Here is a 72,089-nt window from a genome sequence, read left to right as displayed (position 1 = left end):
CCATTCCTGTCCATTTTTGCCCAAATTTACAGTGCTTTTGCCCAGCAGTTCTCTTTAAAAACATTGGTAAATTGTGATGATTCTAATTTGAGTCCACTTCATGACTCGCCACAATTCTTTTTTGACATACCTGTCTCTATTTAGGGTGTATCTGGCTGCTGTGAGAGAATGCCTACATAGTTTTGAATTAAATCTGGGTTTTGGATTTTTTTCCACTTAAAATGATGAGTCACTTACCTTCATCTTCCTAAAATTACATCCTTTTTCATAGTAGAGTCTTGACTTTCCCTTGAGTTCATCTCATTTCTATTTTTCTTCTCAAGACTCCTATCACTATTATTTACAGAAATACAGCATGGAAATCTTTTTGTCCAGTTTATGTTCTAGTGTTTATCAGCATCAGTCTAAGAAAGTTTAAAGTGCATTAATTTATTAAATATTTGGTGCACACCTAATACATGCTAAATGTTAGAGATACACTGGTAAGCAGAAATAGATGCAATCCCTGTCTCCATGTAACTCTGTACTTGTGGGAGAGGGACAAATAGGGACATAAAGACAACTAAATCAAATTATAGTAGCTACTACAAAGAGAATACACAGATTACTAAAACTACATATAAAAGGAGGTCTAGCCTAGTGTAGGACTATCAGAGGAGACAAACAAAAGAAGCAAATTTAAATTGAGACGTGAAAAATAGTGAGCATTTAGCCAGACAAAGGAGGCAGTGATACTATAAGCAAAAGAAACAATATTATAAGCAAAAGAAATATTTTCCACTTGTGAATTATAGTACCTTGGACAAGTTCCTTCAGCTCAGATTTTGAGCCTATTTCCTTATCTGCACAGCAGAGATGGAAATCATTATACCTATACTGTGGAATGAATTAGACTTCTTTAATAAAATGCTTAACATAGTACCTGGTAAGTACTTAATAAGTATTTTCTGTTAGTGGTAACAATTTGGAGCTGGGTTTCCTGAATTTGAATTCTGCATTTGCCACTTAACTAGCTGTGTGATCCTGGGCAAGGCATTCACCCAAGTCCTTTAGCTTCCTCGAGATAACATCAGGGTAACCTTAAGTACTTCAACTATCATAGGATTGCTGGGAGGCTTGCATGAGTTCCTATGGGAAGCATTAAAACAGTTCTTGGCACATAGTAGATGCTCCATGAATGTTAGCTGTTATTAGGAATAAAGAAATTTCACAACAGTTCGATTAGGCATTTAGAAATCATTCCATGGACGGGGTGCAGTGGCTCACGCCTGTAATCCCAGCACTTTGGGAGGCTGAGGTGGGTGGATCACGAGGTCAGGAGATCGAGACCACCCTGGCTAACACGGTGAAGCCCTGTCTCTACTAAAAATGCAAAATATTAGCCGGGTGTGGTGGCGGGGGCCTGTAGTCCCAGCTACTTGGGAGGCTGAGGCAGGAGAATGGCGTGAACCTGGGAGGCGGAGCTTGCAGTGAGCAGAGATCGTGCCACTGCACTCCAGCCTGGGCAACAGAGTGAGGTTCCATCTCAAAAAAAAAAAGAAAGAAAAAAGAAAGAAATCGTTCTATGACTTTTAAGAAAATTGAGACTCAAAAAGTGTAAGTACCTCCTCAAGTTTACTTAGCTAACAAATTGCATGATTTGAAACTCAAACACACATTTTCTGATTTGAAGCTCTCTCCATGAGGCCTCCCCAAGCCTCAGTAAAAAATGTCATCTTGGAACTTCAAGAAAGGACCTTTGGATAATTGACATAATAATATTGCCATTGGCAATAGTGTCCCTTGTTCTTTTCCAAATCAGTAAAGACTAACTTTCTGAGATAGTCCTGAGCTATGGAGAAATAAATGGGGAAATAAAAGGAGTTTTATGTGTATGTGTATTTTGCATAACTGAATTTTTTGTGTTACAATACTTTACAGCACTAAGAAAATCATGCTTATAACAAGAAATAAGTCTCAGATTTGAATATAAACTGTAAGATGAAAAGACAAAAAAATGTCCTGGACCTTGAAGCCTTCTTCATTTTACAAGGTAAAATGAGAGCTTTTTAACTTATAAAGTAAATAGTCAAAATGCCCCAGCCACATGTGGTGGCTCACACCTGTAATCCCAGCACTTTGGGAGGTCGATGCAGGCAGATCATCTAAGGTCAAGAGTTTGAGACCAGCCTGGCCAACATGGTCTCTACTAAAAATACAAAAATTAGCCGGGAGTGGTGACAGTCGCCTGTAATCCCAGCTACTTGGGAGGCTGAGGCAGGAGAATCTCTTGAACCCAGGAGTTGGATGTTGCAGTGAGCCAAGATCACACCATTGCACTCCAGCCTGGGTGACAGAGCGAGACTCCATCTCAAAAAAATAATAAAATAAATTAAATAAATAAATAAAAAGATGCCCCTGTGTAATAAGTTGCCAGTGTCAAATGCTGACGGAAAAATATCACAGCAGAGCTGAGTCAGACCCAGGTCTCTCTAACTCCAAACTCTTGTGCTGTCCACCACAGCACTCCTATCAATGCAGGTGCCACCAGGGGTTATTTACAATGACTCTGTTATAATCTCCTGGAAGGGAGAAAAAGAGATAGAAGGACTGGTGAGAAAGCATTAAAATGTGTAGAAACCTGAGGTTAGGAGTGACTTTAGGATTCACTTGGTATATGCCTGAAAGGGGACTGTGTTTCACTTTTTCATAGGCCAAGAAAATTTGGATTTGGGAAAAATAAGTCATTAAGGCTTAAAAAATCCTTAATATTCGTGCTTATCTTTCTCTTCTCTTTTGGTTTGGTTTCCAAGGCAACCTATATTTTCTGAGCAGTTTTATGTGTATTTGCTGAAGGCAAGTGATTGCTTTCCCTCAGGCTGGTAGAGATGCGGGGAAGAAGCAGTCCAGAGAGAGGCCATTTAGAAGAAGGAATCTTGTTTAATGTTATGGGAAATCTTAGGCTAAAGTCTTTAAAAGTGACTGAGTTAAAGCTCTGTTGCATGCATTATCTGAAACATAAATTATTATGAAGAAGATGAGGAGGAGAGAGAAAGAGAGAAGATGGAAGGGAATAAATAGAAGTGTGTGTGGAGCTCCCCTGAGGCCCCTAAGCTAAATTCTTGCTATTTTCGGCGCTTGCCTTCACACTCCTAGGGCATTTTGTCTGCACTCACTCCTCTCTCCACCCCCTCATCCTTCTGCACTCTGACTTCCACTTCTGCCACTCCACGGAAGTAGAAGAGGCAAGCTGACCTGTAGGGAAGCCATATGCCGATGGTACAACAGGGGCCTGGACGTCAGTGCCACAAACCCAGAAACTCCCCTTCCCCACCTCACATTTCTCTACCTCTCTGCCTGAGGTCTTTTTCCAATACAGAGGGGCATTTCTTTACCTGTGAGCAGGAGACCCTGCAGGTGCAGGGGATTGAATGTCACCCCCAGGGGTAACCCTCAGCCATGGAGGAACAGGTGTAGGTGAATAAATACTCCATCCTGACACCAGCCTTAGTGGAATATTTCTTAAGGGCAATGTCAACGGTTCCTCAGGTAGACTCAAGTGGGACTAAACTCAGCTGTCCATAGAAGTAATTATCTCATTAACATACCCTCAGTGGCTTCTCCACTTCATTTTCCCCATTTCTGCCTCATTTCATCATGTGTATCATGGAACTAGTTCCCAAATAAACAGTTTCTTTCAAGTACTCATCTCAAAACCTTCTTTTAGGTGAATTCAAACCAAGATACTAGCATATGCCTTTCTTGGCATCAGTGTGTCCACAATATAATAATAATTAGATTACTAGTAATAATTCTTAATTGTTGATTATTAAAGCAAAAGGAAGTCAATATTTTTGAGGGTCAACACTGCTCCAATGCTTCACTCTGGATTTCATCAGGGAAACAGAATCACCTTAGGTCTCCACGTAGAAGAGTTGTACTGCAGGGCATTAGAGGCTTATGCAGCCTTTGGAAAAGCTAGGGAATCAAAGGTCAGGAAAGCTACAGCTAGAAGCATGTGATTCTCAGGCACACACCTGGAAACCACTGCAAACCATACGGCTGCCATCTGTTCAGACATCAGCTTACAACTGCAGCTGGAGAATGGCACCTTCTCTTCCACCTTCCAAATACTGTGCAGATTAGAAGATTCTAATCTAGAACTATATGAGGAAAAGGATTCTGAAAAATAGGGTTCCAGGTTTCTGCCCTGCAATGCAGAGGGAAATGCAGAAAAGAATGTGATAAATTTATGTGTATAGCAAATAATGCAGATCAATCAGGTAGAATCTCATCAGAAGAGGCCAGAAGCCTGATACATAGACAGTGCTGAATAAACACTGACAAATTCTTGCTACCCAATGTCTTCTTTTCTAAACTCTATGAGGACCATTATCTATCATACTGTTTGACATGATTAGGCAGAGAGGTTCTCGTTTGGCCATCAAAGATGTCTATAACAACAAGGCTGTCCAAAACTTACATACCCAGTTCCCTTGACTGGTCAGCTATCCCTACACAGGCTTTGCAGCCCAGCATTTACAAAACATGCTTGTATATGCAAATCTTACATCATTTTCACCACTTCATCCCACTATGGCTGCTATCACTCCTAAATCCTTCTCCTCCTCCCGGAGGAGTTCTCTAAGTTACATCAGTCTAGTAAGCATGTACTTGTTCATATACTTTAAGGCACCTATTGATAACTGACTCTTTCACACTTTACTCCAAGTGGGACCATCTGCAGACTGATGGAAAACTGAATATTTTCATATTTTCTACAGAACTGATCATTGCTTCTGACTGGTATAAACCTCCAACTTTTTTTCAGTGTCGTGTGCTACCACAGATCACCTTGTCCTGCTCATTTCCTTCCTTTTTTGCTTTCATTTTCCTTACATTGAACTTCATTTGTTCTGCTCCCAACTCCAGCCTTTCCTTCTCTTTCATCCCCTCTTTCTTCCTTCCAGGTTTACCTGCACTTTTCTGCCTCTATCTCTATGGAGGTCCTTAACACTTGAAAGCATAACTGATCACTTTGAGAACTGATCACTTCGAGATTCTGATAAACCTACAGACTTTCAAGTCACAGAAAAATTCACATGAGCATGTATTGGAAAGAAGCAGGGAAGGGAGTTAATTCCACATTTTCATCTTCTTCTTTTGCCTCACTGAGCATACAGCCCTATGCCAGTCTCCCGTGGTCACAACAGTCAGCTATTGCCAACAAGGAAGCATAGTTACCCTGCATGCCTCAGTTCTTACGTGGTATGGATGTTAGGTTGAGAGCTAAACACCCTGCCATGTGGCCAGCCCTGCCACAAAAGGCCAAAGGGCAAAATGAGCAAACACACAGAGGCTGTGATAGACAGAGGCTGGATGAAGGATGAGCTGAGAGCCGGTGAGATATGAGAGAAGTCAAGTCAGCAAGGGCAGGATGCACTGCTCCCTAGAATCATATCTGTACCTCAGAGTTCAGCATTCAAGGCCCACAGAACTGCACAGCAGTCAGGTGGGCCAGGGACCATGTCCTTGAATAACAATGGATACCTGCCATAACAATCCGAAGACCCACGTGAGGCCCTTTCCTCGTCCCCTCCTTACCATGGTAGTGAGAGAAATAGGAGATGCAGATTCTCTGAGAGCCCATGCTTTGGATTCCCGGCAAGTTAGGAAATTGCTGAAAGGGACTTTTCATATTTCTCAAATAGGCTAAATTTAAACCAGATTGGACATTTAATTGGTTTCATTTTCCCCCTACTAGCAGATGAGCATTCAGGAGAGAAAAACTGATTAGTAAGGGACTAAATTAATTTATTGAACTTCCTTTTCCTGCACAACCAGTTTAGAATGTGAGCTGCATTTTTTACATCAAAACATACACAAAAATTGGCATTTTTTTCAGGCATTCACACAGCACCTCTGATGGTTAAGATTCCTATTGTATATTCATACCTTCAAAATACCATTTGCTCAACATGATTGCACTCCTTTTCAAAGTCTATATTTTCAACCCAAATGTATAATTTATACTAGCAAGATATCTTTTTATTTCTTTTATTTTTTTTGAGCCGGAGTCTCGCTGTGTCTCCCAGACTGGAGTGCAGTGGCGCGATCTCGGCTCTCTGCAAGCTCCGCCTCCCAGGTTCACGCCATTCTCCTGCCTCAGCCTCCTGAGTAGCTGGGACTACAGGAGCCCTCCACCTCGCCCTGCTAGCTTTTTTTTTTTTTTTTTTTTTTTTGTATTTTAGTAGAGATGGGGTTTCACCGTGTTAGCCAGGATGGTCTGAATCTCCTGACCTCGTGATCCACCCGCGTCGGCCTCCCAAAATGCTGGGATTACAGGCGTGAATCAAGGATATCTTAACTTTAACATTTCATAGGGAAGCTGAAACTCAATGGATGCTCAGTGTAAAGTCGGCGCCATCTTACCTTGTTCTTGCTGTCCTGAGCGCGGCTTTTCTATGTCCCAGTTTCCGTTGCCCACAGCATCAAAGGCACCTACGTCTCCTTCTTTTCTGCCTTATTTCCAACCATACCTAATGTCAAATCCTGATGCTTTTTTTCTTTTGGTGTATATCTAGGTATTACCCCCTATCTCACCATTTTCACATTCACATTACTGCTGCACATCAAGACACTGCAAATCCTCTCAGCTTCTCCTCATGACCTCAGTATCTGGTCCCATTAGTCCATCTCCACCATTCTTAGGTAATTCGTCTTGAAGTTGTGATTTCTTTATTATATCTTTCCCTGCCCAAGATAGTTTTTTTTTTTTTCTTTACCAAGACTTTTTCAAGAACTTCAGGGCTACATTGCCAATTGTTTGCTGGATGTCTCTACAGAGATGTCCCCAGTGTACTCAAATCTTTTTTTTTTTTTTTTTTTTTTTTTTTTTTTTTTTTTTGAGACGGAGTCTAGCTCTGTCTCCCAGGCTGGACTGCAGTGGCCGGATCTCAGCTCACTGCAAGCTCCGCCTCCTGGGTTTCCGCCATTCTCCTGCCTCAGCCTCCCGAGTAGCTGGGACTACAGGCGCCCACCACCTCACCCGGCTAGCTTTTTTGTATTTTTTAGTAGAGACGGGGTTTCACCGTGTTAGCCAGGATGGTCTCGATCTCCTGACCTCATGATCCGCCCGTCTCGGCCTCCCAAAGTGCTGGGATTACAGGCTTGAGCCACCGCGCCCGGCCTTCAGATCTATTTTTTTAAAAAACTAAAGTCATTTTCTTCACTATGGCACCCAAGCGCCCACTCCCAGTCAGCTCCTCCTCCTGTAATCCATATCTCAGATAATCATACCAAGAACTTGCTGGTCACCAGTGTGGAGCTAACAGTCTTCTCAAGGAGTCTTGCCTTCCTCACGTCTCCAAATTCAACATATCACAAAATTATGTTGATTCTCTGACCAAAACATCTTGAGCATATCACAACTTTTCCATTTCTACCTCTCAATTACAGCTCCTATCATTTCCCCTGCCTTCCATCTCTCAGCTTTTCATTTTACCCTTTATAATGCCTGCAGAATTATTTTTCCTAAACCAGGCATCTTATCACGTCACTAGTCTGCTCAAAACCTTGTCTTTCCCATTCAGTAAAGTGCAAGAAAACTTGCCATGACATATTAGGTGCCAGACAGCCTCATTTTAAGCATATGCCCCTTTGCATCCCGTAATCCACTATTCCACGTGAGGGTTGTCAGATTTAGCAAATAAAAATACAAGATGCCCAGATAAGCAGCAATATTTGGAACATACTTACACTGCATTTTTTTTTTTTTGTCTGAAATTCAAATTTAACTGGATGTCTTTCTTTTATCTGGCAGCACTATTCCATGTAGCACATTTCAAATGTGCCATACATTTACAAACCCATGTGTTCTTGTTTGTAATGGCTGTTCTCTACAAATGGAAGTCTTCACCCTACTCTCTCACCTATTAATTTATCATCTGTTTTATAGATTTTTTAACCAATAGACAAGATCCATCTCCTCTTTCCTCGTGGGATGGACCTTGTCTAAAGCCTTGTAGTGGAATACAATTAAGACTTGACTTTCTGCTTTCCTAAGGTGGTCTTTATTAAATATAATATGATCTATAATATAACTCAAGAGGAGGGGGATGGGAGGCCGAAATGCTTACCTAACATAATAATGCCAAGGTACTGGTTTTCAAAAAACAGACTTAAAAATTCACTATTAAAGAGAATAAATCCCTCTAATGGCAAGATTTGCTTGATCAGATACTTAATAGGGGTATAGTCGAAGGCCTTCGTGTTTGCCTAGGGAGTGGGTAGGGAAAAAACCAGCAGACCCCAAGACAAAGCCATCTCTTTCTGTGAAAACACATAGGCATCCTGACACAAGTATGGCTAAAGCCACTAAGCTTGTGAGACACCTGAAGAACCTGAGGAATTTGAGCTTTGATTAGGAAACAACCCAGGGAACAGGGAAGGGCGGGGGTACTCACCAGTGTCTCCATTTTCTCCTTCCATTCCATTGGGGTTTCCCTGTACAGAAAGCAAAAACCATAACTAATGCAATGATTTCTTTAAACTCCAGGTTCTCATGTGCTGAGAACAGGGAAAATATTCATAAACATGTGTCCACAAATCAACCACAATACAGCTGGTCCCACTAGGGTTTCCTGAGTGCACAGTGTATCTCAGGCACTCTGCCATGGCCAGGCCCAGCTACATAATTTGGGGGATCCAGTACCAGATGAAAATTCTAGGAATCTTGTTCAAAAATTATTGAGAATTTCAATTACAGTGTCATACCTATACAGAGCCTGTGGGCCACACAGGTCACATGCCCATGAAGCTCATAAAAACCCTGGCAACCAACCCATGGGAGGATATCATATCAAGTTACAGATTAAGGAACAGAGGCTGGGTAAATCTATGTTATTTACTAGAACTCATATCACTAGCAAGGACTAGAGTTTACATTAAAATCCAATCCAAATCTCTAGAGTGTTGGTGGGAATCACTGAAACGTTCATTTTTTTAGATTTTAGTGGATATTTTGTTTGTCGTTGTTTGTTTATGGAAAACTGCATATACAGCCTGCTAGTTTTACTCTCCTGTCCTGCTTTTTGTCAACAACCGGGGCTGGAATCAGAGTATGAAGAGTGAGGTACCCACTTGCTCTGGCCCAAAATTTAAGGGTTTAAAAAAACTCAGGAATCAAAGTAAACAATATGCAATGTGATATCTTCTACAAAATCTAAATTATTTTTTTTAAAATTCACAGTGGACAAAATATCAAACTTGTAGATAAAGACAGGCAATAGTTATTTATTTTACAATCTTGCATTATTATGAAATGCGAACATATCAGGTGCCAGACAGCCTCATTTTAAGCATATGCCCCTGTGCATCTCAGGGGCTTAAAATCAGCCTGCAGTTCCCTGGCCTCTGGCTATCAGGTCCCCAGAAGCTTGTGAGATACCAAGGTTTATGAGGGTTGACAAAAGTATGCGAACAGGGTGGACAATGAACGGCTTTATGCACAGTCATGTTTTCTGATTACAGATGCTTACTAACATTTTTTAGTTGGTTCAAAATACAGGGGACTATTTTGATGTGTATATTTAAGAGGAACATATTTTTTCCTTTTTGCTTCAGGCTCCAATACGGCTTGGCATGACACTGTTGACAACCAATTGTATTCTTGAGTATCAATTACATAAGGCCTATGATTCACCGTATGCTCCGTATGTTGCGAAATTGATGATACACACCCACTCTGTCCATTGAAGTCCCAAAGAATACTTTGTCCCATAGGCAGAATTCACTGTATGTGGAAACAGACACTCATTTGGATAACAAAATGAGCACTTGTTACATTCATCATTATCTGTATGAACATTGCATCAGGACATTTCTTGGGGTGTCTTAGGCACCTGATTTATACCAGCAGTATTTGCCACTTCTCAATTAATTGAACATTCCTCTGTTCTTTATCCACACTGACCCAGACTTGAACGTCTCCTCATTTATACTTGCCTATCACATTCCATTTATTCTTTTAGGTCTAGGTATATACCACCTCTTCAGAGAAGTGTTCTCTAATCCCTTCAGTCTCTAATCTATACTAGCAAGTATTGTTTGTTCACATAAAACTCTCATCTTTAATGGAGAACAAAGTACTTGGCAGAATGAACTAAGCCTCGTTCATCTTTTTCCCTTTAGCACTTTGCACAATGCATACAATAGATGCTAAATATTCATGGATGAATGAATGAACTATTTGGCCTTTTATTATAGCTAATTGTGTACATGTCTTTCTCCCACTTGGGGAAAAAAAAAAAAAAACGCACTGTCTCTTAATCTCCTTTAACTCTCCCCCTGCACTTAGAACACCTTTGTGTATGTGCCCATTGTCAGTGTTCAGTGATATTTAAATAATTAAATTAGAACCTGAAGGTAGTTTACAAAAATAATGAGTTTGATTTTAAACATGTTACAGATGTCACATAAGGTGATTTTATTACCACAATTGAAAAGACTCTGCTGCTGCTGAAGTATAACTTTCAATGTATTGGAAACGTTTATAACAATAATGTCTCCCCCGTGAGTTTTTAAAGATTACTACATCTTAATTATCATGAAGGTAAACATCAACCTAGTTACTGCCTTAGTGGTGACAACTTCCAGACCGAGGGGTCTAAATTAATGAAGTGACATTGAATTCAAGAGACTCAAGCACTATGGGGTGGATTTTGATTATCAATAAACATATATTTTAAATTACATCTATTTGTATAAAACTTTTTAAATTACATCTATTTGTATAAAACTTTACTCTTTGCAAAAGCTTTAGGAACATCCAGATACTTTCCTAGAGGTCAGCTTCTTCATATCATGTGTTGATTGAGAAAAATATTGTGATCCCATCAAGTTGTGTTACTCATCAGTAAGAGCATCCCTTGGCGAGGGTGCAAACTCTACTGTTCAGTCTCTATGCTGTACTCAATGTTCTTTTCTCATATTTGCTAAGCCTGTTAAATCTGATTGAAAGGTTTAATTCTTTAAATACAAAAACAATCATCATCTGACTAATACAAAATTCTCAGATTCTTCTGTTCTTGTACAGGTTTTCAATATTTAAAATGTTTTAAAGATTTGTCAAATGCATAGTTTCAGTAATCATTTATTTAGCCGATTGGCAGGGTCCAGAACAATAAGTTTCTTTTTCTTTCCATCTAGAAGATAGATAATTTCAGTGTACTTGCATTTCAAAATGGAAATTCCAAAGTTAAGAGACAGATGAGCATGGTTTACAAGTAGTATGACCCTTGGCAGGGTACTTACGCTTCCTGAGCATAAGGTTTATCATCCAGAAGATGGTATCGTAATACTTACTGTGTAGGTCAATTGTGAATAACAAATAGCAGAGGTTATTCCCAGTCCCTGCCCAAGTTATTTTTAAAATCTCCCTTAATGTTGAACATACAAGTAGTACAGAGTATAACTCCACCTTCAAAAATATCTATCATATCTCTGTCTCAGCATAATTTTGAAAATTATTGGGCTTTCAGTTATTTTCAATAGCCTTAGAGTGATTATTTCTTATTTTTTCTCATTGGGTGCTTTTAAGGAAGGAGTTGGGAAGGGAGAAAGGAAGAATGTAGAGAGAAAAATGAAGCAATTTCATAGGACTAGTCACTGAGCTGGAATTCTTCACCTAAACATAACTTGTTCTAATAGGAATAGAAAGACATTCTTTTCCACAGGGATGGTGAATTCTTAAAAATACAGAAGCTTTGCAATGTATCAGTGCAGTGACTCAACTTCAGAAAATAATTTCTTGTTTTCCACAGGAGTTATTAGAGAATATCATTATCATCATCATCACTATCACCATGATTATTGATCTCAGTAATAATAATTAACATCAGTTGAGCCCATATCTAGAGATTATTTAAAATATTCCAGGTGCTGAGCCGAGCATTTTACTGACATTATCTCATTTAAGTTTCTCAACCCACCTTATTTATTATTTATTTTGACTTTGCTGACAAAAACATTAGTAAGGTTAAATAACTTGCCCAGGGCCTCACAGTAAATGGCAGACCTAGAATTAAAGCCCACATCTGTCTGAATAAAGATCTTATGTTCATAACCTTTGTATTATGATAGTTCAGTAGCAAATTTCTCCTATCCCTATTGCAGTTACAGAATTATCAGGAGCACTGGCTGGGCTAAGAGCTCAGATATTTTGAAGTCCAGTTGAAGTTAGGAGGCAGAAGGATGGTGATACAATACCTGAGACCAGATTATCTTTAAAAGTAAAACAGACAAAAAGACAACAGGCAACCAAACACAAAACACTGTGTAAATGATTTTTTAGAATTGCTAGTTCTGGTTCATTGGGTAAACGAAATGTTCTTAGGGTGTTAAAAAAGAATGTGCTAGCAACAAGTTTGTTTTAATTAATTTACATATTGTAGCATTTCAAAAATGGTATTAGAGAACAAGTCAGAGATACAAGTTTTTCTGTCACTTCTTACTAAAGCCCAAAATACTGTAAATCATTATTTAGCTTGGTTCACAGAGTTTCAGAATATTTTATTATTCTGCATATATCTTGGAAGAATAATTATACTTGCTAGAGAAAGCAACACTAAAGAGTTATGTGTTTGTGAAGAATTTTGTTTGACATGTTTTTAATAAATTTCTTAGAAAAAATAAAGAAAACAAACCTTGAGTACTTCTGTTGTATATTTTTTCTTGTAATTTAAACTTGAATAAAAATAATAAAATATAAAAGGAAAGTTCTTTAAAAACATGTTTTGTTAACACTTCTATTTGAGTACAATTACTGACTATAATTTTTTATTAAACCTACCTTGAAGTCCACATTTTGAAATTTCCAAAAACAATAATTCAGCTCTTGAAAATAACCACTAGTACAGTTTCTGTAGTTGTACAGTTTATACAGTTTCCTCATATAAAATTTCAGACTACTTCAAACGCTAATAGCTGACACATCCTGGGGAAGAATAAGGAGCTTATAGAAGTTCCAATTAGATATACAGAAGCTTATATAGGAGCTTATAGAAGTTCCAATAAGATACACATTCTTAGGCTCCAATAACACTAGCAAACAGGCAAGCATACACTATTTGCACATTATGTTCTGGCATTAACATTTAGTTAACAAAGATGATCACATGGGAACAGGTTCCTTTGTAGAAAAATGCTTTGAAGCATAGAAGATCTTTTGAAGAAGAGCAGATGCCCAAATGTAGCACCAATATTAATCAAGCATAGCAAAAATAAACATTTGACAGCAAAAACATAGTTATACTTTTTTTGTTCTACATAATCATTATTAAAATATGAATATTATTCAGTCAAGGAAAATCTGTCAAACCTATGATGTACTGAGATCTTCCACGAGTTCATCTTAAGTTTTATGTTTCAAGACACTTGTTTAAGTTAAAGTCTAGAGGCGATGTCCTCAGTATAAGATAATTTCTTGCGTAAGTCTTGTTTTAAATTCCATGCTATGAAAGATTAAATCCACTAGAAGATAAGCTTCATGAGGTCAGAGAGTTTTTTAAATTGTTTTATGCAAGTGGTATACCCCTAGCACCTAAGGTACTTGGCATTTAGTAGAAACCTAATAATTATTTTTGTGTGAATTAATTAACGATAGCAGTGCCCCAATATGTTTAGGCATAACAAAGTACATCCACAATATACTCAAATTAAGATTTCGTTAAAGCTATAGCTGGGTCTTAAAGCCATGGGCTTTGAAATATGTTCTGGACTTCATTTACAAAATACTGCACAAACAAGGTCTTATCTAAATAAGGTTATTTGACCTGGGACATTTTACTCCACTCTCAATGTGACTTGCTTAAACCATGGGCAATAAAATAAAGTGGAAAATGGGAAAGCCCTAAATGACGAACTGTAGGAAACTATAAAAATCTCTCTCTCCCTGCCACATCAGGAAATCACTTAATCAGATAGCATTATTGGGACCAGAAACATCTATTCTCACAGCTCATACGCCCACATGCTCTACCCTGCTATACCCAGGACAGCCTGGAACAAGGGATGAAGCCTTGATTCTTTCTCTTCACTTGTTCCTCACTTGTTGAAGCACCACCTCCTGGTCCCTCCACTTCTGGTGCTTTCAGAGGAACTTCGTAGAATTTGACAAAGACTTAAGAAATATTTGATGAGCCCAGGAGTTCAAGACCAGCCTATGAAACATAGGAAGACCCCATCTCAAGGAAAAAAAAAAAAAAAAAAAAAGCCAGGCATAGTGGTACATGCCTGTGGTCCCAGCTTCTCGGGAGGCTGAGTGGAAGGATTGCTTGAGCCTGGGAGGTTGAAGCTATGATGGCCCCACTGCACTCCAGCATGGGTGACAGCCAGACTCTGTCTCAAAAGGAAGGAAGGAAGGAAGGAAGGAAGGAAGGAAGGAAGGAAGGAAGGAAGGAAGGAAGGAAGGAAGGAAGGAAAGAAAGAAAAGAAAAAGAAAAGAAATATTTGAGCTTACCAAAGATTTGGGACAGAGGCCTTTATTTCTCAGAGCCAATCATCAGTTCAGGTGTAATTTCCTACAGGAGCTTTCCCTGATTCTTACTAAGCAGGGCCAAATGACATTCCTCTCTGTTCCTTAATACCTTGAGCTTCTCTCACAGCAACAAATTGCATTGAAATGTTCAGTGAGTAGCTGTTTCCCCCACTTAGAAACTCTAAACTTCTAAGAGTCTTTCCTCCTTAGCATTTGTCACAGTGGGTGGAACAGTACCTGAAATACAGTGGTGCCCAATCAATGCTTGCTGAAGTCCCTGCTCCCTCTCCACGCTCCCATGAATGTCTGTGTGATGCAAACACAATGCTGTTGCTGGAAATGTTCATTTAATATGATAAAATACACTATTTGAAAATAATAATTTGATATTTTGTTTTACAGAAGATGTCATTTCCTCTTTAAGAAACCATTGTCCACAGTCTCAGGATGCACCTGAGTTGGTCAGGATCTTGGTTCCGGGTTGCAGAAACCCAAACGGAACTAGCTTAAGATAAATGAAGAATTTATTATGAAGACACTAACATGTCTCATGGCGCCCATAGACAGGAACGGTGCTAAACTTTGAGAATGCCTGTAACCAGGACTCACGTTCTGTCGGGAAATTTGTGCCTTGTCTCTGTTTTTCACTCAGCGTTTGCTTAAAGCTTCACTTGCTGTAGGCTGACCAGATTCCTTTGTTTTTCTGTTCCACATGAAGCAAAAGGTAACTGCCAATAGCTTCAAAATGCACATTTTTATACTCCAAGAACCTTAAGAAGACTGACTTCAGTTCAAGTTTCCAATTTCTCTGGGAATGACTCTAATTGGCCCAAGTTTATTAAGTGCCCACCTCAGACCAATCAAACACAGCTGGAGGTGGAGTTCAAAAATATGGCCAGGGTATTGGGAAGACACTCCCATAGATGTCAAACACACTCCCAAATGTTTTAGTTCCTAAAGAAAACACATGGTCAGGATGGATTATTTCAAGAACATTAATGGATAGGGTTTACAAAGCATAAGGTGTTTAAAAGCAATAGTGTTCAAATTTATTTTCATTAGTAATTCATGGTAAAATAAAAAATTCTCAAGTAACCACATGTTTACTTTGTTTTAAAAATAAATTTATTTTAGTACATGATAATATTGACAGTTTACGTAAACAAAGTTATTTAGTGTATGCAAAGCAACTATAAAACATATTTTGAAAAGATATAAAAATCTTTGAAATTCTTTCTTGATACCAGATCTACCAAATTTCGAGAGCCACCATTGACATTTTAGGATCAAAACAAAATGGCTTGAGAGATTTTATTAGTCAGCCAAACTCAGTCCAGGAAAAAAAGAAACATTTAGAGCATTGTTTTGTGTTTTTAAAAACTCTAATGGATATTTATTCCAAGCTCCTTTTGTATCAAAGAAGACTACATAAGAGAAAGGGCATGAATGAACTTTTAAAAATAAAGCATATACAACATGGATCAGTTGGATATAATTATGTTTCAAGCATGACCATTAAATCAGGAGAAAAAATAGATTTTTGAAAATTATCAGTTGCTTGACTTAGCTCTTACTGATAGGGAAGCTAATTCTGTATTACATATAAGTACAGCCCCAGCTCACTCAAAACACCACAGAAGTTAGAAGGTGATATACGATTTCAGCATTTGTCTGAATTCTCCACTTCACTATGGAATCACATTGCAAAGTAAAATTTGCAAAGATTCTAAAAAAGAAGCTGCTTGGCTGACACGCACAATTTGGGGGGCATCTTCCATTGATTTTTGTAAGTGAACCACCTAATCAATGTAAAAAGTTAAATATTCCACGAAATATTGACTAAATGTAAATTGTGCTTTTCCAGGTTTAAAGCAGTGTTTATTAAATATACCATGGAGTAAAGGAGCACTTGGCAAGATGGTCTCAAGTAACAGATGTTATATGGTCATGAATTTACTGCATCAAAATTTACCTGAGGGCAATCATATATGCTGTCATCAAGAAGAACGCAAATGAGGATATGGTCACAACCAGTCCCTACCTGGTCTCTCCACTGTTGTCACTGACCATTACTCCCGCATAAATAGCCTCTTTCGGTAATATTATTTATATTTTATTGAGCATAAACACTTACCCAGGGCTTAAGGAATGCCAAGCATTTACTTTTCCATCTCTATTCATTTCCTTAGTTATGGGGCCAATCTGTTTGCTTTAATAACGTAAAAATGTAGTCACGTCACTGAGAACTTATAAAGGAGCAAAGAAACATAATAAAAGTCAATTCTATAGAAAGCATGATGGTAACAGCAATATAGGCCAGGATTTCTCAGTCTGTGTGCCTGTAGGAAGACGGCCTTGACATCTCACAATCATACCAAAACACAGTTCAGTATAAAACCTTGGGTTATGTTATTGAGTTAGGTTGCACCGATTCAGATGAACAAAAATGATGGTTAAAAGCACAGATTTAAATTTAGATAAACCTTGATTTCTATTCTGTCTCCAACAATCTGCAGCTGTCTAAATCTGGATTAGATTATTTGACTTGAGTTCTTTGGCCCTGTTTCCATATGTAGGAAATGAGGATTAGAATATCTGTCTCATGGATTGTTGAAAGGATTAAATGAAATAATATATTTCAAACTTATTAGCACATGGTAAATGCTTGATAAATGGTAGCTTTATTATTAATTCAATTCTTAAGACCTAACCTCCTTTCTACTTTTCTTTTTTGTTTGACTAGTAGTCCTGGTGACAATACTTAAATGAAAGTTTATTGAAATTTCCCTTCTGTTGTTGCTACGTAACCAGCTGCTTTTTTTCCAATTACTAGACAATAATCATATAATTAATATTCTTATTATTAAAAAATAATAACACAAACTAAAGTTGCAAATAAAAAGTAAATACATTATTTAAAATTCATGTCTACTAGCTGTTTTCCTGAGACACATTCTGTCCATTTTCAAATGAGCAAGGCATTTTGCAGCTTGCCACCAGTCTGAAGGTAACTTCATAGCCTCTGAGAATGAAGAAAATAACAACATGTCACTTAAAAAAAAATAGACTATGCAATAATAATAATAATTAAAAAATCCAGAGCCAGTGATTTTGTTTTCAATTCAGTAATGTTGTTTTTTGAATAAGTTAGGAACACATACAATTTTTCATCAAGCATTTACCAACCCCATTAAGCTGCTGGGATTGTCTGGGAGTGATTCTTTGTACAACTGAGCTGTGGAAAGACACTACTCTCTCATACTGGATGTCAACAAGGAAGCTTGTAGCCCTAATTGCTACTTACCTTCCTTATAACCTAAGAGGAACTGACCAAGGATGAAAGCCAACTCAGAACAGTGAGCAGAAAGGAAGAAATAATACGTTTCCTTATGTGTGAGCCTCTGGTTTGACAAGTGTGAAGCCCACCTTACCTCTGGACTGCCATTCATGTGAGCCAATACGTTGCCTTCACTTTAAGCCAGTTTGAGTTGGATTTTATGTTATTACAAACTACCCTGCTCTGTTGTGCTAGTTATGCATCATGTGCCTTCTTGGAGCCTTTCTCTGCCCTGCTCTGTCTCCAGGAGACTGACCACTTCAGATTCCATCACCAGGGCTTCATTGCCCTCTGGTTTCTGGTAGGTTTAACTAGTAGGAGGCACCTGCTAAAGATCCGAAGGCAAAAGGAGAGAAAGTTTGGAATATTTCTTCCCCTATTTCCTCCCTCTGTCTTTGTTTATATCTGACAGTGGCTATTCCCTCCACAACCACAGTTCCTGCCTAGGGGACCCTCCTGCAATGTGCCTCTGAATGCTAAGGTAATATTTACCTCGGCCATTCCTATAGGAAGGGCAACAGCTCCCAACCATTCTCAAGCTCAGGGAGCCTCAATGTACTTTTTCTTAACCTTGATCCACGGTTCTTTCATTAAAATCTTTCTATTGGATCATCTGAGAATATTTGTGATTCCTGCACAATCCTTACAGATGTTACATTTAAAGAGCTTATAACAGTGCTTGGCATTGTGGTAAATGCTCAATATATGTAGCTATTATTGCTATTGTTATTTCCTTTCAGTGTGAGGTGTCTATATAAAATACCTCTTTCCTGTGCCCAAAAATTAGAAAGAAAAATTATATAAATATCCCCACAACCATGCGGTATTAGGATGCCTATCTCTGTGGTAACAGGCAGAAAAAAGATATGAGAAAGTATTTTATTTGGTTTCAGATTCTATGAAAAAAAATTGATTTATTTTTAGATGTTTTTAAATAAAAGCAAACTCTAGTGAATGATTTATTAGATGCAAGTAAGCCCAGTCTCACCAGTTAAATGTCACCTGAATAGTTTTCTATCAGCAAGTTTATCTCACTTACATTAAGAAATATTTGTCTCTTCAATATCTTCATTGATAGGAGTTATATCTTTACCCAGAGTTTGCATTTCTTCTTCTTTCTTCTTTCTTTTACGACGTTTCCGAAGAGGACTTAGAAAATACATATTAGAAATTAGTATGGGCCTAGTAGTTCATGTGAACACAAAATTATCCATCTAAAGATCCTATGATCTTATTTACAGACTGTTAAAAATGCATAGGTTTCTTTTAAAAATATATATTTAGGGTTCTCTCTTAACCCATCTCCTTCTCTAGGTTCAGATGATAGGTATAATAGGCAACAGGGTGGGTAGAAAATAGTTATCAAAACAGAAAGAATATGTCACTTATATTGATGGAGTTTAGTTAGCAGAAGAAAATTTTTCAGGCCAAGTTATTTTACAAAATAGACTAATGAGTATTACATAGTGTACATGTGGTGTACAAGAAACAGTACAAATTGGAAACAGGCATAAGGAAAACAAGAGTGATGTAGCCTTTGGATATATTAACTAAACTTCTAGATACATTAAAAAATGTGTTAGATAGTCCAGACTGCATTTCTGTTTTCCTAAAGTACAGCTCCAAGTTGATATAACAAAATAGGCTGTTTCCCAGCTTTGCCCAACTGATTCTCTGCCCCAAACCTAGCATAGTATTTCTTCCTACCTTAAGTAGGTAAAATAAAAATATATCTTTCAATTTCATAGTTAGAAAGTATCCTACAGATTATTTGGTTTAACACTCTTGTTTTACAGAAAATAAAAGTTCAAAGATGTTGAGAAATTTGCCCAAAGTCTCAAAGATACATAATGGAGGAGTTGAGACAAAAAGTAAATACTCTGGCTGGGGACAGTGGCTCATGCCTGTAATCCCAGCACTTTGGGAGGCCAAGGTAGGTAGATCAACTTGAGGTTAGGAGTTACCAGCCTGGTGTACATGGTGAAACTCCATCTCTACTAAAAATACATAAATTAGCTGGGTGTGGTGGCAGACACCTGTAATCCCAGCTACTCGGGAAGCTGAGGTAGGAGAATTGCTTGAACCCAGGAGGCAGAGGTTGCAGTGAGCCAAGATCACGCCATTGCACTCCAGCCTGGGCAACAGAGCAAGACTCTGTCTCCAAATAAATAAATAAATAAATAAATAAATAAATAATCAACCAAAGACTCCCTCTAAGGTAGTGTTTTTTTTCCCTAGCACATTGCAAAGAAAGGAATCACGAGAATCCTCTTTATGTGTGGTCCACAGTGAAGGGTAGATCCAAGAGTTTAGGAATCTGGGCAAGCTTCTTAAGACAAAAAGAGACCACTTTAATAAGATACCTTTTTTTTTTTTTTTTTGGTAGCATACTTGGTGGTAGTCCTGTTCTGCGAAAAAATAAAAATAAAAATAAAAAATAAAGTTTACAAAAAGAAACTAATTTAATTAAGAATTGTCCCAGAACCAGGTACCGTGGCTCACACCTGTAATCCTGCTACTCAAGAGGCTGAGGCAGGAGGATCACTTGAGGCTAGGAGTTCAAGACCAGCCTGGACAACATAGTGAGAGCCAGTCTCTAAAAAAAAAAAAAAAGAAAAAAAAGAAAAAAAAAAAAAAAAGCCTGGCATGGTGGCACACACTTGTATTCCCTACTACTCAGGAAGCTGAAGTGTGAGGATCACGTAAGCCCAGCAGTTTGAGGCTGCAGTGAGCTATGTTTGCACCACTGCCCTCCAGCCTGGGCAAAAGAGTGAGACTCTGTCACAAAATAAATAAATAAATAAATAAATAAATAAATAAATAAATAAATAAATACAAATAAAAGTTGTGCAAAGCTGCTCTGTCTCAGAGAAAAAACAGGATGTGTCCTGATTTTCAAAGTTCTGATATATAATAGAAAGCAAAAGGAAAAACAAAGTAATGTGGTTTGCACATAAAGTTTATTATTTTAATGTGGCAAAGCAAAAAACAAATTGTTTTTATCTTTCAATGTTGTTGTGTTATGGTACAGTTTAGAAAATAAAAGTCTTATGTAACCTACTAACAAACATAAAATAAAGGCTTTAAGACTAAATGATTGTCTTTTAACTAGAAAATTTATACAGATTTTATTTTAAATTATAACAATTTTATTCAGTAAATGATAAAAATCATGTATTATGTGTTTTATTATGAGTACTTCCATATCAACAATGGCAAAGCTCAAAAAGTAGATTTATTTCAATCAAAGAAAAAGCAAAAGAGAATGTAGGAAGGAAGAAAAGAAGAAAAACTATGAGCAATACTATTTCTCAGATTTACTTAAAATTAAGTTTAAAAATACTTACTGACAGCATGTGCAGACGCCGATGACCAAAATAATAAAAACTACCATAACTGCTATCAAACAAATCACCAGAATCTGTCCTCTGTCTCCTTTTAGGTAAAACAAGTCAACTCTCTCACACCTTGCTCCAATGTAGCCTTCATCACAGCTATAAAACAAGAAGAGGGCAAGGAAGTAAAAGATGCAAGACTTTTAAGAATCTCTACTTCTTTTCTGAAGAAATTAACAGTTTTCATTACTTGAAATTAATAAAGAATACAGTTCCTTTTTTAAAAAAGGTACACTACTTTGTTGACTAGTGATTTCAATTTTTTTGCTTTGCTGAAAACCTGTCACCACTTGATCATTAGACATTATTAATATGTTTAATATAAATATACAAGGATGACAATTAACTAAAACATATTTTAAAAATTTAGTCTCTGAATTCAAAAAGGAAAGGAGGATAAAATTTCCTCCACAGCATTCCCAGTGCTTAAATACCTCCATGACAAGGAACTCAAAAATCCCCAGGACTTTCCATTTCATCACAGGATAACGCAAATAGTTTTGATGTGTTCAAATTCTCTTATAAATTATATAAAAATTGTATGGTTTTATATGATCAAATGTCCTAATGCAGGTGAAAGTTCATAACACAATGTTCCATAAACATTAGATAGAGAGAATGTTCCATAAATGTTGTTTCTACAGAATTTCTTTCCTCCTTCCTCCACTGTAAGTGCTATCCATTGATTCTAGTTCTACTGCTTGAGGGCATCACAGATTAGGTCATGCCCTTCTATTACTCTTCTATTCACTGCCTCCTTCATTACATCACTGCAAACACATAGTTCTTGTCCTCTTTAGCTCCTTTATCTGACTCCTAAAACCACATTTGCAGATCTGTTCACCATTCCCTTCACTCTCCTCTAAACGGCCTCCCTTTTTTCCATGGCCCTCTTCAAGGGAATGACTAGAAATCAACAATCTCTCTTCATTTCCCTCATTCTCTCAGCTTTCTATCAATCTGCCTTAGGATATGTCTAACATAAACAGATGTCCTAAATCTGAGTTTACACTTATGTATCCACTTGACCAAGCTGGGACTTGTCTGAGTAATGCCCAGGGCCAACAACTCAGTGATCTGAGTACTCCTCATAGAATTATCTGAACTGCATCAGAGAATTAAGGTACATTAAAAGTTTGGGGACATTTTAACCAAAATTATGTGTTGTAACCTTAGTACCTTAGTATTAATAAACATTTTCCTTTATTAATATTAGGGAAATAGTAGTAGAAAATATTAACAAATATTTTCCTTAAGAGAATATTACAAATGAAGTCAAAACACAAAGTGATACTGGTCACATGCATAATTATTTAAATGTCAAAAAGATTAAATTTTTCTCCTTAGAAAACTTCTGTGCACCCCCATTTTCCTTTAAGAAAGGATTTACTGCTGGGCTGTTCTATACTTTATGCTCGACAAAAGCCAACGCAGTCAATCCTCACAAAGCCTGTGTTTCTCAAGTGAAGAGATCCCTTAATGCCAATATTGTAGCTGAGACAGTGCTTCAAAACAAATAAACAAAAAACAAGCTCAGTATCAGCCATCAGTTGAAAGGTGAGGCATAATGCAAGCAAAGGAGAAAAGACACCTAAAGGCATCTATTATAAAATGACCCAAGGATGAATGAAAGAAAATTGTTTCCTGCATGAGATATCAAAAATCTGTCATACATAAGACTAAAACTAGGGATGGGGGGAATCACTTTTTTTTTTTTTTTTTTTTGAGATCGTGTCTCGCTCTGTCACCAGGCTGGAGTGCAGTGGCGCGATTTCAGTTCACTGCAACCTCCGCCTCCTGGGTTCAAGTGATTCTCCTGCCTCAGCCTCCAGAGTAACTGGGATGAAACCGCGTGCACCACCATGCCCAGCTAATTCTTGTATTTTTAGTAGAGACGGGGTTTCACCATGTTAGCCAGGATGGTCTCAATCTCTCTCTTTTTTTTTTTTCTAGTTCTCCTTTTTTTTTTTATTATCATACTTTAAGTTCTAAGGTACATGTGCATAACGTGCAGGTTTGTTACATATGTATACTTGTGCCATGTCGGTGTGCTGCACCCATCAACTCGTCAGCACCCATCAACTCGTCATTTACATCAGGTATAACTCCCAATGCAATCCCTCCTCCCTCCCCCTCCCCATAATAGGCCCCGGTGTGTGATATTCCCCTTCCGGAGACCAAGTGATGTCATTGTTCAGTTCCCACCTATGAGTGAGAACATGAGGTGTTTGGTTTTCTGTTCTTGGGATAGTTTGCTTGACCTCATGGTCCACCCCCGTCGGCCTCCCAAATTGCTGGGATTACAGGTGTGAGCCAACCCAACTGGCCGGGAATCACTTTTAATTGCATGTATAGGAGAAAGATTTGTCAGAGTTTTTATAAGGTTGGAATTAAATCTTACAAATATAATCTTTCCCAACTAGCTTAAATATTCCTCTAACAAATTTACTAAATGTGATATTTTTAAACAATAGCTTTGCCCATAAAATGCACGACAATTACTTTCTACTCTTCTAGAATGTTTTCCTAATTATATGCTGTGGGATTGGTGGTTTAACAATGCTTTAACTGAATTCCTCATTAAGCAGTACTTCCTGTAAGTTGTACCCCAATGAATCCATGCTAAAAGGTCAAACCTTAACATAGCTGGTTATAATGGTTCTTACGTTATTTATGCTCTTCAGCAAACCAATAACATATCAGCTGATGTTTATTTTCAGTGAGTGTATCTCTTACGTAAGAGAAGAGGCAAAGAGAGCAGATTCTAACTTTTTTTTTATTAAATGGTGATAAAGTGGGTTTTTATTTAATAAGCATCTTATACTATTTAAAATCAAAAATAATTTTAAAAGATGTTCATGATCCTTAAGGGTACTGCAAAATTGAGCGTTGAGATCACTATTCTGAAATAACCACCAGAAACTGTTGTAAAAGATCTATAAACATTAACCTGATCCTTATTACCACCTCTGAGGTATGTGCTATCATTAACCCCATTTTATAGATGAAGAAACTGACACACAGAGAAGATAAGGCAATGGGGATTCAAACAGGCAGTCTGGCTCCCAAGTTCATGCTCTTAACTGCATAGTAGATATGCTGTGCTGCATGTATAAATAAAAATTATGTATATGGAAACAAATTGTTCCTTTTCAAAGGAAATACTGAGAAGATTACTAGGAGAAGATGTGCATTATTTGAAACACACTTTGGTTTTTCATGTAAAAACAAGAGCCCACAAACTCCCATGTTTGTGGGATCCCATGATCCCAAGAAAAGGAGATATTTCTGGTTTCTCATGACAGCATTATCACCAATGGCAAGAGAGTTTTGCCTGAATCTGTGCTATACCAACTGAAACATCAGTCCTAGGTTGATTTTCTACTACCCATCTCATAGCTATCTTGGGAGGATGAGGCAGGAGAAGCACATTAGCCTAGGAGTTTGAGTCTAGCTTGGGCAATATAGCGAGACCCTCTCTCAAAAAAAAAAAAAAAAAAAAACTGTTTTTAAAAAGTTGGGGCCGGGCGCGGTGGTTCACGCCTGTAATCCCAGCACTTGCGGATCACGAAGTCAGGAGATTGAGACCATCCCGGCTAACACGGTGAAACTTCGTCTCTACTGAAAATACAAAAAATTAGCCGGGCGTGGTGGCGGGCTCCTGTTGTCCCAGTTACTCCGGAGGCTGAGGCAGGAGAATGGCGTGAACCTGGGAGGTGGAGCTTGCACTGAGTGGAGATCACCCCACTACACTCCAGCCTGGGCAACAGTGTGAGACTCTGTCAAAAAAAAAAAAAAAAAAAAAAAAAAGTGGAACTTTTTATTTATGGCATACTTAAATATGTTCTTAAAAAGTTGGAACTTTAAAAATTATTAAACTCTTGCTCTGTGCTGGGTACCACAATTAGTGTTTTTTGCATTTATTATTTTGCTATCTTCACCACTTGACAGGACAGTATTGTTACTCCTTGTAGATGATAAAACTGAGGCTCAGAAAAGGTAACTGACCCACTGTTAACACTGCTTGCTTATAACTGGGGAAAACAAATCTTACTTTAGGTATATCTGACTCCAAAATCTGTGCCCCGTCTGTTATGATCTTCTGCTTCCCATTGACTGTGTATTATTCCTCTACTAAGAAGATGTTCCGTTCAGATTAAGGCCTTGGTCTGGAAATTTAGTGTAGCATTAGATAGACTAATAAAGGCACTATTTGTTAATACATCAGTCATTCATTGTACACCTAGTAAATTCTGAGGACTGTGTTTGACACTGAAATACAAAAATGAATAAGGCATGAGCCCTGCCCTATAGGAGCTCACAGTCACAGAAGGCACATTTAAAGAAACCACCAGTTATGCTCCAGTGGATAAGAGCTTTCATAGAGGTGTGGCTAGATCACAGGGGAAGGCCATCTAACTCGGACCTGGGTGTGTGCCTGAGAAGGAGGAAGTCAGTGAAGGGGTGCAAAGGAGATGATGAGTGTGGTGCATCTTAAACCATAGCAAGAATAAGAGCATATAATAAATCATGAAATGAAATGTAGAATTTTAGAAGAGCATTTAGGAATATGGTGAGATATAGCTAAAAAATTAAGCCAGGATCAGGTGATCTATGAAGGCTAAGAAATCGAGTGTAAACTTTACATTGAAGGGAACAATCTGTGTGTTGATCCTAGGCAGGTAGATTACACACTGTGATTTTCATTTTAGAGGGCAGCAATATCAAAGAACAATAAATCTGCAGACATAGGAACCAATCACAAAAATGTATTAGGTTAAAGATCATTAACATTTTTAAAATTCAATATATGCTTCCAAGCCAGGGAGCAATTAAGTGAATTTTTTAAAAAATTAGATCTATCCCTCTCAACACACATACACACACACACGCGCACACACACACACACACACACTTCCTTATTTTCTTACATTAGGAATTGTTATCTGCCTCCAAGTATTATCCACGCATATTTCTTTTTTAAATTAAATATATTTAAGTTTTTAAAAAGTTTATGACCCTTAAAGTTTCCACAAAACTAGGATTTGGAATCATTTTTCTGAGAAACTTATGGGAAGAAAACTTATATACTGGGGCAACTATGCAGAAGAACATAAACATTCTATGAACTTTAAGTCAAAATTGCACTTGGAGAATCACCTTCCACTTCTCTAAGGAAAGGTCCCAGGAAGCACATTAATGGGACATCTTTTTAGAAGAAAACACATATTTAAAAGATGCAAAAAGAAAGTTGTGTATGCCTGAGTAAAATTGAACTAGGCTCAAATACAAAGAGTTGAAAAGAAAACTTCTCTTCCAATTCCCCACTGTACTAAAAGGCTTCGTTAATCTCTTATTTATAAATAAGACTAATTCCTTGCACTTAACTGTCACCTACAAAAGTAGCTCTTAATTTGGCAGGAATTTCCTCGTATTTACACTAACTATAAACCACCTAACACTTGCCAGAATAATTCATTTCCATTTCAACCACCCAGGAGATTATTTGAGCCGAAAAGAATCAGTTCTGCTTGTGCAAGAAATCAGAGGACACTGCCCAGCCCGGAAGTGAAGCTGAACTCTCACATACTCATATTTCAGGAGGAAAGTGTGCGTCAGTTTCTCCATAAGTTGTTGCTGAGTGGGCCCCTAAACAAGTGGCTGGGGGTAGAACCAGGGAGAACTGTGTTCGGACAGATGGTATGGTTAGCTCACACTTTCCAGTCCTGGCAAGCCCCAGGCGGGCACCATTCTGCACCCTTTTGCTTGCTGGCTGAGGACACTCCACTTACACACAGGAGGGCGTCTGCTCGGTCACCACGAAGCGGCATCTCCCTTTGATGCAGTAATGCTTGTATTGCTTGGGGCACCTAGAGAAGTGGCCTTTCCGCTTTGATTGTGTGGTGGTAGCTGGAAAATGAGAAAAAGTTCAATAAATCAACTCTTTTTAAGTATTTGCTTGTAAATAGAATCATATTCCTATCTTGCTGCCAGTTTCTCCGTAGAATATATTTGAATCTCTCATTTTTCTTTCTCTCTGCATTGGGATAAAATTCAGACTTTTGTGACTCCAAAATAGCTCTAGAGATTGGACAATGGGGATCATGGTGAGAATGTTACCTACTTTAATTAAGAATTGACTTCAACCTACCTTTCAGAAACTTTAGTGTCATTTAAAGGGTAAAACACAAGTATAATAAGAAGAAGGCTTTCACTCCATGAACCATGAGCCATGCTAGAGAAGAGCCATGCTAGAGAAGAGAGGTTTTTTGTTTGGTTGGTTTTGGGGTTTGGTTGTGGTTAACTTAAACATTTCCATAGTATTTCCTGGGTGCTAGATGCTGGTCTGTTTGCTTTCTGTATATTGTTCATTTAATGTTCATAATAGCCTTGTGAGGTAAGCACCATTTTAATCTCCAATTTATGGATGTACAAAGCACAACACATGGAGGTTAAGTCACCTTCCAAGATCACACAGATAGAAAGTGGCAGAACTGGGACTCAAACCCAGGGAGTGTGCCACTGAGTCCACAATCTTGACTGCCACATACACTCTGGCATTTTGTTGAGCCAGCTGTTCACCAGGTGTCTGTCACTGACTCTCAGCCTGAGGTATGCAGAAGTCACACCTGCCTCCGTGGGCAATTGTATCTCTCATTTGGCCCATAAATTCTTTCTGCTGTTCTGAAGGAGGAGGAAAATACTGAAAGCTTCATGCTCTGGATTTCAATCCTGAACTGACTTCCTTGTCTTACCCTTTTAGGGGTTTGATTGCCTAATTTTTCAACGAGGGTAGTAACATGTAGCCATTTCCCCATCACTAACATGTAAAATTTCAGTAAATAACAATCATCAAGAGAAACAGACAGAAATACAAACTAGCTGTTTCATCTGTTAATTTACAAGTACATATGCCCACACCCACAGAAAACAACTAACAAGCCAGCTCCAGCCCAGGGTCAAACTTTCCATGTTCATGATATAACCAACAGCTTGCAGGATCCAGGTGCCTGTGGAGCCAGGAGGACCATAATGTGTTCATGTCAGAAGGGCATGTCACGCTAGGTTTGGCATGGCACCTGTCATCCCAATGACATTGAATAATCATTTTATGAATAGCAATGACTACTAAACATCTTAATTAATATTATGCAAAGGGTACATATAATTGCCCTAGGCCACCAGAGAGAGGAATCTCAAAGGAGTTTGGATGATCTATACACTGCAAATTCCTGTGATTCCAGGTCACAGTGCAGAGTTTCAGGGGATGGCAGAATCTCAGTGAGGAACTGGCTAACCTGGTTTGATTGGTGACTTGATAACCACCTATGCTGGCTGCTTGAACTACATGCCAGATATTTGCTTGATACATGTCAACCAATGAGACTCATCAGAAGGACTGAAATTTCTTCCAGAAATAACTGCAAAATGTATCAAAGACAAAGACCTGTGTATTTTGACAAATAAATTGATGTCAACTTCCATTTGTTGAGTGTTTCCATTTCCAGAGCTCTATAATAGGCAGTAGAAAACATCAAAGAAATAAAAGATACCCTATCTTATTATTTAAATTGGTAGATTAGAACAAACAAAAAACAAGAATAAGCAATTAACTGGCAAAAACAACCATCATAACCAGATAATAGTTTTAGTACACTGGAAACAGTGGAAAGAACACTGGATTCAGAGAAAGAAAATTTGTGTTTAATTTTCAACTCCGCCTTTCATTAGCTGTATGAGTCTGGGCAAGCTAATTACGCTGTCTGAACCTTTGTTTCCTCATCTGTAAGATAGACATGATAACATCTACATTGAAGGGCTGTTGAGAGATGCAATAAAAAAAAAAAGATATGTAGAAGTTCATAGCAGAATTCCTGGGACAGCAATCTCCTCAGTAAATGAGTTAATCCCAGAATCTTAAAATCTTGGCAATTCTAACAGCAATCTCGTATAAGTATGAAGAATGCTGACCTAATCAAAGAGAAATGTATGGAAAATGTAGATTTTTTTAGAGGAGGTGAACAAGCAATTGATTTATGGAGAATGTCAATAGCAAAGGCACAGAGTCAAGAATATGCAGGTCTAGTGCAGGTAGTGGGAGGCACATTTCACTGAAATGGAAGGATCCTGAAGGGGAACAGCAAAGAATGGCTGTGAATGAAAGTTAGAAACCTCAGATGTCAGTAGGCTGAAGTGTTTACACTTGAAACACAAAGCAAGAGAGAGCTGAAGATGATTCCTACAGATGAAATTAAATGGTATATATAAAAATACTTTAAACTGTGGAGCATTTTATCGCCATATTATATAGGAGAGTATAGAGGGGACTCTTAGTGGGGGCAAAGAGACACATGCGATAAGAGTCTGGGCTAGGGATATGGAGGGGAAGGAGATTAACTCAAGAGGCAGCAGACTTAATGACAGATCTTGTAAGAACCGGAAAGACCTTTCCAGATTTGCAAAGCATACCTGTCTTTAAATATCAAAGTCATTTGGCTATATATCCTAATCTTTACTTATTTCTCTAGTTGCTATGCCCCTTTAAATGCACCCAGGCTTTTGATAAACACCATGCAGAGTATGATACCAAAAAGCAAATTAACCAGCAGCTGCTGAATGCAGTGATTCGATCAGCCTTCGTTCATCCAAGCAGCACAAATCTATGCCAAGGAAATGTTTGCCAGGTCTTGTTTTGATCGCTCACAGAGCTCTCTCCTTGCCAAGTAAGCATGCTCTTAAATATTCCCAACATTATTTAGATTTTAAAACATTTCCATGCCACCAGGCAAAAAATGTCCAGTGATTTCTTTATGGAACTTTAAAACCTGAAAGCAAAGTAAATCACGCATACTCTCACACATGCACATAAATACACATACACACACACATACACATACAAACCCAGATGGGATCATCTTGTCCTTGTCAAAATCAGAAAGCTTATCAGCATTCTTTTTTTTTTTTTTTTTTTGAACGGCACCTAAAATTTCAGTTCCTTATAATCCAGTATTCATCAAATTCATGTTATCTAAAAATTGAACTATAGAACCCAATGCTTTCTGCCCGTCATGAGACCTGATGATATAGGGCACAGGAGGGTGAATATACCCTTCCATTCCAGAGATATTTATCAAGAAGAAGGAAAAGTTAATTCTATGACAAAAGAGGGATATGTTCTAACTGTTGTGTTTCTGTTGTAAAGTGAATGACATAGTCTTGAAAATGTAGCAAGGTAGCAACCAGAAATATCCCTCTGATCCTAGAGGTGGAATGCAATTGATCTTTTCTCCTCCCACATTACCCTTTTCCAACTCAAATTCCCAAAACAAAACATACCCCTGTTCCAGAGAATTTCACTGGAAAATTACATCCACTAGTGGGTCAGGCTGCAACACAATCTCATAAGTGGATGGGCACCACAGGTAATATATATCAATCTCTTCATAAGACTCTATATTCCAAAGATGCTAAACACCAATTAAATAAGAAACCATTAGGGTTATTGCAGGTCAGTGGGTGTAAAAACCTAACTCTAAGGTTTGCAAAAGGAATCGGAAGCAGGGATATCTTTCTTAGATCACACAGCAATTAAACAAGAAGTAGTCATCCTCCTTGGGTCATATGGGTAGTTAGATGAGATGTACTAGATGCCCTTGGGCTAAGCCAAAGTGGAGGAATACAGCAGACACCTAAATGACTTAGTTTCCATGTAGAATTTTCCTCAATTTCATGGACATTTTGATTAAACATAGGATAGTTCCTAAGTCTCTATATGATTCTAGTTCTCAAGACAAAAGAGGCTTTGTGATGCCTTTGCGACTAAAACTCTGAGGAGTAGATCCATTAGGTGTATCTTTCATAAAACCTTTGCTTATTTATTCTAACAGTGTTCATTCAAATGTATTTAATAATTTTGTAGATGACATTAATATCAGCAACTGTATTCTGAAGTCAACTCAAAGGTCAGTCAATACTACAACTGTTATTACAGTGCTTTTTTGTAATACCTATTACAATGGTTATAGCCTTATAGTGTCTCTAGCTCTGTAGTTAGATGCATAGTTAAATCTCTATGTACAAATGTAAAGGGAAAGGCTAAACTTTCAAATAGATGTCTCACAGGTGTTAACAAGGAGACTGAGGAAGAAAAACAACTATAAATTCATACTCCCACACAGATAGGAAGTAGAGCCTAGGGCTTTATTATTTTACTCCTTGGCTTCCAGGCATCTTCCCAATAGGGATTTCCTCCTTTTACAAACCTCTTACGCCAAAATGTGAAGAAGGAAATTTTATATATTTAAAGTTAATTTTCTTTTTTATCTTGCCAGCTATCTCTGGTCAGGGGAATGTAAATTCACAGTGTCCTTGAAGAAATACAAACTTTGAAAATTTATTTTAATTTAGGATTCCTATTTGTCTTACATCCAATGACATTTCCTCCAGAAAAGTGAAAGGGGACGTTACATCTCACAGAGGTATATGTTAACTTTTTCTGAGCTACCAGAATTTGCTTATATAGGAGTTCGGTGGTGCAATATGGACAGAATAGCATGTCTTTTAACTAAGAAGGCCCTGCCAACCATTTCTGAGCTTATAGGAATGGGCCTTCACCCAGAGCTGCCCTTTCTCATTTAATCCCTTTGGTGGAAAAAAAAGAATCAATGTTGAAGCATGGGTATCTTTGCATATGTTTAAAAATATTCATGGCTAGAGGCAAATAAAGATGAAGGGACAGGAAGAAAATTTATCTTTCCCTTATTTTTCAAGAATGCATTCTATAGAATTCTTGTGGGCATGATGAATCCTTTGCTCATTCTCCTTTACAGGTTCCTCCTCGCCTCCCTCAACCTCTAAAATTTTGCAAATACAGCAGGGCTGGATACTCTTTCATCTCTTCTCCTTCCTGGGTAAGCTCATGAAGTCTCCTGTCCTAAGCACATCTTTATGATAACAATTTCTAAATTTAGTTTACATCCTAGATATCATCCTTCAATCCCAACTGTCCAACTAACATCTTCACTTGGATATCTAACTGACATTTCAACTTAACACTTTCAAAATCGAATATTTGATTTTCCCGTTGAAACTTGGTCTTTCCTTATCTCAGTAAATAATATCCATTCTTATATTATTTCTGCCAAAAATTTTGGAATTATCTTGACTTATTTCTCTCTTACCCTACATCCAATGCATCAACAAATCCTATTGGCTGCATTCAAAATATATGCAGCATAATCTCACGATCTCCACTACCCTGGTCTGAGCCCAGTAGCGTCTCAGGCTGGAAATAGCTTCTATAACAACACCTTAAGCTAGTCTCTTTCCTTCTGCCTTTGCCCACTTGACTATCAAATCTGCATACAAAAACCAGAGTAATGCCATTAAAACTCACTCAGAGAAAAAGCTGAAGGCCTTATACTCCTTAGCAAGGCTCTGTTATACAGTACTCATTACCTCTCTTTCTCCGTTACCTTTCTGACTTCATATTTGACCACTGCTCATTTTTGCATCCCTGACACCTGGACGACAGCCTGCTGCATAGTAGGTGCTCATAAATATTAGTAAGATGAATGAATGCATCACCCAAGTTAGAAAATGATATAGTCAGTACAGAAGATCTATTCCAGCACCCTATTCATTTATTTTTCAAGAACCTACTGTTCTCATTTGCACTTTACCTTCAGGAAATGATTGTTATTATTTTTAGCATTTTTCTCACACGTTCCACATTTTGATCTTCCCACATGATTCTAAGCAGTTTAGCATGGTCATTAACAACACACTTTCTAGAGAGATGATGTCTCTGAATTCATGTCAGGCTACTTTGTTTACTGTGTGATCTTGAACAAATTACTTTCTCTCTCTGTGCCGCAGTGTCTTCATTTGAAAAAGGGAGTAATGCAGGTACCCCATGGGATTAAATGAATTTATATACATAAAACACTCAGAACAGTCCTTGGCACACAGTAGGAGATAAATAGATGATGGATGCTATCTTTTTATTGAAAGTGTAATTGTTGATGATGATGCTATGCCCCAAAGGTGTCCCGACCTGCAGGACAGTCGAACGGGCCCTGGAAGGGGGAGTGGGAATGGAGGAGACAAGAAAACACAAGAAATGGAGACAAGACAAACAGCCTGAACAAGTCTCGTTTATTGAGTGTAGGTTCATGCCTTATATAGGCTGGCAGGGGAAGAGGTTGGGCCAGGGCGGTGATAGGGGGCCGGGTCTTCTCAAATTACAATCGCGCATGCGCCGTGGGTTTGTACTTTTCCCGGGCGCGGGATCCCACCTGCGCCCTGGGCTGCATATCTTCCTGGGCGGGAAAATGTTTGCGCGCGCGCGGGAAAGGTTGGCGCGCGCGGGAAAGGTTGGCGCGCGCGGGAACAGTTTTGGCGCGCGCGGGAGAAACTTAGGCGCGCGCGGGAAAAGCTTTGGCGCGCGCGGGAGAAGCTTTGGGCGCCGGCGGGAAGGGTTTATAAATAAAGAACCCGGGAATGTGCCCTCTTGTCTCCGCTTTGCGGAGATCAAGCAACAGAGGTCGGCTAATTCCGGGCTTCATGGCTCCGGACACAAAGGAATAAAGTATAATAAAATAAATCACCAAATAAAGGAAGGAAAGGAGGGCTGAAGGAAGGAAGGAAACAAAAAGTAAAGAGGGAAGGAGAATAAGAAGGAGGGTGGAAAGGGGAAGAAAATTGATTTAAATAAGTTAATTAATGGTATTGTGACCATCATAGAAGAGTAGGCCCATCTACCTTAGATTCTGAGAGATCGAGCTCAAAGATATTTAGCATAGTCTACCTATCAATTTTACCCGATATTTTAAGGTGATGCAGTTATTTTAGCCTGATAATGTGAAAGGACAGTAGTAACATAACGCTACTCAACGCCACAAAAGTTTCAAGAAGCTCCATCCTTGATTAAAATTTTCAAAATCAAATCAGTTGATTTTCAACACCTCTAGAATTGTGTTCTTGAGATGTTTTTTGTTTGTTTTCTGTTTTCTAATAGGATACTAGGAGAAGAAGAGTAAACCAAAGAAATGATTAAGCATTTTTGCTCTGTATTTCTGGTTTCTCATTGATTTCTCAACATATAGCCATGTTGAAGTCTGTCTTCTCTCCATCTCTAGATAATATTCCTCAAATAGTAAAATGTGTAACTATGTTTTTAAGCCCATTTGCAAGAAAAAATTCTATATCCCCTACAGGAAAATACAAAATAATTTTTCTGACATTATGTTATTATTGTGATATTTAAGCAAAGTGATCTTCCACCAAATCACTAATGTATTTGTATCTTAATTATGCCAATAACTTTACTAAAATAATTTACAAATAATATTTTCTTAAAATTATTGTAAGTCAGTGACAAGTTGCATCCTGCATGGTCTTAGCGTGCCATAGGCCTAATCACTCATGGTGTAAAAGAAAGTTTCCCCATGTAGATATTACAGTATATGGCCTCTATTTTTAATTTTTTTAAGTCAAATACTCATTTTTGCCTTATTTGCATAGTTTTCAGCTTTTACATTTATTATTTGTAAATAATATGTTTATATTTAATATTTGTAAAATAGTTTACAAAATTTACAATAATTTTATGAAAATATTTATAAGATCTATAAATGCAGGCTTAACCTCCTGAATGGGAGGGAAAGGGAACATACAAGCAATAGTGATAAAAAAGAATCAGAGATTAATAAATTTCACTTTTCATGGATGCTGAGGAGGTGGGGAGATAGTCAGAGATTGGTTGCAGGATACAAAATTATAGTTTGATAGGAGGAATAAAGTTCTAATGTTCTCTAACACTGTAGGGTAACTATAATTGACAATAATTTACTGCATATTTTGAAATAACTGAAAGAGAAGATTTTGAATATTTTCAACACATAAAAATGATAAATGCTTGAGGTGATAGATACGTGCTAATTACCCTGATTTGATCATTGCACATTGTATACATGCGTTGAAATAGCCCACTGTATCCTATAAATATGTATAATTATTGTGTCAATTAAAAATAATCATAATAAATTTTAAAGAAAACAGAAAATATACCAAAAAATAATTATTTGGACATGTCCCCAGACTATGTCTCAGAAAAGAAATTACAACTAATTCAGAGAAAATTATGGATTTGAGTGGGTGAACAAAAATAACTACTTCCTCAGTGATCCTCCAGAGAAAAAATTAGAGATAAATTTAAAAGCTAAAACTATGCAAATAATGCAAAAATGAGTAAAATTAAATTTTAAAAAATTAAAAATAAAGATCATATACTGTAGCCTCTGCACTGTGGGAAAACGGCTTTTACACAGTGAGTGATTAGACCTGTGGCACGCTAAGACCATGCAGGCTGCAACTTGTCACTGAGTTACTATGGAAGACGTGTGATGGGAAGGTCTGCAATGATGGGCATAGACTTCGAAAATGAAAATTTTGGTGCTGGAAGCATAAAGCTGCCTAAGACAACAAAATGGCTTAGAGTGAGAGACTGGGGATTATTCTGTTCAAGGATTTTCTTAGACCCCTCTTTTTGTTAAAGGGTATTAGAGAGACATATAAAAACTACATCCATTTGTAGTACATAAAAAATTAGAAAACAGCGCCCATCAACCAATGAATGGATAAAGAAAATGTGATTTATATACACCATGAAATACTACTTGACCATAAAAAGGAACAAAATAATGTCTTTTGTAGCAACTTTGATGGAACTGGAGGCCATTATTTTAAGAGAAGTAATGCAGGAATGGGAAACCAAATAGTGTATGTTCTCACTTATAAGTGGGAGAGAAGCTATGAAGATGCTCTATTAATCTGCCCTCATGCTGCTAATAAAGACATACCCAACACTAGGTAACTTATAAAAGGAAGAAGTTTAATTGACTTACAGTTTCACATGGTTGGGGAGGCCTCACAATCATGGCAGACAGTGATTGAGGAGCAAAGTCATGTCTTACACGGCAGCAGGCAAGAGAGCTTGTGCAGGGGAACTCCCATTTATAAAAACATCAGGACTCGTGAGACTTATTCAATACTATGAGAACAGTATGGGGGAAATCGCCCCCATGAATCAATTATTTCCACCTGGCCCTGCTGCCTTTGACACCTGGGGATTATTACAAGTCAATGTGAGATTTGGGTGGGGACACAGTCAAACAATATCAGATGCAAAGGCACAAGAAAGCTATAATAAACTGTGGGGACTGAGAGGGGAAGATTGGTAGCAGAGTGAGGAATAAAAGACTACATAGTGGATATAGTGTACACTGCTTGGGTGATGGGTGAACTAAAATCTTAGAAATCACCACTGAAGAGCTTACCCATGCAACCAAAACCACCTGTACCTCCAAAACTATTTTTTTAATTTTACTTTAAGTTCTGGGATACATGTGCAGAATGTGCAGGTTTGTTACATAGGTATACACATGCCACGGTGGTTTCCTGCATCTATCAACCCGTCATCTAGGTTTTAAGCCCCCCATGCATTAGGTATTTGTCCTAATGCTCTCCCTCCCCTTGCCACCCATTCCCCAACAGGCCCTGGTGTGTGATGCTTCCCTCCCTGTGTCCATTCCCACTTATGAGGGAGAACATTTGGTGCTTGGTTTTCTGTTACTGTGTTAGTTTTCTGAGAAAGATGGTTTCCAGCTTCATCCATGGCCCTGCAAAGGACATGAACTCATTCTTTTTTAAGGCTGCATAGTATTCCATAGTGTATATGTGCCACATTTTCTTTATCCAGTCTATCATTGATGGGCATTTCCCCAAAACTATTGAAATAAAAACTGTTTTAAAGAAAAGAAAAAAGAGGAGTAACATCATCAAGATGGCAGAATAGAAAGCCTCCAACTATCCTACCCTCCACAAACACACTGAGTCAACATTACAAAACAAAGACAAATTCCCTTGTAAGAAATTCAGAAAATAGTTGAGAAGCTCCTGTCCGCTAAGTGAATGCAAAAGCAGCCACACTGAAGAAGGTAAAAAAATCTGAGATAGTCTCTCATCATAATCCCTACCCCTAACACAGCACTGCATGATCAGAAGAAAAGTTCCTAGATCTCAGAACAAAGAGAGTTGGACTAGCACAAAGCCTCGAAGGGCCCCCAAGTCTTCAATCAGACTGATTAATGAGAGTCTCCTCCTTCATAAGGCCAGTCCATGAAGAGAGGAGAGGTAGCTGTTTTCTCTAATGCACAGACACCAACATAGCAAGTTAAGAAAAATGAAGGAACAGGTAAATATATTCTAAAGAAAAAAAAACACTAATGAAATGAAGATGTAAAATTTATTTGACAGAGAATTTAAAATAACTATCATAAAGATGCTCAATGAAGACAGGAGAACAATACATGAACAAAGTGAAATTTTCAAGAAAGAGGTTGAAAATTTTTTTTAATCAAACATAAATTTTCAAGCTGGATAATTCAGTAACTCAGCTGGAAAATTCAATAGATGGGTTCAACAGCAGACTATGTCAAGCAAAAGACAGGATTAGCAAACTTCAAGACAGATAATTGGAATTACACAATCATAGGAGCAAAAATTAAAAAAGAATTTTAAAAAGTGAAAAAGCTTAAAGGACTTACGAAACACCATAATTACAGGCAGACCAATATATATCTGATAGTAGTCCAAGAGGAAAAATAGAAAGGGGCAGAAAGCTTATTCAAAGAAATAATGCCCCAAACTTACCAAATCTAAGGAAAGAAATGTACATACATATTCAGAAGACCAACAAATTTCAAAAACATAAACCCAAAGAAATCCGCACCAAGACACCTCACAATCAAATTATCAAAAGTTCAAAATAAACAGACAATTTTGAGAGGAGCAAGATGAAATTTACTTTTCAAGCACAAAGGAACCTCCATCACACTCAGTGTATTTCCCAGCAGAAACCTTGTAGGCCAGAAAGGACCAGGATGATATATAGTTATCCATCACTTAATGACAGGAATATGTTTGGAGAAATGCATTATTAGGCAGTTTTCTCATTGAGCAAACATCATAGACTGTACTTACACAAACCTAGATGGTGTAGCCTATATACACCTTAGTTATATGGTATAGCTTATTGCTCTGAGGCTACAAACCTATATCGCATGTTACTGTACTGAATACTGTAGACTATCATAACACAATGGTGAGTATTTTTGTATCTAAACACAGAAAAGGTACAGTAAAAATATGATATAAAAGTTTGCAAATAGTATATCTATATAAGGCACTTACTATGAAAGGAGCTTGCAAGGCTAGAAACTGCTCTAGGTAAGTCAGTGAGGAAGTGGTGAGTGAACATGATGGCCTAGTACATTATCATAAACCACCGTAGACTTTATAAACATTGTACTCTTAGGCTACAATACATTTATATTATAAAAAAATTCTTTCTTCAATAATTAACTTTAATTTACTATAGCTTTTTATTGTATAAACATTTTTATTAATTTTTCCTTTGACTCTTGTAATAACAGCCGAAAACACAAACACACTGTACAGCTCTACAAAAATATTTTCTTTATATCTTATTCTATAAGTTTTTTCTATTTTTTTGTGCTTTTTGAACTGATGTCACAGAAATAAAAAGGATTATATTAGACTACTATGAAAATTGAATAACCAAGAAGAAGCAGATAAATTCCTAGAAACAAACAATCAACCATGATTGAATCAAAAAGAAACAGATAATATGAACAGACTTATGACTAATAAGGAAATTGGTCATAATCTAAAACCTCCACAAATAAAGGCCCGGGTCCAGATGCCTCCACTAGTGAATTCTATCAAACATTTAAATATGTAATTCCGATCCTTAAACTCTTTCAAAAAATTGAAGAAGAAGAAACACTTCCAAAAACATTTTACGAAGCCAGGATTGCCCTGATACCAAAGTTAAACAAAGACATTATAAGAAAAGAAAACTACAGGGCAATGTCCTTAATGAATATAGACTCATTCATAATTCATTTTGACAAAATTCAACACCCTTTCATAACAACTTTTAACAAACTAGTAATAGAAGGAAATTACCACAACATAAGAGAGGCCTTATATGTAAACCCCCAACTAACATGGTACTTAATGGTAAAAAATTAGAAAGCTTTTCCTCTAAGATCAGGAGCAAGACAAGAATGCCCAGTCTAACCACTTCTATTCAACATAGTGCAGGAAGTCTTAGTCAGAGCAATTAGGAAAAAATAAAATAAAAGGAATCTAAATTGGAAAAAAAGAATTTTATCTCTGCTTGAAGATGACATGACCTTAAACAAAATTCTAAAGACTACACACAGATACACACAAATATACAAATACACACAAACTGTAAGAACTAATTTACAAATTCAGCAAAGTTGTAGGATACAAAATAAACATGAAAAACAGTTGTATTTGTATACACTAATCACAAACTGTTCAAAAAGCAACGTAAAAAATAAACTAACTTACGATAGCATCAAAAAGAATAAAACACCTAGGAATAAACTTAACTAAATAAATGAAAGACTTGTACACTGAAAACTATAAAATATTAATTAAAGAATTTTAAAAAGACAAAAGTATATAAAAAGACATCCTGTTTTGTGGACTAAAAGATTTAATATTGTTAAAATGTCCATACTACACAAAGTGATCTATAGATTGACTATCAAAATTCCAATGACTTTTTTTTTACAGAAATGGAAAATCAAATTTAAAATTCAAAGGAAACTGCAAAGGACCCTGGATAGCCGAAACAATCTTGAGCAAGAACAAAGTTGGAGGTATCATTCTTCCTGGTTTTAAAACATATTACAAAGCTACAATAATTAAAACAGCATGGTACTGGTATAAAGACATACATAAAGACCAATAGAACAGAGTAGACAGCCAAACAATAAACCCATGAATATATGAACAACTGATCTTCAGAAAGGGTACTAAGAATACACAAAGAGGAAAGGGTAGTCTCTTAAATAAATGATGTTTGAAAACTAGATACCCACATGCAAAAGAATGAAATTGGACTCGCTTATTCATTACACAAAAATCAACTCAAAATGGACTGAAGACTTATATTTAAGACCTGAAACAGTAAAATTCCTGCAAGAAAACATAAGATAACACTTCTTGACATTGGTCTTGGCAATGATTTCTTAGATGTGACACCAAAAGCACGGGTGACAAAAGTGAAATAAACAAGTGGGACTATGTCAAATGAAAAAGATTCTTCACAGAAAAAGAAACAACAGAGTTTGGGCTGTGCGAAGACAGGGTTAGAAGTTATAACAGTTAAGAGAAATGGGAACTCAAATCCATTGTGATGGATAAATTAGTACTGCTTTTCTTGAGGACAATTTAGCACTATACAAAACATATTGATTACACATATCCAAAATACATAAAGAATTCTTACAACTCAATAACAAGAAAACAAATAACCTAATAAAAATCAGGATGTCAATGAGATACTTGTATTCCCATGTTTATTGTAGCATTATTTCATAAAAGTCAAAAGGTGGAAGCAACCTAAGAGTCTACTGATAGATTAATGGATAAAGAAAGTACGGTACATACATAGAATATTATTCAGCCTTACAAAAGAGAAAAATACTGCCATCGTGACAACATGGATGAATCTGAAAGAAATTTTACTAAGTGAAATAAGACAGTCACAGAAAGACAAATATAATATGAATGCCTCTACTTATATGAGGCAACTAAAATAGCCAAATTTATAGAAGCAGATAGTAGTATGGTGGTTGCTGGAGGCTTGGGGAGTTGCTATTCAATGCATACAAAGTTTCAGTTAGTGCAAGATTAATACATTTGAAGAGATCTGCTAATCTATAGTTAACAATATTGTATTGCCCAATTTAAATTTGTTAAAAGGGTAGGTTTCATGTTAAATGTTCTTACTACCATAAAAATAAAATTAGAAAACACATTTAGGATGATGATGAGGAAGAGTTTTGAACATTGTCTGTCATCAAATTATGGAATGATTTCCCAAGGGAAATGTGAAAAAAATGCCATCATTGAAGACATTTGAAACCAGACTGAAGAAAAACACATGAACACATAAAGTTGGCCTTGTTCTTCTGCCTACAAGGACGACAAGACCCAAACATGACCTAAGACATCATTAGATTCTACAGCCGATGAGCACCCTCTGGCCACCCACTACTGTGAGGGATGAAAGGGGAAAATTGGGCTGGAACTGATGAGTCACATCAGGAAGACTTGCTCAGTGTGTTCCTGGCTCTGTTACAACTTCCCAAGAGTGCTAGGAAAGGAGCAGTTTACACCAAGTCACCATGCTCCCAGTTCATAGAAGTTTCCAGGGAATACAGGAGGCTCTTCTCCACTGCACCCTACTTTTTTAGTTGGCCTGTGTTTTGTTTTCTTTTTTTTAAGTCAGAAATAACCTCAGTAGAAGACCAGACCATACAATCTATACAGAGCAAACATAACCTTAGACCAGGGGTCAGCAAACTGTAGTGCAAGCATCAGATCTGGCCCACAGCCTGTTTCTCTAACTAAAGGTTTATTGGAACAGAGCCTAACCTATTCATTTGCATAGTGTCTGTGACTGCTTTCACAGTACAATGGCAGTGTTGAGTAGTTGTGACAAAGACATCATGACCCACAAAGCCTAAAACTCTTATTACCTAACCCTTTACTAAGGCCAACTCCTGCCTTAGACTGATAAGTTTCAGAACACTAATTTAAGCATCTCCAAGGTAAGATATGTAAAATCCTTGCCTTATTCCCTTCTTTTAACTAAGAAATAGAAAAGAAAAAGGGGATTTAAATTTGAGTAGAATATGTCAGCTTTTCATGAATCCAGACTAAGATATCACATGCTAGAGTCTGGAACATGCATCTGTGACCCAAAATACAGTAACTGACTAGAGGCACTAGAATCAGAAAGACCTGCGTTTGAATTCCAGATTTGCTATTTTCCAGCTGTATGACCTTTGGCAAGTTACTTAATCTTTGTAGGTTTTTCCTTGAAATAAAATGAAAAACATTATCTAGCTCAGAGGGCTCTTGTGAGTAGTGATGAATTACTGTATATAAAGCACTTAGCACAGTGGCTGGTACTTCAATATGTGCTCAAATAATTACCTAGTATTGTGAGTACTATTATTATCAGAAAATTAAAACTCAGATTTGAATATAAATTTTGTTAAACATTACCTGCACAGTTGTCGTCAGGGTCTCCACAGAGAAGGCCATTGGTTTCAGGACTTCTGGTGGAATTTTCATCTGCCACTACACAGTGGAGGATCACTAGACCTTCAAGTTCAAAACACAACCAAAACCAGACATGAAAATTTGCTTATCGTGAAACAGTCTATCAAAGTCATCACCCATTTCACACATTTATGAAAATAACAACCTATGGTTTCCATTTCCAAGTCATTCACTCCCAGAAGAGATACAGAGGCCAGCATGCTGCACATTTTCAGCTCATTGCTAAAGAATGAATTTTCAAGTCACCATCACTTATATCTAACTGTGGATCTTAAGGAAGAAACTTGGCCATAGCTTGTGAAAGAGCCTTATAACAAAAGCAGAAGTAAGAGTAGCTGAATTGCCAGTCCCTCAGTGAATATACTGATGAATTTCCAGGGAGAGTGGATGGTGAACTTCCACGGCAAGCAGAGTGTCTTCTCCATTCCATATAGACCCAGCGTTTCTCAGGTGTTAACAACTGAGTGTGCTTCTTTCTGGGGAGATATTTGATCCATGGGAATTCTTGAAAAATTTTAGGTTCCTTCAGCTAAGAATATCTGTTTCTGAGAAGGACAGGCCACATGTTTTACAAGGTAGAGAAGAATGCCATGCTGTGGTTAGAACGGTTCAGAATACAATGTGCAGTACCTGTGTAGATACTGATTCAAACAAACCAACCAGAAAAGGTCACTTACGAGATAATCAGGGAAATTTGACACTGACTGGACACTAGATAATATTTTAAAAAGTTATAGATTTTTAAAGTATGATAATGATATTGTGGTTTAGGTTAAAAAACAGGGTCTATAGTGTGTGTGTGTGTGTGTGTGTGTGTGTAATTATGTATAAAATTTATGTATCTGATGTTTGCTTTGAAATAATCCAACATGAGAAGGAGGATACAAAGAAGTGATGAAAAGGCATGGATGAAATAAGGTTGGCTACATATTGATAATTGCTGAAGCTGATGGTGGGTACATCAAGGTTCATTATGTTGTCCTCTCTAGTTCTTATATGTTTAAACATGTCCACAATAATAGGAGGAAAGAATAGAAAAAGAAAGAAGAGAGGAGGGAGGAAAGTCAAGAAAGAGAAAGATGGCTTAGAAATTAGCTGGTCTTGAGTTTAAGAGCTGTTTTTGCCAGATAACTGTGAAAAGCACTTAACACGGTGCTGGTATGTAAGCAACGTGCAATAGAAATTACTTATTATTATGCAACTGACAAGAATAAAATAGCCTGTCCACCAGTTGTATTGAAATTTATACATCTAATGATTTCTAAACTTACAGATGTTCTCCAATTCAATTTCGTTCAACAAACATTCATGGACATACAGGAACACACAGGTGAATAGGATGTGCTAGATCACAAAATCCTCAAGTTGCCCCCAAGCTGTGGAGCCAATTAACCATAACACAAGGTGCTACTACTGTACCAGAAAGTGATAGTGGCTAGCAAATTCAAAGGTCAAGAGTTTTCAAAAGGGTCTTTTAAAAGAGAGACTCTTTTATACCTATCTAAGTGGAACATTTTTTTAAAGAAAGAAATTGTACCTAGCATGGGTAACAGTAAAGAGAAATGGAAACTCAAATCCATTGGTGATGGGTAAATTAGTACTGCTTTCCTTGAGGACAATTTAGCACTATACAAAACACAAAAGCAAATGAAAACACAATGTATAAGTCTTAAATTCAGTAATTACATTGCTAATGGTTTTTCCTAAGGAAATAATTCACGTTAAATAAAGACATTTAGCTACAAAATGGCATGAGTTTAAAAAAAATATAGATTATCTAAATAACTGACAATAGAGGATTAAGTACATTGAACTACCTTCATGCAACAAAATACTATTCAGCCATTAAAAGATGATATTCAAACATATGTAAAAACCCATCCATATAGTCAAAAGGTGAATAAGTAGAGAGTTGCTCACAATTTCCTGAAGGCAACACTTTTCTTAATTTTTCCTTATTTGTACTTTCTAAGCTTTCTAAAAGCACATTTTATCTGTTGCAACAAGAAAAAAGAGGTGACTCATGTATTTCTTTTGTAAACTGTAATTTGGCTACCAAATTTCTAGATTATTTACACGTTTTCTCCCAGCACCTGCCCTTTCCTTCACACTTAGAACAAATAGAAACAAACAATCATTTAGGGCTTCTGAAGCACAGGAATTTTATATTATTCATCTTTGTAATCCTGGTGCCTAATACAGAATTTAACGAATATTCAACAAATGTTAAAAGACTGAATGAATCAATCTATACATGAACAAGAAAAAAACTCTTTATATTCAAAAATCCCAGGAGCAATTTCTAGTGGAAAATAATAAAATATGTTTAATTCATTTCTAAAATCTCATCCATGGGTTTTCTTCATGGGCAGTAATAGGAGGCCTTAATCTCTTCTAATGATGGGAACTAAAAATTAAAAACAAAAATAAAAAATTTCTAAATCTCATAGAGATTCTGCATCTGCAACCTGAGGATGGTAGTATCTCCTTCTTGGGGTTATTGTAAAACTTAAGTTTATTTTTAAAAAGAGCACATGGCTTGGCACATGCTATACAATTTGCAGTCCAGTTGCACGCCTTCTCACTATCACTTATAATTTAACCCATTATTCTCCAATTCCACTCACAGAGGGAGTTCCAATTCCTTTGAAACTCTGCTGAGGCCTTCAAACATCCCCATAGGCTGAGGGCTATGGCTCAGGCTCCTTCTGCTAAGCCTCTTTTCACATGCTGGTGTCAGTTGGCAAAAGGAGGTTAGTGTCCTCACAGGTGGAAGCAAAGCATGGGGAGGAGGTATCCTCAGCCAAGCCAGCTCCCAAACCAAGCAGAGCATACACTGCTCCTCTTCCTGCCCACCCCAGCAACCTATAGGTCACAGGTTGGTGGGTGTGAACCAAAGCGAGCCTGAAGAAGCATTTGCCTGACCTTCACAGTTTTTAATAATTGAATCAAGGCAGTTCGTATTAAACCTGAATTTTCTTCTTCCATTGAAATAGTGGAAGATCTGGCAAGACAGATCTAAAATACTTTCCTAGCAACAACTGGCTGAAACTAAGAAGCAGGTGACCCCTTTAAGTGCCCCAGAACCCATGAGGCTTCCTGCACTTATCTATTTTAACTATTCAGGCCCTAACAGGTATTTGAGTTTGTGAACTGTAGAAAGACTCAGAAACCAGATAAATGCTCACAAAACTATCTACTAAACAATAAAGGCTGCCATAAAGAAAAAGGACACTCCTGTTCATTCATAATACAATGAATATTTATTAAGACTATGTATTTGACACAGGTGCAAGACTCAAGACACTGAAGGCTCTAAGATAACAGACACAGGTATTCTCCTTAACCTCAAGGAGATCACATTCTAGTAAGATAGACACACACTTTTACTTTCTTTTTCTTTTTTCTTTTCTTTTCTTTTCTTTTCTTTTTCTTTTTCTTTTTCTTTTTTTTTGAGACAGAACCTTACTCTGTTTCCCAGGCTAGAGGGCAGCGGTGCAATCTCGGCTCACTGCAGCCTCCACCCCCCAGGTTCAAGCGATTCTCATGCCTCAGCCTCCTGAGTAGCTGGGATTATAGGTGCCTGCCACCATGCCTGGCTAATTTTTGTATTTTTAGTAGAGATGGGGTTTCACTGTGTTGACCAGGCTGGTCTTGAACTCCTGACCTCAAGTGATATACCCGTCTCAGCCTCCCCAACTGCCAGGGTTACAGGCACACGCCACCAAGCCTGGGCTGACACACAAATCTTTAAGGTACAGCATAATATGTACAACAACGATGATAATGCAGAAGTAATAGGATAGAGAATCAACTCTGCTTAGTGGCAAAGACTTCATGGAGAAATTGAGATTTGCCATGAGTTCTTAATGAGGAATAAATGATTTTTAAAAGCATCAGTTAATAACTTTTATAAAAAACAAAAAAAAGTGTAAACAAGATAATAATCATAATATGTTAATTGTTTCAGCAGTGGATAATATTTATGTGGTTATAATAATGTCAATATTGATAATTTAACAAAATATGTTCATAAACTCAGGGCCAGTAATTAGCCCACATATACCATATGGGATAACTGGTTGTGACTAATCAGTGTGTGCTGTGCCAGTTCTTAAATGTTTTGAGTATCGGTCCTGGAATTATGAGAGAAGATAAGGTCAGCACATAAAGTCTAAACCTGACAAGTCAAGAAGTAGCATTATAAGGAAATTATTTGCAGTAAACAGTTGAATACCAGAAGAAACATCAAAAAAAGTCAAAAGTGGTTGGTAGAGAGGCAGAAAAGTATGGTGCAAAGATTTGCTATTTATTGTTACAAGCCTCTTAGTACTGATTTTTTAAATTAAAAAATGTATACTTATCATTTTATTAAAAATATAATTAATTTTTAAGAAAAGGATAAATAAAGTCATAGTTAACCAGGGCATTCTTTAAAAAAAAAAAAAAAAAAAAAAAAGACGAACAACTTGTAGTAAGCAAAAGGAATAACTTGTTAAAAGACATGGCATGAAACAGCACAACTTTTCCTGCTTCTTTGGAGGGTAGGTGGGGATTGTGATGGAAGAGGAGCCTGGCAAGCAAGTAGGCAACAAAAGGCCTAAATGCCATGTGGATTAGTTGGGATTCTGTTATGCAGTTAAGTTGAGACCACTGAAAAGTTTCAAGTGAGAAACAACAGAATCATCTTTTTACTTTTTTCCATTTTGAAAAGGCTACTTTAATATCAGCATGGGTGATTCAGACACACCTAAACCAAGATTGTAGCTCCGGGTATGCAGAAAAGAAGAAAGGCCTATAAGGGATAGCCATAAATGAAATATGAAAGACCTGGTGACTGGAAGTGAAAAAAAGGAGTCTGGGATGACCCCAGAGTTTGCTACTTGAATAACTGTCTGGATTGTGGTACCAATCACAAAGATACAAGGTACACAGAAGGGAAACAGGCTGAGTGTAGAGAGGAATTCAGTTTGGGTCACTGACTTTGAGATGACTGTGGCTCATCTAGAAGACAGTAGATGAGGTGTAGATCCAGAACTTTGGAGCAAAGCCAAGCTACAGGTTCTATTTTGGGGAATCATGGAAAATAAACTGGAATTTAATTCCATGAGAATAGACTTCTCAAAAAAAAAGGCAATGTGAAAAGAAAAGGCTGATTAAGGGCAGAATTCTGAAAATCCAGTGAAATAAGAATGTTTAAAGGAACATACATTATTAAAATAATCATCTTTATCAGGGAAAGCATGAATTGTATTTTAAAGAAAATGAAGGAAAATATGATACTCAGCTGTAGAAAACATAGTAAGATTTCCACTCAAAAAGATCATAGGTTATGTTAAAATTTAGAATTAGTAAAAACTAAAAGTTTAAAATTTCCCACCAACTAACTCTCAACTCCCCAGAAATCATCCTCTGGGAAAGTTCATCAAGCCTATATTTAAAATTTCAGCACAGAAATTACAATCTCTTCCAAAATATGCCATTTCAAGGAGACAATTCATCAATTCTTTCAATCATGATCATTCATTCATTCAAAAAAATTAACCACCTACTTCTAAAGCTCTAAATGCTTCTTTATATTGAGCTGGTTTTTTGCCTTCCTGTTATTTTACTCTGCTCTTTGTAGTCACCTAAAATAAGTCTAAGCTCTCTTTTCCTTGACAGATTCTCCTATACTTGAAGCCAGCTATCAAGTCTTCCTGAAAGAATTTCACTTCTTCAAGCTAAACATCCTGGTTCCTTCTATCATATTTTATGGTATCATCAAGACCCCTCACAAGCCTTGTCATCCTGTTCTAAATGCAAAGTCAAAATAAAGTGCCATCCCACATGGTCTGGTAAAGATAGAATAAAGTGGGGCTTTCAGACCCCACACTGGGAGCTCCCCATAACATAGCATCCCTTTTTGCCTGTCACATTAATACCGGGGTTTTATTCTCCTTACCGTAAAATGAAGCTCCTCTATCTTTTACAATGCTGGAAAGCAATGTATTTATGGTTTCCTTTTTTCATTGCTGTAGTTCTGTTTTGTTGCATTTTTTTTTTACCTTAAGAAAATGGTTTTTACACTTTTTCCTTTTAAATGCTTTTTTGGTCAGATATCAAAAATAAAAAGACAAGAAGAAGAAAAAATAGAAAAGAGTTAACAAAAAACACTTTTTTTAGGTGATATCATTCAAATATTTCACAATCTTTTTGTTGTCTGATTCTTTCATTCAACCTATTGTCCATACCTCTCTGCTTTGCATGACCTGAAGAATTTCTCAGGTGCATTAAAGCAATAAAAACAAAATAAAATAATGTTAACTGCATTTGCTAAGTGACTAGAAATTAGTCCCTATTTCTGGGGATAGTTTTAAAATATCAACTCCACTCATAAAATGAAAGACAAAAGGAAAATAAACCCAATTCTACTTCAGTGAATCATGGCTGTATTTACTTTTATGCATTTTGAGATTCTCAAGTTAAATATTACAGAATGTATTAAAAGTATTATCCCATCAGTCAGCATGGGGAATGAAGTCAGCGTAAACAATACGAGCATTCAAAAAGAGGCAGCCTGACAAGGAGCATGACACGCTGTCTCAAAGTCACTGCTAATGCTGAGGTAAGTAGTACACCAGCTGGGTCAACTATTTAAAAAGATCATATATGACCAACTTAAACACTCATGTATGTTGCATTTGCCTCATCTCTGAGCTGAATTTTCCATTTTTAGAGCCAAGTGCATTTTGTATTTTAAAAATAAATATAATATCACAAAATATCCATTCATTTATATTCTGATGATTCAGGACATCTTCCTAGATACACTCCAAACTTCTACTTATGTATACTAAATCCAGTGATTCCTTGCCAAATTGTGTTATTTAAGATTAGAATCGGCCGGGCGCGGTGGCTCAAGCCTGTAATCCCAGCACTTTGGGAGGCCGAGACGGGCGGATCACAAGGGCAGGAGATCGAGACCATCCTGGCTAATACGGTGAAACCCCGTCTCTACTAAAGAATACAAAAAACTAGCCGGGCGACTAGGCGGGCGCCTGTAGTCCCAGCCACTTGGGAGGCGGAGGCAGGAGAATGGCGTGAACCTGGGAGGCGGAGCTTGCAGTGAGCTGAGATCCGGCCACCGCACTCCAGCCTGGGCGACAGAGCCAAGAGATTAGAATCACATTCCATGTCTCATTAGAAAATCTAGCTTTAAGTCAAAGAAGAATTTATCAACCTATGAACATAAGCAGAAATCAGAAGAATATTTCATAGTCACGCCACTATAATTTTATTTATATTAAAGAGAAGCAGTGCAGAGTAATGGAGAAAAGGCAGCTTTGGGGTCAAATGGAGCTGTTTTTGAATCCTAGGACCTTTTAAGCACCACATTTATAATTAGGATTGAGTTTCTCAACCACTGAGCTTCAGGGTCCTCTTCTGTAAACTGAGGCCCATAATACCTAACTTACATAGCCTGGCGAAAATTTAGCTGTGTGCTTAAAACAAGGTGGAGGGTAGAAATTATGAATTTTTAACCTAGGTAATGCCTTGCACAGGGTAAGCGCTCAAAAAATAGTAGCTGTAAGTGACCAGAAATAAAAGAACAAACATTTAAATTACCCTGGTAAGAAACTAGATTCGCAGCCTCGTAAGTGGATATTGACAAATTTCTACATTTATAGTGTGATTTCACTGTGTATAAAATATGTTTCTGATATACACTATGAAAGATGAATACACATATATAGGCATACATTCAACAGTATGCTTTTTCATATGTACTTAATGAGACAAAACTATATCTTGGTCTATCTGCTTGTTCTTTCTAATTTGTGAAAAAAATTTGAAGTTAATGTGTCCTCAGCTAATTAATAGCAATATGGCATCTTCTATATGCATAGTTCTTTGTGTTTTCAGAAGAGTTCGGCCAGTGACTCAGCATACCATTTATGTCGGTTGGGATTACTGATTCAGTTGGTTGGTTAAATGATTCAATAATACAAATATAGCTGATAAAGTCAGATCATAGAGAGTAATAACTAAAAATCAAGTGAATTATAAATCATATCTCTAATTTGTAAAAAATAAAGTTTTTAAGTTTAAATCAACACTAGGAGTAAAAGCAATAAGCATTTGGGGAACTTTCTTATTACATCTTCATTGTTAGGAAGAAAACAGAACCTTAAATAAGCATACTATACACGGAGCAATTTCCAAGTCCAAAAAGAGACCCTATCTAATGTGGAGTTTGAAAAAAAAATAGGGAGTGAAAATATTGTTTAACACTGGGTTTGTGGTTAGCTGAGATGAGAACTGTGAAATGGGTGAAACGTGACAGTGTTCTCCTTTTTTGTTAACTCTTTTCTACTTTTTCTTCTTCTTGTCTTTTGCCCACCTATAAACCATTGTCCTCATTCTGCTTTAACATGGCCCCAAGGAGAACACAATTCTTGAACAGATTTTTCTTTCTAAATGTATTTGCTTTCAAAGCAGACCTGCAAAGAGAGAAATTATTTAACTCAAAAGAAACACTCTAAAATCTAGAGTGTCTCAACCTGGGTTTCCTTGAAAGCAGAACCTGATATACAGACTAAGGGATTACCACTTTATTTGAGAGTTACAAGCTTGGGGTAGTGAGAATAAGGAAGAAAGGAAATGAAGCAAAAAAAAAAAAAAAAAGGCACAAAACAATAAAATGTGTGCATCTATCATGCAGTGTGTAGTACCAAAGCGAGATGCAGAGAAACACAGAAATTTGCTCAGACAGCAAGTTCACTAATATGTAGGCCACATGAATGGTTCAAGAAAAAGACTCACACCTTGAAGCAGTCCACTGGAAAAAAAAATGAAAGAAGGAAGAATGTATCAGACCCAATCACTTTCATCGCCAATTTCCCACTGGACAAAATTCATGCCACTGAGTATTAACTCCCGTCTATTCTGACCCCTTGGTGACTGAGAGGCCAGAACTCACGCCCTGGGACATGGTGTTTTATCCAAGTCTCAAAGTGGAGCAACCTGGCATGGGGAGGAGCTGACCAAGAGGCAATGAAGGTGGTTGAAAGACTCTTAGGAAGTGCACAATATTTGTGTCCCAACACAGTGAGCAATTTGGGCATCAGTACATCTCCTGGGAAACAGTTTTCCAGGACAAAGAGGGATTTTCCAAGTTCTCTTAAATGATATCTTCTGGAGAACTGCCTATTCTCTAAAACTGAAAGACAGGCTTCTGGGTTTCCAGGGCCAACATGGGAAGCAGAGACAGGAGCAAAGAAAAAAAAGAAGAGGGTCTTTACAAATAGTGTATGTTCATTCAAATTCAGAAAAATAAAATATGAACTCCTTCTTCCTCCAACGTAAAACTCTATTCTGAATTGGTAGAAATAATATCTTGATGTTTAGGAAAGGCTAAAAGTGATTGATAATATGGTTTTTAACTCATAAAAGTACTTCACAATCTTATATTTTACAACCCAGAAGGGAAAGTAATTTAACAACCTGTCATATACAAACTAATTCAGGTATCTGAAAACTGTCAACATGACAATGCCTTTGCCTGGTAAATCACCACTTTTTTTTTACTATTACCGTTATTAAATTTGTGACAAATTGATTGAATGACTAAATTTAGTAGGAACTCCAAAATAACCTGAAGCCAGTTTCTCAGAAATCATCAGTTGTCAAAATTTGACTTTTTGATTCCCATTCCTTTATAGTAAGGCCAAACCAGGCAGTTAGACATTGTGACAATTTGAATGAAAAGTTTTGGGCTAACTGAATTTCCATAGTAATTCAAAGAGAGGAGGTGAAAGAACCAAGGAAAAAGGACAATTTGTTTTCAAGGAGGATTATCCAAGTGCAAAGTGAGGTGAAACTGTGGCACTGGTTTCTGGATCTAGTGATAACACGGTCTCTGATCCATGAGGAAATAGGCATCAAACGTTAATAATGGTAAAGAAAAGAACATAAGATTTCAGAGTAGATGCTCACCCAACCTGAAAAAGCCCCAGTACTTAAACCCTTTGAATGAGTTAGAGTAAGCCAACACAACTTAGCATTGAATTTATTATCATCTTTATCAATAAAACCATTTGCAGAGACTAGGAATATAAAGAAAGAAAGATTAGGCAGAATATTTTAGGCATCAGGTATTTAGAACATAAATTGTATTGGAATTCCAAAAAGTGGCAATGTGTTAAGTTGGAGAAATCAAAAAGAAAAGTTTCACAGAACTTAAAAACAGAGGACCAAAGGAAATGACATAGAAATGAGCTTGGTGTCTTTGGGAGACAATGAGTAAAACTGTTCAGCCGGAGTGACGAATTATACAAAAAAGTATTAAGAAACAATGGCCTTCTTGGTGTGTTTGGTGTGACTATGAAACAATTCAATTGATTTTGTTGTGTGGCCTATGAAAAGAAGACTCCTTAAGAAATAGTCACAACACATATTGCCAGAAGCTTCTCAAGGCCTGCCCACCACATCCTGAAAGACAGATTCCCAATTAAGAATCTGACTAGTATAGAAAACCACTCACTAAGTATTTGATAGTGAAGACAACTGCTGTGTGGAAATCACTAAGAGTGAGGTGTGTATTCTTTGTTATGTCTCTGCAAAGGCAAGTGGAAGTGAAGTTTATTATTTTGTGTGTAGTCTCATCTCATATCTCAACCAAACTTCCAATCACTCTTCTGACCCTCCATTGCATGATGATTGTCTTTTACCTGAAAATGAGCAGGGATTTTCCTCACAGAAGTCTTCTATCACAGGATGGCAATGTTACAGATAACTGTCTCCTGATGTAACAATATTTGAAATTTTTGTCAATGTCATTTACCTATTGTAGTTGTGCTTTATTTTTCCCCTTCATAGTAAGCTATCAGTCTGTCATTCTTATTTTAATAGATGGTAAGATCTGAAATATGCAATGTCTTTAACACAAAAACTAAGCCTGGGGCATAGAATTCCAAGATGACGACCTATATTCCAAGATGAGGACCATAAGAGAACACAGTTACTGAATTCAGTTTTGGGGGAAAAACTCAATTGTCTTTTTAAAAATTCTTCATTATTGGTTTCCCAGATTCCAAGTGGCCTGTGTCTTCTGTCCTTCCCAGGGAAATCTACTGAGAGTTTCTTATTCTGAAATTTTATCTTTCAACCTCAAAAACATTGCCAAAGTGCAGTAATATCATCCTGTACTCACAAGAACCTAAGAAAACTTGATGGTCATAGCCCACTCCCTACCCACCTTAAGAATCACCTTTACACAACTCCATTTATGTACCATCCAGACCACGTGTGTGTACAGGCAGGGGAAGCTCACCACATCCCAAGGCAACTGGCTCCACTTTTTTCAAAGCTCGATTTGGGAAAAAATTTCTTCCAAATGAAGGGAAGTGCTGCCTTCCTGGAATTTTAGTTCACTAATGTAAGCTGTATTCTCTGAACTATACAGGCGAAACCTTGGTTGAAATGACTTTTCACATATTTGAAGTTGATTCTCATAAGCCAAATCTTGTCTCTTTTCCATCCACAACCCCAATTTCTATTCTCTCAGTTGAGTGTGTGTGTGTGTGTGTGTGTGAGTGTGTGTGTGTGTCTTCAGTTATCAATAATCTCTTGTCTCTTGTCTTTCAAGAGCACCAATAATTTCCTCATAGCTCACTCAAGAGTGGCCTCTTCTTTAGCCTCATCCTCCTTCACATCCACATTAGAGTATTTGATATGGTTGACTTTCCCAAATCTTCCATCTAAAATCTACCCCTATTCTTGGCTTCCTACTTATCCTCTCCTTTTTACTCAGCTTCGCCAGCTCTTTTGCTGACTCCTACACCATAAATATGTTGCCACAAATAATCTACCTCTGTCTTCTTTTTTTTCACTATTTTTGTTGCGGTAAAATACATATAACAAAAAATGTATTATCCTAACCTTTTTTAAGGTATCATTAAATACATCCACATTGTGCAACCATCACCACCATGCATCTCCAGAATTCTTTTCATCTTGCAAAACTAAAACTCTATAACCATTAAATGATAACACCTTACTTGCCCCTCCTCCCAGCCCCTATTCTGCTTTCCATCTCTGCGACTTTGTCTCCGTCATAGACATGACCAAAAAGTCAAAGTGATTTTCATTTTTGTAATGTCACATAATCTCACAAAACATCCATGGAATCAATGTTTGATCAAACATTTACTGAGGATTTATTGCATGCCAGGCACTGTGCTAGACCCTGAAATTATAATCAGTGAAATGATTCAGGTATATTTCCAGCCCTATTTTCTTTTTTTTCATTTTAAGTTCAGGGGTACATGTGCAGGATATAAAGGTTTGTTACATAGGTAAACATGTACCATAGTAGTTTACTACACACATCATCCCATCACCTAGGTATTAAGTTCAACGTCCATTAGCTGTTCTTCTTGATGCTCTCCCTATCCCCCAACAGGCCCCAGTGTGCGTTGTTACCCACCATGTGTCCTTGTGTTTGCATCAGTTCAGCTTCCGCTTATAAGTGAGAACAATGGTGTTTGGTCTTCTTTTCCTGCATTAGTTTGCTGAAGATAATGGCTTCCAACTTTTTCATGTCCATGCAAAGGACATGATCTCATTCCTTTTTATGGCTTCATAGTATTCCATGGTATATATGTACCACATTTTATTTATCCAGTCTATCATTGATGGGCATTTAGGCTGATTCCATATCTTTGCTATTCTGAATACTGCTGCACTGAACATATGCATGCATGTATCTTTATAGTAGAATACTTTATATTCCTTTGGGTATATACCCAGTAATAGAATTGCTGGGTTAAATGGTAGCTCTGCCTCTAGGTCTTTGAGGGATAGCCAGACTGTCTTCCACAATGGTTAAACTACTTTACACTCCCACCAACAGTGTAAAAGCATTCCCTTTTCTCTGCAACTCCACCAGCATCTGTAGTTTTTTGTACTTCTTAATAATAGCCAATCTGACTGGTGTGAAAATGGTATCTCATTGTGGTTTTGATTCGCATTTCTCTAATGATCAGTGATGTTGAGTTTTTTTTCATATGTTTCTTGGCCATGTGTATGTATTTTGAGAAGTGCCTGATCATATCCTTTTCCCATTTTTTAATGTGGCTGTTTGTTTTCTTCTTGTAGATTTTCTTAAGTTCCTTGTAGATTCTGGATATTAGACCTTTGTCAGATTGGTAGATTGCAAAATTTTTCTCCCATTCTGCAAGTTATCTGTTCAGTCTGATAATAGTTTCTATTGCTGTGCAGAGGCTCTTTAGTTAAATTAGATCCCATATGTCAATGTTTGCTTTTGTTGCAATTGCTTTTGGTGTTTTTGTCATGAAATCTTTGTCCATGCCATTGTCCTGAATGGTATTACCTAGATTTTCTTCTAGAGGTTTTATAGTTTTGGGTTTCACATTTAAGTATTGAAGCCATCTTGAGTTATTTTTTGTATATAGTGTAAAGAAGATGTCTAGTTTCAATTTTCTGCATATAACTAGCCAGTTCTCCCAGCACCATTTATTAAATAAGGAATCTGTTCCCTATTGCTTGTTTTTGTCAGGTTTGTTGAGGATCAGATGGTTGTATCTGTGTGGTCTTATCTCTGATTTCCCTATTCTCTTCCATTGGTCTATGTGTCTGTTCTTGTACCAGTACCATGCTGTTTTGGTTACAGTAGTCTTGCAGTATAGTTTGATGTTGAGTAGAATGATGCCTCCAGCTTTGTACTTTTTGTTTAGGAATGTCTTGGGGTTGTTTGTCTCTCTATCTTTTTTTTTTTTTTTTTTGGTACCATATGAATTTTAAAATAGTTTTTTCTAATTCTGTGAAGAATGTCAATGGTAGTTTAATGGGAATAGCACTGAATCTATAAATTACATTGGGCAGCATGAACATTGTCATGATACTGATTCTTGCTGTCCATGAGCATGGAATGTTTTCCCATTTGTGTCCTCTCTGATTTCTTTGAGCAGTGGTTTGTAGTTCTCCCTAAAGATGTCCTTCACTTCCTTTGTTAGCTATATTTCTAGGTATTTTACTCTTTTTGTGGCAAATTGTGAATGGGAGTTCATTCCTGATTTGGCTCTTGGATTGACTGTTGTTGGTGTATACGAATGCTAGGGATTAGGCCAATGTGGTGGCTCACTCCTGTAATCCCTACACTTTGGGAGGCCGAGGCAGATGGATCACTTGAGGTCAGGAGTTCGAGACCAGCCTGGCCAACATGATGAAACCCTGTCTCTACTTAAATACAAAAATTAGCTGGGTATAGTGTCGGGCACCTATAATCCCAGCTACTCTGGAGGCTGAAGCAGGAAAATTGCTTGAACCTGGGAAGCAGAGGTTGCAGTGAGCCAAGATAGTGCCACGGCACTCCAGCCTGGTTGACAGAGCGAGATTCCCTCTCAAAAAAAAAAAAAAAAAAAGGCTAGGAATTTTTGCACATTGATTTTGTAACCTGGGCCTGCTGAAGTTGCTTATCAGCTTAATAAGCTTTTGGACTGAGACAATGGAGTTTTCTACATATAGGATCCTGTCATCTGCAAACAAAGATAATTCAGCTTCCTCTCTTCCTACTTGCATACTCTTTATTTCTTTCTCTGGCCAGAACATCAAATACTATGTTGAGTAAGAGTGGTGAGAGATGGCATCCTTGTCTTGTGCTGCTTTCTGAGGGGAATGCTTGCAGTTTTGCTCATTCAGTATGATACTGGCTGTGGGTTTGTCATATATGGCTCTTACTGCTTTCATGTATGTTCTTTCAATACCAGTTTATTGAGAGTTTTTAACACGAAGGGATGTTGAATTTTACCAAAGGCCTTTCTGCATCTATTGAGATAATCATGTGGTTTTTGTCTTTAGTTCTGTTTATATGATGAGTCAAATTTATTGATTTGCTATATGTTGAACTAACCTTGCATCCCAGAGATGAAGCCAACTTGGTTGTGGTGGATAAGCTTTTTGATGTGCTGCTGGATTTGGTTTGCCGGTTTTTTTGTTGATTTTTGCATTGATGTTCATCAAGGATATTGGCCTGAAGTTTTCTTTTTTTGTTTTTGTATCTCTGCCAGGTTTGGTATCAGGATGATGCTGGCCTTATAGAATGAGTTAGGAAGTAATCCCTCCTTTTTAATTTTTTGGAATAGTTTCAGTTGAAATGGTACCAAGTCGTCTTTGTACCTCTGGTAGAATTCAGCCATCAATCTATCAGGTCCTGGGCTTTTCTTGGTTGACAGGCTATTTATTACTGCTTAAATTTCAGAACTCATTATTGGTCTGTTCAGGGATTCAATTTCTTCCTGAGTTAGTCTTGGGAAGATGTATGTGTCCAGGAATTTATCCATTTATCTTAGATTTTCTAGTTTATGTCCATAGAGGTGTTTATAGTATTCTCTGATGTTTGTTTGTAGTTCTGTGGGTCAGTGGTGATATCTCCCTTATCATTTCTGATTGTGTTTATTTGATTCTTCTCTCTTTTCTTCTTTATTAGTCTAGCTAGCTATTTTATTAATTTTTTCAAAAACCAGTTTCTGGATGTATTGATTTCTTGAGGGGTTTTGCGTGTCTCTATCTCCTTCAGCTCAGCTCTGATCTTGGGTATTTTTTTGTCTTCTGCTGGCTTTGGGGTTTGTTTGCTCTTGGTTCTCTAGTTCTTTTTGTTGTAATGTTAGGGTGTTAACTTGAGATCTTTCTAGATTTTTGATGTGTCAAGTCCTATTTTCTAAGCAGGTGAATAGCTAAACTGGCTAGTAATTGGAATTTCCTGCAGTATCTTTTTTTTGTAATAAACTTTTTATTTTGGAAAAATTTTATATTTACAGAAAAGTTGCAAAGTGCAGGGAATTCTCACACACCCTTTACCCACTTTCAGCTTCCTCTAATGTTATCATCATATTTACGGTGGTAAATTTATCAGGACTAAGAAAAAACTGTCACCTCACACACATAGTTCTCCTAAAGCGAGAACCTTGGGCAAGTTGCTTAATCCCTTTGTGTTTCATATCCTACTCTATAAATGGGAATAATAATGATATCAACCTAGCTCCTGTGTTAGATAAATGTTATGTGGATGAAATGAATTATTATGGTCTTAGAACAGGGCCTCTCACATATTACACAACTGTTCTGCTATTATTTTTATTGTGAAGATTAAATGAGATAATGGGTAGCAAAATGCTTTTACAATTATAACCTTCCCCAAAATGTAAGTAACTATGTTGATACTCTGTAGAGAAGGTCAAGGAGATACCTGAATATGTAGTAACATCCTGTGCCTGTCACCCTAAGAGATGAGACCTGTTGAGTGTCAGAAACCCAGATGGCATTTCAGTAGGAAGGTGATCGTGAACAAGTCAAGTGTAAGTGTCCTGTAAGTGCTTAATTCAGCTCTGATGACAATTTCCTGGTGGTGCTACAGGCTTTCTGCACTAGAAGACAGAGGGAAGTGGTTCTCGCCTATTCTAGTATGGCCTGGACTATGTAGCTCACTCCAAAGGGTAGAGAACAAAGATCCGTGTGTAATGTGCTTAAATTTAACTATTAAAAAATTCAGACAATTGATTGTAATGAAATCTTTATACATAATACTAAATAAGTTAGGGATTCTCAACACTAACAACTCAGGCTGCAGTCAGTCTCTAAAGCAAAGCTATTTCTATTTCTATAGGAGCCACCAAAAGTTTGTTTTTCTGTTTAATACTAAACGTAAACCCGTGAATTCAATAACTTGATTACTCACTATTCATGAAAATCATTTCTGTTAAAAACAATTTTAATCACACAAGAGAGAAATATCATCTGACATCTCACAGAATTCAAGGGTATTTTTAAATAAACCACTGGAGAGTGTCCTGAGTTCATTGCCCTTCCCTCCCCAACTTAGACACTTATTTTTAAAGTTTACATTTTGACCGGTAAAATCTGCCCTGAACCAAACATGTAGCAGTCTGAATCCTCAATACAAAACATAAGAAATAGAAGAAATGCTACATGAAAAAGAAAAGTGCTTTTGTGAAAGAATCTGTAGCACTGCTAGCAGCAAGTCCCATATAACAAGGGTTGGAGAAACCTGTCCTTCTACCACATCTCTGAATCTGGGATCAGTGTTTTGCCAACAAGAAACATAAATTTTTTTTTTTTACTTTACCTGTTGTCATTTTACTGACTGGGCATCTTCTACCAATAGCCACTTACATTCATTCATTCATTTAATTAATACGTTTTGAGGTCCTACTATGTGTCAGGCACTCCTTATGTAACTCTTCAAAACTAAATAGTTAAACAAGTGAGCCGGGCGCGGTGGCTCAAGCCTGTAATCCCAGCACTTTGGGAGGCCGAGATGGGCGGATCACAAGGTCAGGAGATCGAGACCATCCTGGCTAATACGGTGAAACCCCGTCTCTACTAAAGAATACAAAAAACTAGACGGGCGACGAGGCGGGCGCCTGTAGTCCCAGCTACTTGGGAGGCGGAGGCAGAAGAATGGCGTGAACCTGGGAGGCGGAGCTTGCAGTGAGCTGAGATCCGGCCACTGCACTCCAGCCTGGGCGACAGAGCCAGACTCCGTCTCAAAAAAAAAAAAAAAAAAAAAAAAAGTTAAACAAGTGAATAAATCCACAGTCTTGCAAAGAGGAAAACGTTGTATTAGTAATTCATCCTATTATGCAACTAGCTCATCACTTTAAAACAAGGTGACTGAATATGAATACTGTTAAACTTCTCATCCCCATTTTGTAATTAATACCTCTAGTCTATGAGTCAGGTAAGTAATATACTACATATCCTCAGGAAAGAAAATGTAGAGAATAAATGAAAGTATTTCATGGTTATTTGACCTTGTTTAATTGATGTGAATTAAGATTAAATATCGCATCTCCCTCCAACCATCTAAAAAAGTATTTCATTGTTTCTTTAAATTATAACAATTAGATATACCATTGAAATACTAAGATTTCTTTTTTTAAGATATAAATATGCCTGGAAAGGGTAGCCATTTTGAGCAATATAAAACATATGAATTTTAATCAAATTGCTTTCCTCTTAAATTTGACTTGAGAGCATTCTTGACCAACTTTTGTATAATTTTTTGCAGATCCAGTACCAGCTGGGGTCTGGCACAGCCTAAGATCAATAAGCATAAAAGCAGGACATGGTAGAGTTGAAAGCACATGCGGAGTCATGAAGATCAGAATTTGAGTTCTAAGCATATACTATGTTTTAGGGAAGCTACTTAATCTTTCACAGTGTTAGTTCCCACATCTGTAAAGTCTTTTTTTTCCCAGGTGCTGTTGTAACCCTAAGATGAACCTGGAGGACCTCCTGATTATGAGCCATCTCCAACCTAAGAAAGCCTAGCAATACATGATTAGGGAACACAGAAAAAGAAACATGAAGCAAACCAGCAAACCAGCAAACCACTCATCTGGACCTTACACAAAAGGTGGGGCCAGCTTGTCCCCAAGCTGTAGGGAATAAGGTAAAAGGAAGTCTAGATATTTCCAGAGTATTTTAATAAATTCCTCAGATAGGAGACCATGTAATATTTTAAGTCTAACTTGTAACAAAAAGCATGAATTTGTCTAAATTATAAAATCCCCTGCCTCCAATTCCCAGGATATCCTACAGAGATAGAACTGTATCAAGAATTCAGGATTCTGACTAATGCCCTCATTTTGGAAATCGTGCTTTCTTAACCAGACATTATTTCCTTCAAAACTGCACAAAGTTAACTTTTTGTTTGAGATATTTGGGTCTACTTACTGCTACACAAAAAAAATGATAACTATTAATTTGTTAATTTGTCCACCTTTTAATTTTTCTCCCATTTTTTCCTTCACCACTACCAAGAAAGAATTGTCACTATTAGTGAATTTCCCCCTAATCTCTGCAGCCCGTAATAAATTCTCCTTTTCTGAGATCATATTTAATCCGTACTATGTAATTTAAACTTCCTTAAGGATTGAACTATTATACAATGCTTCATTTGGAATGAACATTTCTATCCTATGTAAGTCTTTCTAGAAAGACAATAGCTTACACTTAGACTTTTCTCTTTAATGTTTAATACAATTTAGACACACTGTAAACAATATTATACATACTTTAAAATAGTAAAATTAAAATAGTAAAAACTTTTAGGTCTGTCTTCCTCAGTATCACATGTTAGGAAATAATGATAGTACTTTTCATCAACCTGCCAAGTACTGTGCCATGAGCAAAAGAGTTACGCATTTAGTTAAGTTAATATTTTGCTAATGGCGATAGTCAGTAACCACCTTTCATGAACAAAATTCATACCAGGTCAGCCTATTTGGCAAAACCAGAGTCAGCTGCCATCTCAGCAAGGAGCTGTATATCAAAAATAAGTCATCATTAGCAAATCTGAAGACATTAAAGATAGGATACAAAGAGTTCTGGGAGAAAGTGAGTTTCTTACATTTTGATTATCAAAACTAGGAAAGTGTGTGTCAGGGGGAAAGGGAGTGGATGTGACTATGTATGTGAGGAAACAGAATAGTTCACATCAACATCTTTGTGATACGCTCTGAGAAGTCACTGACCTAGAAGGACTTCCTGGACTATCCCCACTGAGATTCAGTCATTCAACCAGTATTTATTGAGCCCCTACTATATACATAGGAACTGAGCTCTAACTGTAAACAACCCCTGCCGTCATGGAGCTTACATTCCAAGGAAACAATTCAAAGCACTTTTGAAAGCGTGGCCATGGTGGGCAAATTCCTGCCCTGTTTTCCTTTGCTTGCCTCCAGTGTTGACTATTATGGCAGTTTCCTTTGATCAAAGTACAAACTCTAACACTCCAATTGGCTTAATAAACAGTGACTCTAGTTCTTTTTAGACAAATACCCATGAAATAATTGAAAAGTTATCTGGATATTCACGAAGATAAAATAGTAATAATACATTGAATATTACCTGCCAATTATTCTTCTAAAATCTTTTCCTACATTTTCTCATTTTATCCTCAAAATAATTCTGTGTCTCTAAATGATAGTTACCTTTATTAAAATTCTATAGGTGAGAGAATTACACAAAAGGAGTTTAAGCAGCTTTCTCAATGTTACAAGGCAACCATTACAGAATAACAATATTTATGCATGGCTATCTGTTCTTAAGCATCTGAAGAAATTATTTTGTCCTAAGAAAACTTTCCTAAATTAATGTATTTTTCTTATATATGGAAACAACTCTTGACATTGCATCATCATCCATTCTTCTAAAATGACAGTTTTATTTCTTTTTAATTAAGGTAATTACTTATATAATTCAAATAAATCTGATAACCCGATTTTGACGAGATTTCCTAAAATATTAAAATTACCTTCTAAATATTTTATTTCACTCTGCTAGTGCAGTCTAACTTTTTTGTCTGATATCAATGCTAGGCAAGTGCAGTAAAGCTCTTCATTGCATAAAATTAGGATCAAAATTGGCAGGGGAAGAAGAATCTGTAGAGGCATTTATTTTTTCAAGAGTGGATATGCCTTTTCCTTTTGCAGCTTTATTTTTTACATTTATTGCTTTTTTACAAAACCAGTCAAAATAAAACTTTTTTTGAGGATTTTTATCTATTACCTATTTCATAACTAGCGGGAGCAGGAATTTGAGAAATGAAGGCAACAAAAATCTTCCCATTAATTAGTAGAACCTGATGGTATTCGGGAAGTATCCAGAATCAAAATGTCAAAAAATTTTAAGAGGTATTGATAACAATTAATGATTTGTCCTGTGCTTTCCTACTGTCTATTATAATAACTCATGCTTATTCTGTTTTGGGCACATTTTAAGTGCTTTACATAGTAATGCATTTAATTCACATAATTGCATTGGTCTATTACTATTAGGTTTTACAGGTGAGGAAACTGGGCCAAGTAGGTTTTAGAGACTTGCCCGAAGTTTCAGAGCCAGCAAGTCACAGCACTAGGAGGCCATGCCCCAAAGGTCTGGTTGAAAGTCTACAGGCTTGACCACTACATGACCCTGCCTCAAGATACGCTCTTTTTACCAATTTTCAGTAATTACCATGTGGGTTCTATCAGGGAGACTATGAAGCAATGTCACCCCTTCTCCATCTGCCCAAAGGAGCATCCCCTAGGTGTTGGTGCTCTAAGCAGACTAGAGAATATACAGGAGTCACCCACAAGTTCAAGGATAGAATCAGACTATCAGACTAGGATGTCCAGACAGACACAGGCCAGACTCAGTCCAAAATGAAGCACCTGGTCTGACCAATAGTAACTGAACATTATCAGCCAGGCTAGTCTGGCCCTGAGCTAGGAGAAGCAGGGTTTCTTGGAAGCAAGGAAGAGCCAGCAGTCCAAGAATCTGCCAGAGAATAGCCAGAGCCAGGGATGGCACAAATGTGTGGGTAGGCCGTAGGGGAAGCAAAGGTGTAGGAGACAGCTAGGATGAGCTTACATGCTTTTTAAATAAGTCAGAAGAACTAGTTTCCAGTATTGGTTTTTCCTGTTATACGCAATGTGACATCTCTGCACTTGAGTGTCCTGTGTCTCCCTAGATAGGACATTCTGCACTTGAATGTCCTATCTCTCCCTACTTAATTCAGCAACAAATATTTATCTGCTAAGATCTCTTGAGACCAGGAGTTTAAGACCAGACTGGCCAACATGGCAAAATCCCATCTCTTCAAAAAATACAAAAATTAGCCAGGTGTGGTGGCGAGTGCCTGTTGTCCCAGCTACTGGAAAGACTGAGACAGGAGGGTCACTTGAGCCCTGGAGGTGGAGGTTGCAGTGAGCTGAGAGATCATGCCACTGTACCTGAGCCTGAGCAAAAGAGTGAGACTCTGTCTCAAAAAAATAAAAAAGAAAAAAGAAAAGAAGAAAGAAAGAAAAAGAAAATACAGTAGAGAAATATGAGCCCTTTTTGGAAAATCTCATTTTTTGAGAAAGTAAGATTAAATGGTTCAGGATTTCTACTGACTTAGAAAACACCTTTAAATGGTTTTAGAAAATAAAACCAAATTAATGCATATAAAGAATATCGATAATGCATAAACATATAATTTATATTTATATTAAATGTATTTGTACCATATAATCTGCTTATGGTATACATTCTTTTTATATCTCCAAACCCACTTCTGTTTTTATAAAATTTCCCAAAGAAAGTAGTACACAATTTCAATATGTTAGAATGGAAGTTATCCTGTAAAGATCCATCTACTAAATGCCAGATGTATGTAAGAAGCATCTACAGTTTATAATAGACATAAGCCATTTCTAATTTACATCACATGTTGTGTTGTTTACTTTTTGAAAAGAATGTGACATGGAAAGAGCAACACCATCTAATGAAACCTCTTCATTTTACAAATGAGAAAAACAATGCCCAGAAAGTTGTAACTTACAGACATCTTAGAGTCATGAAATGGCAGAACTGGAACCAGGGCTCATGTCTGCTCAATGCCCACTCTCATTGCATTTCCACCATCTCTCTCTCTCTCTCTCTCTCTCTCTCACACACACACACACACACACACACACACCAGTGCCTCATGCATCTTATTGCTCACATTCTTTTCAAAAAGTCAGTAGAACAATATGTGACATAATTTAGGAAAGGGACTTAAAAGTAAAGTGTGTATGACAGAAATAGGACCACTTAATGGAAACAGTGATGCCAACAAATTACATCCTTTGGCATTCTGCAAGAAGTAGAGCTTTAAGGGGATCTAGAGACCAAATTCAATTTCCCAAGCCAATCATTTAACAGGAGGGTTGTACATTTAGGTTACCCTGAGTGTACAACAGCACTAAATTAGAGTTTTACTCTTTGTTTTTCATTTCTGTCTTTTGACAAGTTTTGAGAAGAAAATACTGTGTGATAGTAAAGGGGAAAGAATGTCCATCGACTTTAAATAGTCATTTCTACTATGACACTTCTGCTAAAACATCACCCTAATTTAGGCCCCAATTAGCTCATGCCCATATTACACCTATGAGACAATCAGGTCCTCTGGCCCACAGGCACCCCCCCCCCCATACTGCACCTCACTGCCGGATTTATCACCTTTAAATCATTGTTTGCATCATATCACTCCCTAGTCAAGCCCTGTGATGGTGTGTGTGTGTAATAGCTTATTGATTCTTTTCCAAATATTCTAATCTGGCTTTTTCAGTTCTTCATAATGTGTCTGCCTCTCAGAAATTCTACTCTTTCCAGTAAAGCACTCTCATTCACATCACCAACCCTTTACTAATTGCTTTTTCCCTGGTCTCTGTTCCCTCTTTCCTCTCTACTATTGCAAACTCTACCCAAGCCTCAAGGCATGCATTTGTGCCCTCCATTTAGCCTTTCCCCACTATTTCAGGCTCCACTGTTGAGCTCTCTCTCCCTTTTCTGATTTCATGAATTTTTCCACAGGTTACACTGCTGGGCTTGCATTTCCAAATTCAGTGTAAGTTCTAGGGCAGGAATCATGCTTTATTTTAGGAATCTCATGAGCCCTTTCCCCACCTCCATTCCTACATACCTCAGCACCTTGCTGACTATGACAGATTCTCAGGGAATATTTTGACTGTTGTACAGTTTAGACATGGTGAAGGAAGAGAACATGCAAGCAATGCTGGCAAAAGCATCAGTACTATTTCTACGGTTAAGTTTCAGCCCCATTGGTCTTCTTCGTGAATGTACACATTCACTCTACCACTAAATTGCTACTGACTCCTTCCTCTTCAGGGTTTGTTAAATAAGTTTATTTTCTCTGACCTTGGTCCTAAGTCTAATCCACCTCCAACCAAGTTCACTGTACCTTTTTAGCCACCTCTCTTACTCCAAGGACACAGTCAAATGAAAGTTTTCATTTAGACTCCCCCTCTTTTTCCTCCATAAGAGGAATTCCCATTCTTTTTCATTTGTGGTGTCCCCTTACCAGGCTTGAAGGTAGGAGTGATATCGTGGTGACACTTCAGCTGTGGAGACTCTCCTCCTACCGCATAAATGCTCCAAACCCAGATATGTCTACAGCCCAGCTAAGATTAGAAAATGTCACTGGTTTCCCTTCCCTGCCCTGCAAAATGACCATGATGCAGAGAGTATACTTTGAGGAGTTGGGATTTTTCCTACCTAGAAGCCTTCTCATTACCTTCCCTCGGGGGAGGGGAAGGGGAGGCCTGCTTCCAGCCACATCTGAAGTTCTAGCTCTGCTTTGTGAGTTCTGACTCCTCAGGAGGCAGGAGAGAGCCTCTGGAGGGCTCTAGGCATCCTGCTACTTCTCCTCCCCCTGGCACTGTTTCCTAATGCCAGGTGATCACACCTCCAGTCAAAGAGTTCCCGTTCTTCTGCCTCCTGCAGGATATGCTTCTTGGTCTATACTCCCACGTGAGCTTCTTTAGTGGGTTTCCCTGCTCGCCCCCACCCCGCCCTAACTCGCGGGCACAGCGCCTCACCCCGGTGGACACCCCGCCGGCGCCGTCAGGCCCTCTGCTGTGCGCACAAGGCAACAGCTGGCGGCCTACTTGCAGCACTGGCAGCGAGGACCTCGGAATCGCTTCCGCCCTCGGGCCTCCTCAAGCGTCTAGGGACTGCCTCCAACAGGTGCAGCCCCAGGTGCCCAAGTGCCAGATCCTTAACCTCGCGCCCTCCCAGCCTTCAAAGTTCTCCAACCCGCGCCTGACAGCCCGAGCGCGCCCTCTTGTCCAGATGCCAGCTCGGTTCAGGGTTAGCCCTCCCCGCGACTCCAGCCCCAGACTTTCCTGATGGTTTCCAGTGCCCAGCACGGCCACTTACCCAGGGCAAGGGCCAGGAGCAGTGGCAGGGAGCTGGCGCCGCTGCCCGGGGCGGCCCGGTCCATCAAACCCGCTCTGCGGGGCCGGGCAGTCCCTAGACAAGTCTCCCTCCTTCTTCGCCCCCTTCCCGGGCCTCGGGCGCCTGAGAGGGTGCCTGGAAACTAATCCCGGAGCCAGAAGGAAACGAAACTACTTCCCAGGCTGGCACCCTGGCTACAGGGCAGGGAAACACCCAGGGCGGGCTGCCGGCCGGCTCCGTGAATGTCGCCGGGAGGAGGGAGCCTCCTATTTATCCCCGCTCCTCCTGCACACACCCCGCCAAAGAGGCGCAGGACTTGGTCCTGGGAGCCTCCACGCTGCTCCCACCCAAATTGCCCCACACCCATACCCACACCCAGGGACATATTCGGGCTGCCCTCGGACCAGCTCACCACTCCCCCTGCTGGGTCTCACCTGACTGTTCATTTCCCTCCCCCTTAGAGCGTAAACAAGGTAGGGAGGAAGATGTAAAGAATCCATGTGGAGGGGTGTCCGGGGTGCTCGTCGGGCCTGCAGGCTGACCTAAACTCCTGGAAGCCACCGAGGAAGAGTCAGAGACCCAAAGGTGTTTTGAAATTCTAACTTCCTTTATTTCAGGGGATTGCTAGTGTCATGGAGAAACCATAGTCACCATTCATTGTGGTTGACTTCAGGCATTTGATAATGCAGGCAATTTCAAAAGAGTCATTGTTGCCTTTTAAAGTCTTGAAGCCATAGCGAAACCTTGTCTCTACAAAAAATACAAAGGTAAATTAATAGTCGAGCACCGTAATGTGCACCCTCAGTCCCATCTGTTCCCTGAGGCTGAGGCGGGAGGATCGCTTAAGGCTGGGAGATGGAGGCTGCAATGAGCGGAGATCGAGCCACTTCACTCCAGCCTAGGCGCAAGGGTGAGACACTGTCTCAAAACAATGACAACCAAAAAAAGAAAAAAAAAAAAGGAACAAAATAGAAAGAAAAGAAAGGAAATGAGAAAAGCCTTCAAGCTAGTGTCTTAGTTTCTAGGTGCATTGTCGTCTAATAATTTGTAAAATTTGGACTCACCAGGACCTACTTTAGAAATTTCATTTTTATTTCTATTTATGAATTTACTCATGTATTCAGTAATTTTCATTTAATTGCACTAAGCACTTTCTGGAACAGAAAGACATCCTCACAGCTTTTTGACAAAGCAAACAGCATCCAATTTTACCTTATGTGGTTAGATATTGCCTCCAAGATAACCAAAACGTACAGCTGTTTTTGTACTGATCTGTGTTCCTCATATAAGATTTATGTGGATAATTATGCCCCTCAGTATAGACATTTTATTTCTATAGCATCCAAAAGTCACATAAGCCTTATTTTACATATGAAATGTAGCTTGGGTGTCTGCTTCTTCCTCGCCGTCCTGTTGTTTAAATTAAATAAATTGTTGTATATTTTTCTCCCACGAATGACATTTCATTTCAAAACTAATTCAAATCATTTTACTGCCCCAGGCAACTGATATATCCAGTGGAATAAAAAGCAGCTCTTAATTTTCAGAATCCTATTCTAGTCCCGCATGACAGCTCATAAAACATTGGTAGAGAGGGCAGGCATGAAGTTTAGAGAAACCCTAAGTTGCAAGATGGAAGGTTACTGCACCCCAGCTAAAAAGAGCAGAAACACTGGAAGCCAATGGATTTTGACATCATCTCCCTCCCTCTCAACACTTCCACCCTGCCTTTATCCTTTCTGATATTCTCTCCATCTCCCAGCATCAGTGCCCTAAGTTAAAGTATTTCTTACTCCAAGATAATATTTAGCCTAGCCAACAGCTGCCCTGTTAGCCCCAACAGAATGTTACAATTTTCTTTTCCTTTTTCGTAGATACTAATAAAAAAAAAAGTGAGACCTAAACAACAAGTACTAAATGTTTGTTGAGCATTGGAAAATTCCAGGACTTGGTGTAAGTATTCATCATTCATGCCATTCAAGTGGTAAATTAACTTTTTCAGGCCACTAGAATATGAAGTAGTATAATTTAATATACTAAATAGGACAGATAAATTAATAACCTTCCCTGAGGGCTTTATTTACCACCACAAATAAAATAAGTACTCCCAAGACTATGTCTTCCAAATTTTCTGACACTGGATATCCAATCTCTTCAAGGTTAGGAGACTTTTCCTGTCTTTTTTTGCTTGCTTGTTTATTTTCTTTTCTCTCTTTCTCTCTGTTCTTCCTCCCCTTCTTCCCTCTCCTTCTCCTCCTTCTTTTTCTTCCCCCAGCCCTCCCCCCTCACCCCCCCCCCCCCCCACCGCTGCCCTCCAACCACCTGTCTCTCTCAAGTCACTTGCTTATGAGGCATCTGGAATACAACTATCAAGTTTGGAAGAGTGGAAGGTAACAATCGATTTTCTTGGGGCCTCAATGATGTAACTGAGTTGTGTCTCAATGCTTTAGTTTGCAAGCTGAGCTGTTACTAGGAGAAAAATAGAACAAAGTTGCACCAGAGTCACAAGGTAAAACTTGTATTTCTAGTAACCCCAAGCTAGGAATTGCTTGAGTGCTGTTTTTCCTGTGCCGGGTTTAGGCAGGTATAACCAGTCCTCCCAAATCTGGTATGAGGCTTAAGTAGATTCCTTTGGAGGGCCTTTAAGCATCAGCCTTTTCTCTTCCCACACAGAACAGCCTGCAGCTGGGACAGTCCTCCCTGTCTTCTGTACAGGACAAAATAAACGTGTAGTTACTTATCTGGCACAACACATAAAAAGACACACGCTGTGATGGAAAGGAAAGTTTTGGAATGCATTCCTTCTAGGTCAACATATATTCTCCAAACTAAGACTTTAAGGCATTCAGTAGTATAGGAAGATTTCCTGATGACCATAAACTTTATTTAATTTAATAAGAGTGGGCAAATGAAAATGAAGAAAGACATTTTTAAAATTGTAATTTTTATAGTAATGATAAGCATCATGCATTGTAGATTATTAGTGATACAGTTATATAGAGAGAACTTTCAAATATTTTATTTAAAACTGCTAAATTGGTCTCTAAGAAAATATCAATGAAAAATCACTGCTCAAATGTTGTATTTAGGTAATTTTATTTTATAATCTAGTTTTTCTGAGGGAGGTTTTTTTTTTTTTTTCGTGCCTACTTTCCTGTATCTTCCTCTTCAGTCTAGGGGATCCATTTTTATATGTATTTCTCAATGTGTTTGACTTGTATCTCTCTCTTTTTTTTTTTTTTTTTTTTTTTTTTTTTTTTTTTTTTTTTTTTTTTTTTTGAGACAAAGTCTCGCTCTTTTCCCCCAGGTTGGAGTGTATTGGCACAATCTTGGCTCACTACAACCTCCACCTCTGGGTTCAAGCAATTCTCCTGCCTCAGCCTCTCAAGTAGCTGGGGATTACAGACACCTGCCACCACACCTGGCTAATTTTTTGTGTTTTTTTAGTAGAGATGGAGTTTCGCCACGTTGGCTAGACTGGTCACAAACTCCTGACCTCAGGTGATCCACCTCAGCCTCCCAAAATGCTGGGATTACAGGTAATAGCCACCGCACCCAGTCAACTCGCTATCTCTTTTAAATGGCAGCTTAACATGTGTTGATAAACCTCAAAAATAACTGTCTCTGTGACATTATACCTGTTAGTTTCAGTTCATCATGATGATTTTTTTCTTTGGCCGCATTGAAACATACTTCAAAAAGTAATTTCTGATTTAAAAAATCTGGGCTTTTGTGCTGACCCTAGTTGTAGGCTAAGTGAGAAAACACCTATGTGGCCCTAGACATCTCTTCCTAATGTACTTGCCACAGTGGCTTCATCTCTTCCTACTTGGTCCCAGACTCCCATCAGGTAGACACTCCTCTAGGTGGGACAACAGAACTGGAATATTATGTACAGTTGGTTTTGGAATCTGTTCAGTCTGTTCAATTTGGATCTGTGTCACCCAGTGACTGAATGACAAACTACTTACCTCTCTGAACCTCAGTTTCCTCATTGATAAAATGTGATGGTAATGACTTACACAGTTTTTATGATTCCCAATAATACATATCTTCAAGGAAAAAATCTGGTACATTAGAAACTGTTCAGTGAATTATAGTTGATAGTAGTAGGAGTAGGAGTCATAGTAGTAGTAGTATTGGTAGAGACGGGTGTCTTACTATGTGGCTGGTCTCGAACTCCTGGCCTCAAGTAATTTTTCCTCCTCAGCCTCCCAAAATGCTAGTATTACAAGCATGAGCCACCGTGTTCCACTGATAGTTGTTATGTCATTATAAAACTTTACATGGTACATAGAACCAGTAGGAACAGGCATCCTTACTAACCCTCTCTTACTAATAGTTGAGGTAGAGAGAAGGAAAAGCACAGAGCAAGGCTCTGCTGGGAAAGTAACACTGAGCTAAAATTCCATGGATTTGGGTACAATTTTGCCTTTTCATATGCCCTTAAATCTCTCTGACCACATTCTCCATCCTTTTCATTTCTCCTTCTTCCTTCAACTCTCTTTAGAGACCAAGATAGCATGAAACCCAGGATACAAAAACGTGTTGAATATAAACAAAGTACTGTGATTTGAAGGCCTAAATAAATGAGCTACCTAGTTTCCCAGAATGCAAAGAAATAAATTCAACAATTAAGTCAAAAAATGAATGTTTGTTGTTGTTATTGTTATTTTTTAGACAGAGTCTCACTCTGTCGCCCAGGCTGGAGTGCAATGGTGGGACTTGGCTCACTGCAAACTCTGCCTCCCGGGTTCAAGTAATTCTCCTGCCTCAGCCTCCCAAGTAACTGGGATTG

At 37.9% G+C, this 72,089-nt stretch overlaps 1 protein-coding gene across 1 annotated transcript; it reads right to left on the bottom strand.

Moving 5' to 3' along the window:
- Positions 1-15,622: 15,622 nt before the first annotated feature.
- Positions 15,623-67,678, bottom strand: BTC (betacellulin). Its single transcript, XM_010377134.2, has 6 exons — positions 67,274-67,678; positions 42,446-42,544; positions 27,040-27,157; positions 21,200-21,346; positions 18,892-19,001; positions 15,623-17,537 (listed from the first exon to the last, which is right to left on the bottom strand). The coding sequence occupies exons 1-5, from the start codon at positions 67,335-67,337 to the stop codon at positions 18,893-18,895; spliced, it is 537 nt and encodes a 178-aa protein (XP_010375436.1). The 5' UTR covers positions 67,338-67,678; the 3' UTR covers positions 15,623-17,537; position 18,892.
- Between the last annotated feature and the right edge of the window lie 4,411 nt (positions 67,679-72,089).

This window comes from Rhinopithecus roxellana, chromosome 2 (assembly GCF_007565055.1).
Source record: "Rhinopithecus roxellana isolate Shanxi Qingling chromosome 2, ASM756505v1, whole genome shotgun sequence".
Classification (NCBI taxonomy): Eukaryota; Metazoa; Chordata; class Mammalia; order Primates; family Cercopithecidae; genus Rhinopithecus; species Rhinopithecus roxellana.
Note: the sequence above shows the minus strand (reverse complement) of the source record. Positions and strands in the feature narration are given on the sequence as shown.

Coding starts and splice junctions, on each gene's coding strand:
- BTC (XM_010377134.2), bottom strand. CDS start 67,337: ATGGACCGGGCCGCCCCGGGCAGCGGCGCCAGCTCCCTGCCACTGCTC. Junction 42,545..67,273: donor GCTCCTGGCCCTTGCCCTGG/GTAAGTGGCCGT, acceptor TTGAACTTGAAG/GTCTAGTGATCCTCCACTGT. Junction 19,002..21,199: donor GGCGTCTGCACATGCTGTCA/GTAAGTATTTTT, acceptor GTATTTTCTAAG/TCCTCTTCGGAAACGTCGTA.